At 35.6% G+C, this 72,089-nt stretch overlaps 3 protein-coding genes across 5 annotated transcripts; all 3 read left to right on the top strand.

Moving 5' to 3' along the window:
• Nucleotides 1-16,479: 16,479 nt before the first annotated feature.
• LOC8286557 lies at nucleotides 16,480-34,745 on the top strand. The gene is made up of 14 exons (XM_002515779.4): nucleotides 16,480-16,543; nucleotides 16,693-16,730; nucleotides 17,383-17,511; nucleotides 18,156-18,505; nucleotides 19,396-19,445; nucleotides 19,597-19,660; nucleotides 19,975-20,023; nucleotides 20,104-20,172; nucleotides 21,187-21,248; nucleotides 22,330-22,410; nucleotides 23,622-23,776; nucleotides 23,885-23,969; nucleotides 27,214-27,357; nucleotides 34,382-34,745. The coding sequence occupies exons 1-14, from the start codon at nucleotides 16,480-16,482 to the stop codon at nucleotides 34,488-34,490; spliced, it is 1,449 nt and encodes a 482-aa protein (XP_002515825.3). The 3' UTR covers nucleotides 34,491-34,745.
• LOC125369764 lies at nucleotides 27,364-34,460 on the top strand. Of its 3 annotated transcripts, none has more exons than XR_007215466.1 (2): nucleotides 27,364-31,657; nucleotides 31,780-34,460. XR_007215466.1 is itself a non-coding variant. In XM_048372814.1 (2 exons), the coding sequence occupies exon 1, from the start codon at nucleotides 28,769-28,771 to the stop codon at nucleotides 29,810-29,812; it is 1,044 nt and encodes a 347-aa protein (XP_048228771.1). In that variant the 5' UTR covers nucleotides 27,364-28,768; the 3' UTR covers nucleotides 29,813-29,814; nucleotides 30,059-34,460. The 3 variants fall into 3 exon arrangements, 2 of the variants coding, with proteins under 2 accessions (XP_048228771.1, XP_048228770.1); XM_048372814.1 differs by having other exon boundaries at nucleotides 27,364-29,814; nucleotides 30,059-34,460; XM_048372813.1 differs by having other exon boundaries at nucleotides 27,364-29,819; nucleotides 30,059-34,460.
• Nucleotides 34,746-46,997: 12,252 nt separating the features above from the next.
• LOC107260989 lies at nucleotides 46,998-47,642 on the top strand. The gene is made up of 2 exons (XM_015717264.2): nucleotides 46,998-47,282; nucleotides 47,388-47,642. Exons 1-2 carry the CDS (start codon nucleotides 46,998-47,000, stop codon nucleotides 47,640-47,642), a joined length of 540 nt encoding a protein of 179 aa, XP_015572750.2.
• Nucleotides 47,643-72,089: the final 24,447 nt, after the last annotated feature.

The following is a 72,089-nucleotide window of genomic DNA, read 5'->3' as shown; positions in this document are numbered from 1 at the left end:
AGAAAGGCTTGTAATAATTTAGTTTTATCGCTTTCTTTTATTTTGCTTTATGTTTCTATAAATCGATCGACAAATGCTTGTTATGTGATTAATAATAAAAATTAAACATTTAGACCTAGGGCCATTAATTGGGCTTTGACATGTAACTTGTACCCCATTAAGCTAAAGGATGCTAAATTGGGCCTAAAGTATAAAATTTATTTAAACTTAGTGGATTTTACCATGTTTAATTAATTAATCAACCCATTTAGAATAGGAAAACTAAATTGGGTCTTGGCATGTAAAATATAGCCCACTTAGGATAAATACTTTCCTAGATGCTTGAACTCAGACTAGTGCTCTTATCTAGATCTAGGAAAACTAAATTGGCCTTAGCATGTGAATTGTAGCCTACTTAGGATAAATACTTGGTAATCAAAGCATAATTTGTAATTGGGTTAGCCTGGGTGGGCCTCTTTGTATATAATTGAATAGTTAACTTAAGCTAATCGTATAAATGGGAAATTAGACTAAATCTAAAATGGACTAGACTTAGCTAGACCATGCATTCTATTGTGCTTGATGTGTATAATTATTATGCTGCATTTATAGGGAATGAGCTATTAATTTAATAAAATTGAAAGTAGTGATACACAAATAAGGAAGTTGCCTTTAAGATCCATCTCTATATGTGGCAAAACTTCCTTATGGAATCCAGTATGCCACTCAATTATTAAAAGTGTCCTAGAGAATTACTCGAGTGGTGACTCTCTTTCTCTGTGCTAGTCTCTATGACTAGTAGCATCTTCTCAATTAGGTTGAAAAGCCTTGCAATGCTATAGTCGCTAAAGACACTTGCTTGCGCACATAAAACCGTCGCTCACAGCCAGGCATTAGAATCATTCTTTTTTATAATAATTTATTCTACTTTGATATTGCATCTCTTAGTTCGATCTTTCTTTTAATTAATTACTTAGTCTATCAATTCTAGAGTTTAACTATGTTAAAGCATTCCTTACTTCCAATTAAGCTTGTTGATTTCCTTTAATCAAGGGTTTAAGCACTAAGACCATTTGGTTGATCATCCCCTTAGAAAGCTCATAATTTTCTACTACTACAACATGAGTAACTCCCTAAACATCGAGTTTAGATAATATTGGCATTGGTGCTTGAATATCACGAAATAATTTCCTCTTTGCTGATATATTGAGTTCAATCTTTTCTTTGGTTTACTTCAATCTGAACTGCTGATTTTAAAGGCTGACAAACCAAATTTCAAAATTGAGTATGGTAATTCTAATATTCTATTGTTGTCTTTTTTAAATAGTACCTAATTAGCATAATTAACAACCGGATTTCTAGTGCCATTATTGTTCCCCATAGATTCTAATTTAGTCTTGAAATACTATATGGCAACCAAGAGGGGATGAATTAGTTGTTTACAAAAATGAGTTATAATTAATAATCTTGCTTAGAAAGACTTGAATATTAAAACCAATATTAGCACAAGCAATTAATCAAAGAAATTAAACAATCCTCAATATAAAATGCAAGAAAAAATCACAACATATAGCAAGCATAAATATAACAAATATAAGAAAGTAGAGAAGAGATATTCAAACACAAGATTTATAGTGGTTCAACCAACTCCTTGCCTACATCCACTCCTCAAACTTCACTTGAAATTTCCAGTATTAATGATCCCGTTATGAGTAGAATATCAAACTCAAGTGTTTCAAGCTCACACTCAAACTTTTTACAAGTGTTTTGATAGCTAATACTCAAATCCAAGTATTTTTCTATGGCTACCACTCAAACCTTCACACCCAAGTGTTTTTCTATGGCTAATACTCAAACCCAAGTGTTTCTCAATAGTTAACACTAAAATCCAAGTGTTTTTTTAATGGCTAACACTCAAACCTTCAAAGTCAAGTGTTGTCTAATGGCTAACACTCAAACCAAGTGTTTTTCAATGGCTAACACTTAAACCCAAGTGTTTTTCAATGGCTAACACTCAAACCCTCAAACCCAAGTGTTTTATGGCTCACACTTAAATCCTTACAATAGAGAATGATTTAGAGAAGAAACAAACTAAGTTCACTCTTACAAATATAGCTCAATAGTAAAAGGTAGAATAAACTTACAACCCTCATACTAAAGTGTTTCAACCTTACAAATGAAGAAAAAGGGGGTTTGATGATGAATTCTATGCTCAAAGATGTATGAAGATGTTTTCACTTGTATTTGATATTTGGAGAACTCAAGAACTTTCAATTTCATGTTCCAAGTGAGTATTTATAGTGTCTTCCCTCTATATAGCCATTACAAAAGTTAGTTAGATCAAATCTTCTCTAATAGCTATAAAATTATCATTAAATGCATTATCAGCGTGAATTTCACAGCCAAGAAATCCTTATCGCGGTCGTGCAAAATATGATCATTGGAGAGTCGTGGTCGCGATCTTTACTAGACTGTTTTTGCTCTTTTTCATGGTCACGATTTTTATATCGTAAGTGATTACTTCCAAGTTCAATATCTTGAGCTCTACAACTCCAAATGATTAACCATTTTTTAAGAACTTTCATTAGTCTACTACAACTTTGTAGTTCTAAGCAATGCCAAAAATAGTAACCTTCATACTCCAAAAAATCAAAATATTTTATTTTTCATCTCTGCGTGACACTTTGGACATACTTCAGTATTTTGTTATTGCATCTTTTATACACCTCAGGTTGATGTGAAACCTTTTGCATATGAAACTATATTTTCAAGGCCAGAAACTTGGAGAAGGACATGATAAAAAATTTCTTGTAGCAGTAATACCACTAATTCAAATTGACCTTATATGTTGTAATCAAATTTGACAGCTTGAGCATAATTCACTCAAAAATTCAAAACTCCATTTTTCTAGCTCCAAAGATTATTCTAACTTTTGTTCCTAAAACTAGATTGATGCAGCAATCCGTCCATGTATGGTTTGCCCTCATAAACTCTTCCAAGTAATACAATTTATTATTCAAACTTCAGCTAACTGATTTTATTCCATGGAATCATACTTGTTCACATGAGTTTCTTCACTCGACATGCTCTTTGCATTGCCCTTATGTTCTATCACTCTTTTCATCTTTATTACTTCATGATTTTATCTTGATTCATATTTACTTAAGTCTTCAATACTTTAACTCTTGAATCAATATTCATGCTTATTTCTTCATCTTCATCTTGCATACTCTAAACATTGATATATATTTGATTTATTACATCAAAAGTAATTAAAGAGTCCCTATTAGCAACAAAAACACTAAACAAGATTGTTAGTAGCAATATTTTATTTTGCATCATTAAAAGCACATAAAATCTTAGGGTCTACAGGTTTGATTATATTGTTCAGTGAAGACATAGCTAATTGTTTCACTTCTAACATCTTATTTCTACTGGTATATGATGGCCCACCAAGTGTGTTGATGGTTGGTCGTCTGTACTAGACCCATTTCGAAAGGAGAAGTTCTAAAGAAGGCCTTAGAGGATCATGATAACTGCATTGATCATAGATATTGGAGAAGGTTGGGAGTCGACATCCAAGAAATACCAAAAAATAAATTATGTGAAGGGTGACAGCTCAAATTCCTTATGGAGAATCGAAGTTTCTCTCTTACCGAATCATAGATATTTGAGTTTGGAAATTTAGGTATGCATTGGGAAGGGGTTAGGCACCCTAATGCTTCCAGACACAAAGTTTGGCCTCCATTAGAACTCTATGGCTTTTGGTCTTCCTAATGGAACTAACCTAGCTTGATTATAACCCATTTTATTACGAGGACATTCTTATCTTTATTTAGACATATATGGGTGAAGAAAGAAAATGCTAACCTAGCATGCATCTACCTAAAGGGAAAGACACATTAGCACCACAAAACCTAAGATGATATTTTGGTATCTTAGATTTTATCTGACATGCGAAGGTGACCAGAGATGAACTGGTTTTAATTTACATTTAAGTGTCGGGTTCATTTTATCTTAGGTTAACAAGGTGAATGAAAATGGATGGCATGTGAGCTTACATTAGTGAATTCATTTATTTTAGTAGGCACGTGAGGTGATCAACCTAATTCAGTTTACCTCTAGCGTATGAGGTAAAATTTAATCATATCGGCAATAATGAAATCCAAAGCAAAGAAAGGAAAGATAGAAATAGGGGATACAAACCAGATTAATAAATAAGGGAGAATTAGCTAGTACCCTAATAAATACTAATCACACATAAATAACACTTAATCATAAATTAACACTAAGCCAAAAAAATCCTCATTAGGAGATATTATGCCACTTTAGGCTAATTAGAATAACTCAGGGTTACAAACCTTTTCTCGATAATCTTCATAATTAAACCTTTACTATAAAGATTGAAAGTTAATTTAGCAATTAAAACAATAATTAAGCAACTTTAACACATGAAGCACTCAAAGCATGGTAAAATGCAAACTTTATACATATAACTTAAAGCTATATCGTTTTAGGAATAAAACAGAAAATAAACTCATTTATTTAATCCTAATCATACTCCTAATCATGGTAATAAAGTAATAAACATTCAAAATGACAATTAGAGCCTTAAATATGCCAAAATAATAACTTTAATCCATAAAATAACAACTTAACACACATAACTTAATGCCTAAACATTTTTTAACTAAATTAAAAATAAATATGCTCATTTAACCCTAAATATGTTGTTAATAATGTAGATCAAACATTCAAATTGGAGATTAAGCTAAATATCATATATTAACCCATTTTTAGTAAAAAGACATAAATCATGCTGAAAACTTTCAAATCTACTATAGAACATATTAAACAGAAATTAATTATGGCCAAGAACATCATTTGCATCAAATAAACATATCATAAGACCTTAAATATCTAAAATCTCTCAAATAAAAGCTTTAGAGCTTTTAGAAGCTTACCTTGCATAGTAAGCCTTAGCCTACATAGGTTAAGTGAAAGTCTAGGTAGGATAAGACCACATGGGATAAGCTCAAATAAGCTCTAAAGCTTCTGCTTTTGGCCCCTTTTTGGTTCAAAAACCCACCAAAACTTAATGAAGACTCAAAATAAGATGAAAACTTTATTATTAACGTATAAAGCAGGTGGAGCTCCAAACCTTTAGCCCTTGAGGTATTCTAAAGGGAAAAGATGTGACTTTAAATACTTTAAATAGCTGGGGACTTTAAGACACCAAATGGACACCACCATTAGAAAAAGAACCTACAAAATTAAAATTATGAGAGTGTAAAAAGGGGTTAGTGTTTCTTTAAAACTTTTTTTGGTTTTGTAGTGGGCATAAAGTTGGCTCTTTTAAGTAGCTAAGGTGGAAAGGTGGCGCTTTTTGGGTTTCAATGGGAGCTTTGTTGCTAGAAAATGGTTGGTATGTTGTGTTAGACAGGTGTTGAAGATTATCTGTGACTTAAAGTTGAATCGCTGAAGGAACCTCTTTTCGTTGTTAAAGCAAGTATGCTTTTCAAGCTTTTTCCTTACTAAAGTAGGCACACGCAAAACTTTCTTTTCGGCTTTTCATTAAAACCAACACGCCTAAACCTGCAGCAGGAAATGCTATTCGAACAGTAGTGGATCAAGGTATGCAATGGGTAGAAGTCATGATAAAAGGTCCTGGTCTCGGGCGCACAAAATATGTCATCAAATATTCAATATGATCCCACAAGTAAATTGTAGAAAAAATCATGTAGATAATTTTTTTACCGATATTTATGTGTATGAGTTAAGGAGTATGAGATGTTTTAATGGTTAATAAAAGGTTAAACAAGGTTCATTTAAGGTTTCTAGTGTTAAGGAAGATAAAAGGTTGCTAGAGTTATGTCTTTTGAGTTGAGAGAGTTAGGATTTTAGCTATTGTTAATAAGTAGTCTTTATTTTTAGTTTTAGCTTAAAGAAAGGGATGAATTTATATGAAAAAGTAAGGGCTTTTAGGGTTTTGAAGAGTGTTGTTTCATTGGTTGAGAGAATGAAGGGTCCATGATCATCTTTTAATGTTGAAAGAGCTTATGGAATGATGACTGCAAAAATGCATTAATTTTGAAGTAGATAGCATTCTAGAGGCTAAATCCACATGGGGTTATTAGTTAAGCCACGCGGGCTTAATCTTACTCTGTGTGAGCTTAGCTTAGCCTACATGGGCTTAACTGAGGCTCAAGCCTATATGGCATTGGTTAAGTCCACATGGACTTAGCTAAGCCTATGTGGTCCTAGCCTTAGCTCACGTGGGGTAGAGCTAGTCCACTTAGGGGTTTAGGTTTCAAATGAGATTTTTGGGTTCTAGTCTTAGGTTTCTAAAGGTTTCTAAGGTGTTTTTTTTGTTCCGTCAGTCCATTCTAGGACTTGTCAGTATTTGTCGGTGCCTTTTGGAGTTTCTTTCCTCCATTGCTTAAAATTGACTCTACCAGACTTATTATGGAATTGTTAACGAACTTATATAACAAAGGGACAAAATTTACGTAATAACATATTAAATACTCGTTAAGAGTTGAAAGAAAGGAAAATAATTGTATTGATTTGATATGAAATTATATGTCCATTTACATGAGCTGTACTCTTCTATTTATACCACTAAGATTCTTTATTCAACTAAAAGCTTGAATTCTAATAGGAGTTTATCATAATTGTTTTTAAATTAGAATTTCATAGGAAATATAATTTGTTATTCTTCTTGGGCTGCCAACTTTAACTAGGCTTACAGGCCTTTTCATAATCTTTTAGGCCAATATCAATAATATGATAAACTTTTAATTCTATGTATATATATGCTAACTTTTTACCACGTTTTCTTTTTATATATATATATAGTTTATATATAAATCTTGATAAAAATTTTACATACAAATAATTAAGACATAAACTCTTCTTAATTAATAAATACTCATTTGTCAAAAAATTAATAAATTATTTATTTCTATAAAAATGACATGCTCATGTTCTAATAGTATTATTTTAAAAAGCTTCAATGTAATTTAATAAATATTTGGGTAATAATTTACTTGAAACCTTATATGTATAGGAAAAAGGTTCAATATTTGTTGTTTAAATGGGTATAGATATACATATAAAATTTTAGGTATAGGTGATGACATAACATTATTCTACTCATACCTCATCCATAGCCATCACTAAAAATTGGTAAATTTCTCTTAATCAGGTTATGGTGACTAAAAGGTATCCTTGGAGGACTTTTATGCTTGCTTTGGACATAGAATTAATTTTGCTAAGTCTCATATTTATTTCTTAAAAAATGTCAACTATTCTATTGCTCGAGATCTTGCTTCGAATCTCAATAGTGGCATCACGCATTATCCTAGTATTTATCTCGAAATTCCTCTCCTTCACTCTAGAGTTAACAAGGTTACTTACCAAGGTATTCTTGATAAGGTAGCCAAGAAGCTATCTGGATGAATGCTCTAGTCTGTCCTTAGCAGGACAAGCAACCTTAATTCAATATGTTCTTTCGGCTATTCCTTCCTGTGGATGACGGTTTCGAGCATGAACCCAACTGACTTTAGCGACTACGGTACTATAAAGCTTTTTAACATAATTGGAAACATGCTAACTATTCACTAAGACTAGCGCAGAGATGGAAGTTTCCACCCAAGTAATCACCAGGACACTTTTACTAATGAGTGGCATTTCATAGATTCCATACAGAAGCTTACGCCACAAATCCAAAGATGGATCCGGAAGCCAACTTCCTTATTTGTGTATATTAATCTTTATTGTTTAACAAATTATTCTCTATAAATACAAGCAATTTATACACAGGCATGCCAAATAACACACACAATTCACTTAAGTCTAGCCTATTTTATTCAAGCCCCAGCCCATGTTTAAGTCGTTAACATAGTTTACTAGTTAATTATGCATGTAGCCTACCTAGTCTTGCCTAATTACATCTTATGCTTTTTTATTCCAGCCTTTAAACCTAATGGAGTACTTATTATGATAAGGCACGTTCATTGTGATCCTAATTTTAGTGAAGCCCAATCCTAACTAAAGCATGCTAAGGCCCACTAAGTCTACTTAGATTTTAGGGTTCTAGGTCCAATTAATGTTGATTAACCTATTGGACTACAATATTCATGTTGGATCCAGTTTTAACCTTAAGTCTATATAGCCCATTATAATTAATCAATAACATAAACACATATTTAATAATCATACAATAAGCAAAATAAAGGCAGAAAATAAAATCTAAATTATTACAACCCAGCCTACAACTACGCTTGTAAAAGAAAAAGACCTAGAAATTATTACAAAACATCAAAACATATTAAAATCATCCAAAATACAAAAAATAGGATTGGACCTTGCACAACCGATCGGCTCTAAGCATAGAGCCGATTGACTCTAGGGTTTCTAACAGGCTTTTTTATTGTTTCATTAATGTATTTTGCATCCCTAGAGCCAAATTTCATATGCACAAAGAAAAAAATTAATTAGATACGAAAGAAAATAGAATGAACACATCAAAATCAAAACAACAAGAGTTAATTGAATGATCAAAACCCTAAAACTGATAAAAACCCTAAAAAAAGCTAAAAATATAGTAAACAAATAAATAAGATATCAATCATGCAATCATATTAAACATGTTTAATTACTAAATCATAATGAAAATATAAATCTAAACATTACTCCTATTTGCATGTGTCTAATCAGATTCAAAATCCTAATTGGCACAATTATCATATTCAAAACGCCTAGAGTTCTTATTATCATATTCAAAACTCAATTAACATGCTAATTCACACAAATCCTAATCTCATCATACTGATCATAAATAAAAATCCTAATCATGTTTCTATTAATAAATAACAAAAAAAAATTAAGAATGAATAACGGAACCAATTTTAGGATGATGATGAATGCATGTTTGAAGGAACCATCAGGTTGTTGCTGTAATTGATGGATCTACGAGTCTCAGGCGAAAAGGATGTGGTTGAATCAAACAATGGGCAAGATTCTAGTACTGGATCTAGTGTTGAGAAAACTTCTATCGATTCAGAAATAAGTTTCCAAAAGTGGTTCTTTCTTCAATGATTTCTTTCTTAGTGACTTGAGTTCTCTACCCAAATAAGAACGACAGTTTTTTTCTTTTCTCTCTATTTCTTTTCTTTCTGAGTCTCTTATTTGAGTGTCATTGTTACTTGTCGGTAATTGGTCTTTGTTGGTAACCCTAACTCTAATCACCTTTTTCTATTTATAGAGGTAAGGTTTCAAGGGAAACCCTAAGGATGACTATAGTTTCAAAAATGATATTGACAAATATCCAAATTAATTTTTAAAATTCAAATAATTATCATTAAAAATTATGATTATCATCAAGAAAACCTTTTAGAATTTGTATCTCGACGTAAAATCATTGAGAAAAACGATATCGGATTGCAAAAATCCAATCAGTTCCATGTAGAGCCGACTGCTTCCGTGTACAGCCGATGGGCTTTACATAGAGCCTATTAGCTCTATATAGAGCCGATTGGCTCTATGTAAAGAAAGTTTAAAAATCTTGCAACTAGTTCCCTGAATTTATAAAAACTTTTATTTTGACCCTTAAATTTTATTTTTCTTGACAATTGAGTCCAAATTAATTTTAAAAAGGTAATTCCAGCTGGATTAACCTCAACCCTAGCCTCAGATTTTCATGTCCTTAATCTTTTGAGACCCGAGAAGGCAGTAGCTTTCATCATAGGGTTTTCCATATTTCCTCGATATCTAGATCCGGAAAAGGATGCTGACATCTGCCTCCGGTTTGTCAAAATTTATGAGTATGCAATGTGTTAAATAAATTGAGACAAATCATAGACATTAAGGATATAGCAAAAGGATATATGAGTTGTAGAAGCCATGCCATGTAAGCTCAAACTTTGATCTCTGATTTAATGTGGGGGCCATGCCACTTAGGTTGAGGACTTTGCTTGCTTAGATTGAGAACTTCGCCTGCTTGGGTTAAGGACTTCACCTGCTTGGGTTAAGGACTTCGCCTATTTTTTGGGAACTACATTCGTTGAATTGAGAGCTATGCCCATTGAATTAGGAGCTACGCTCGTTAAATTGGGATCCACACCTATTAAATTGGGAATCATGCTCGTCGAATTAATGATTGCAAAGACTTCCCTCTGTTTTTTTATCCTAATAAATAATTTGTCAGTTTGGGTCGATTTGGTAACTTTCCATTTTTAGGTACTTAGGTTAAATTCCCCGCCTCGGGGCACAGTTGATTTGCTTTCTAGAAGCTATACTAGTATTTGGGTCATCTAGAGACTAAAATAATTTGATGGGTCAGGAATCAAACTTTTAATTTTCATAAAAATTCCCCCTCGCAGTGCCAATCAAGCTTTTATATATCTTGTGCAGATTTATACCAACTTTTGGACTAAAGACCCGGTTTTGATAGGTCGAGGACCTAACTGATATTCTTGCCCCTTCCTTAGGACATATAAGTAGGCTTATGTCTATATTTCTTTCACTCTATCCATTTTTCCTAGTTTTCTCTCAAAAGCCATTTTTGATCTTTCTTGGTTTCTTACTCAATTCTTAACCAATTTCCATGAAATCAGTCCTAAAATGGCAAGCTTATCTTCTAGATTTGCTGGATGTACCCTGATTGCACCAAACTGGGAGTTTTTTGCTTAGATTTCTCACCAAAATGATCTTGGGCTTGTGAAGGGAGAGGAGATTCCTCTTCTAGCAAAATTGAACACCACTGCGCTTTTCTAGCAATCGGAAAGGTCATTTATTGGCTTAAAATTTATTTTTTACAACTTAGAGCCTTGATTTATGCGTTATTTGCTCAAAATGTGTGAAAAATATTAAAAAATCAATAAAAAGTTTGAAACCCTAACCTATAGAGCCGATTGGCTATAGGCCGGTCGATTGCATGTACAGCCGATCAACTCTGCGCAGTGCCGATTGGCTCTGTTAGACCTGATATGCTCTACACAATACACATCGGCTGTGCACAGGCCGAATGAAGGTTTTTCGGGGCCTTTTACAGAAAATAACACCAGATAAACATATGCTTAACTCTTTAGGGTCTTGTTGTATGCACATAATGTTTAAATACTTGTGTCTTGACCTTCTAGGGTGATGCTGTTCGATCCGATTTGCCATAAATTTCTATGGCGCTCACGAGTGGTTTGACATGCTTCCTAGCTCTGCTCAAGTTAGGATCGAAGACACCATCTTTCGTCAGTTTGTGGCCACACTCCTATCGGTCACTAGGAGGGTTGATCATACTTTCGTCTACATTTTGGGACACTTGTGCCATTCCATAATGCGATCCACCACTAGCGTTCTGATGTCCGAGAGTGCTTTATTACTGATATGCTCGGGTTTTTACCGACATTCAAGAACTCGTAATGCATCACTTACTAGTGCATCTCTCTCCATTACTCGGACTTCATTCTTCGAAATGCTCGGGAGGTTGATAAGATGGCCCGAGCTTTCTAGTGTACCTCGTTTGTATGACCTTGTTCAGTTCCACTATCTAGCATCGCTACAGAACTTGGATAAGGTCTCTTCTTATAATTGAAGATTTGCGGCTCTTGCATATTTGTACTATCAAATAGACGTCACCTTCGAAGGCAGCAAGAGGATCTGCAATTTTTGGCACACAATCCATGTAAATTGGGCACTGACTTATTTTTCCTCAATTTCTTTTTATAGATACAGTGCATGCTGACTTCTTTAATATCCAGGTTTGGGCCTTGGAGATTGGCCTTTTGGTGAGCTCACAGCCCATCTGCATGGGCTTTTCCTCGCTTGAATCGTTGGGGCTCGAGCAAGACTATTACTCTAGAGTGGTCTTAGGTTCACGTGCACCATATGTGGATAACAGCTTGACCTAAGATAGGGTAAATACAATTCATTAGTTATATTCATGCTTTATTCATATTGTTACTTACCTTTTCGGTGGGTTCTTTAGGGTGGTAGGTTAGAGCATGCCATTCTAAACCAATCTCTCAAAGATCTTAGAGAGAGGTTGTTTGAAGTCGGAGAACTTTCTTGGTTGTTGTACAGTATTACATCCAAGGTCATGCTCCCTCTAAGCCGGTAGTTTGCCCTTCCACCGGTTCTCACAATCTTTTTTTTTTGTTCTCTATCTCCTCGACCTGGCAGCCCATCATCGTACAAATCCATAAAGGTTTAGGGTTCATCATTTGCAACCTTTCAACCCATCCTAGAAGGACATTTCAGACCATTATATAAACTTGGTCCTTTTTAGTAGGCTTGTTCTTCATTAGTCCCGCCTTATTCTTCCATCTGCTCAGGAAATCAGAGAAGGACTCATTCAGCTTTTGCTTGGTGGATTCAAGATCTCTGATTGACACTTTCAAATGAGTGTTGTAGTCATACTGCTTGATAAAAGAATTGCATAAATCGCGCCACTCAGCTTTGATGAATTTTTTCAGACCATGGTATTAGTTGACAATGGGTCCTTCGAGTGACAGCACAAACAACTTGACAAATTGGGTCCTGCTCAACTGAGTAGTTTTTGTGATGGTTACATACTGCTTTTAGATGAACCTTCGGGTCACTAATCCTGTTGAACTTGTTCATCTCGGGCATTCTGTATTTCACAGATAACTTGTCTTCTCCCATCAAAACCAGCTTTTCGAAATCATAGGTAAGGTTGAAACCTTTGATTTCCAGCATACCCTGCATTTTGTCAACCTGGATGCTCATACCACTTACAGCTTCATTGGTGGTAAGGGCAATCTTCCTCTTAGCCTAGTCTAGCATAAACTCATCAAAGTCCCAAAAATTCTAGGGCACTCCCCTTCTAGCTAGGTCTTCAGGATTGGCATTAGTATTGGTCACAGTAGTAGTTGCAGCTACGGTGGCAGCAATAGTCTTAGCAATAACCACAGCCAGGTAAACAACGATAATGGGATTAGTTAGTGCAACAGGAGCAACAAGTAGGGCTTGGTTTGCAGCCATCCCTGCCAAAAGTTGTTGGATCTCTTCCCGAATCACACCCTTCAATTTATCGATGATAGCAATTCTTCAAGATCTCGACGTCTTATTCATTAGCTTTTTTGTTGGCTATTTCTTCGGTAACCTAACATCTTGGTCTTTCTAGGTGCTCTAACACAGGTCTAATTCTCGAAGAAATTGGCACTCTTTCCAATCTCCCTCTGTCTTGTCTCTTCCAACCCACAAAAGAGTTTATATGGCTAAAAAATAAAGGTTAGTATGATTCATGATGCACGTGCAATGCACAAGGGTAAAAGAAAAAGAGGTTAACCCACACAATAATATACAGTTCTTCCTTCCAATCTAATTACTCCCACACACGGTTCATGGGGAATTTTTCTTTCCTAGAATTTTGGGTTTGGAACTTCCATCAATAAGGGATAGTAGGCCCGACGTGCATGCCATAAGCTCTCAAAGCATATTTAAAAAAATAAAGCGATGCTTCTCAGTATAAGCATAAAAGCCTATATATTTTAGGCCTAGGGCCTGATTCCATATTTTCTTGTCCAAGGACTTTCAATATTTGGGCTTTAAGATACTTATAAGGGAAAACATCTCATATAGTAAGCAAAAAGGGGTTTCTAAGGGAGATTACTATAGTCATTACCATGAGTTGAGTCTTGGGTAAGGAAAAAAGACTCCCATAAGCAAAAAAGTGTTCTTCCTTGGCTCGTCTCCCCAATCAAGGGTCTATGTGATGAAGAAAATTCACTCATTACTTGTGAGTGATGGTAGCCAGTGTCGCAATTTTAGGATTCGAGTGGAACCAAAGAACCGCTAGCCGACACTATCGAGGCTATAGGGACTAAAGTCTACAATGTGTGAAAGTGTAGCGATGTAAGAATAATCAATTAAATAATAAAATTAAAGAAAAACATACATTAGAATCAACTTCTTTTATCCCCAATGGGGTTGACACTGTGGACGGCGGTTTCAGGTGCGCACCTAAGTGTCTTTAGCGACTACGACGCCGTAAGGCTTTTCAACCTAATCAGAAACACACTAACTAGTTATTAAAACTAGTGCGGAGATGAGAGTTGCCACCCGAGTAACCACCAAAACACTTTTACTTATGAGTGGTGTTTCTAAAATTCTATAAGAAAGCTTACGCCATAAATCTAGAGATGGATATGAAAGCCAACTTCCTTATTTATGTATATTTGTCTTTAATTTTGTTGTTTAACAATTTATTCTCTATAAATGTAAGCAATTTTTTCACAGGAATACCAAATAACACACACAGTTCACCTAAGTCTAGCCTATTTTATTCAAGCCCCAGCCCATGTTTAAGTTGTTAACCTAGTTTACTAGTTAATTATGCATGTAGCCCATCTAGTCTTGCCCAATTACATATTATGCATTTTGATTTCCAGCATTTAAACCTAATGGACTACTTATTATGATAAGGCTCATTCATTGTGATTCTAATTCTAATGAAGTCCAATCCTAACTAACGCATGTCAAGACCTGCTAAATCTAATTAAATCTTAGGGTTTTAAGCCTAGTTAATCTTGATTAACCTATTGGACTACAATATTCATGTTGGATCCAGTTTTAACCCTAAGTCTATGCGGCACATTTTTATTAATCAATCACATAAACATATATTTAATAATCATATAGTAAGCAAAATAAACAAAATAAAGGCAGAAAAATAAAATCTAAATTATTACAACCCGACCTATAACTACGATTGTGAAAGAAAAAGACATAGAGACTATTACAGAATATCAAAATACATTAAAACCGTCCAAAGAAACAAAAAATGAGACCGGACCTTGCACAATTGATCGACTTTAAGCATAAAGTTCTGGCAAGCTTTCTATTGATTCATTAGTGTATTTTACATCCCTAGGGCCAAATTTCACATGCATAGATAGAGAAATTAATTAGATATGGAAGAAAATAGAATGAAAACATCAAATAAAAACAATAGGAGTCACTTGAACGACAAAAACCCTAAAATTGATAAAAACCCTGAAAAAAAAAACTGAAAATATAGTAAACAAACAGATAGCAAATCAATCATGCAATCATATTAAACATGTTTAATTACTAAATCATAATGAAAATACAAATATAAACATTAATCCTATTGCATGTATATAATCAGATTCAAAATCTTAACTGGCACAATTATCATATTCAAAATCCTAGAGTTCTTATTATCAGATTCAAAATTCAATTACTATGCTAATTCGTAGAAACCCTAATCTAATCATACTAATCATATTTTAAAGAATAAATAACAAAAAAAAAAGAAAATTAAAAAGGAACGAAGGAACCAATTTTATGATGATGTTGAATGCATGTTTGAAGGAACCCTCAAGTTGTCACCATAGTTGATGAATCTGCGAGTCTCATGCGATAAGGATGCAGTTGAGTCAAAGACTGGGTAGGAGTCAAGTGTTGGATCTGGTGTTGAGAAAGCTTCTATTGATTCAGAAATAAGTTTCCAAAAAGCGGTTCTTTCTTTAATGACTTCTTTCTTAGTGGCTTGAGTTCTCTACCCAAATAAAAATATAGTATTTTTCTTTTTCTTTTCTCTCTTTTTCTTTCTATTTCTTTTCTTTCTAAGTCTCTTATTTGAGTGTCGTTGTTACTTGTTGGAATTGGTCTTAGTTGGTAACCTTAATCTTAATCACCTCTTTCTATTTATAGAGGTTGGGTTTCATGGGTGACGATAGTTTTCAAAATAATATTGATAGATATCCAAATTAATTTTTAAAATTTAAATAATTATCATTAAAGATCATGATTATTGTCAAGAAAACCTTTTAACATATGTATTTGGATATAAAATCATCGCGAAAAATGACATCGGATTACAAAAACTCAATCAGCTCTATATAGAGAAAGTTTAAAACTCTTGCAATTAGGTCCTTGAATTTGTAAATATTATCGTTTTGGCCCTTAAATTTTTTCTTGACAATTGAGTCCAAATTGATTTTAAAAAGATAATTCCAACTGAATTAACCTCAAACCTAGCCTCGGATTCGCTTGTCCTTCATCTCTCGAGACCCGAGAAGGCAGTAACTTTCATCATAAAGTTTTTTGTATTTCCCTCGATATCTAGATCCGAAAAAGGGATGCTGACACTTCCTTTATCATGCAACCTTCTATCCTTCTTGTGCATATATATGACGCTATTGACAAAAGCTGCCACAATTTCTTGTGGGGTAGTAATGCTGAGAGTAAAAAAGTCAGCTTGAAAAAATGCAGTAAAGTCTGCCAGCCTAAGAGTTGCAGTGGCTTTGGTATCAAGAATTTGAGGATGTCCAAAGAAAGCCTCGCTTGCCAAGCTTGGTTGGCAATTGATAGTGGATGCTAACCATCTCTAGGTAAGAATCCCATCGTCCAAATACAAACTGAATCCTAATCTTCTACCTTTGGCTTTGTCTAACAAGAATTGCTTCAATACTTGGAGAGCTATTTTAAAAGTTTGGAGTTTTATCCGTAGCAATGTCCAATGGATTGTCAATCATGGCCTTCAGGTCCGACTCTGGCTTAGCAAATGGGTGGAAGGGTTGGATGCTCTAATTCGCTATGCCACTTCTCCCATTCCGATCAACCTTAGAGAGAGTCGGGTTACTGATTTTGTTGCTCCAATCCAGCAGTGGGATTAATCTTCCTCTGATCACATGCTTCCATTGCATATTATCCTTAAAATTGCAGCTTTTAATATTCCTAATATTCATCTTAGGAAGGATGAGGTATGTTGGTCGTATTATCTTTTGGGTTGCTTCTCTACTAAATCAGCATACAATGCCTTGATCTAAGACTCCTAGGAAGGGCACTCTTATTGTTGGGATAACATTTGGAAGTGGTTAATGCCCGAGCAAATCGGTTTGTTCTTGTGGTATGCTTTTAAGGAAAAGCTGCTAACTAACCATGAAAGGGTTAGATGTTTTTGGGCACTGATGAATCTTGCAGCATTTGTGAAATCCAAGTGGAAAACACTCTTCATATCCTTCATGATTTTGCCTTTACCATAGCTTTGTGGCAGTAGTTTAATCCTTCTTTCATCCTTCAGAATTTCTTTTAGTTGCCGTTAAGAATGGCTTCTCTTTAATATTTGCTCTCCCCGCCCTCTTGGTAATGGCTTGTTGTAGAATCATTTATTTGGCATCACAACATGGAGCCTTTGGTAGAGGAGAAATATAGCTATTTTTTTGGGCATCTTCTTCCATGTCGGCCACACTAAAGCTAATATCTTGGCTCACGTTGCTAATACTGACAGTGTGCTTGCTTTACATTATAATCCAAATCTTGATCTGGGAAAGATTATGCTTTTGATCTGTTGGACTCTTCCTTTAGGGGGTTAGTGAAAATTAAATACTGGTTAATAGCCTTTATGCTTTTCAGATTATTCAAGGAGTGCAGAGAACTCGTTCTGCTAATGAGCCAGTGATCAAAGAAATTAAGAATATGATTGGCAAGGATCGAAGAATCAAGTTGAAACATATTTACAGATGTCAATTTTGCAACTGGCTGGTTAGCTTCTTATGCTGCTAACCTTCCCTTGGGAGTTCATATTTTGTCTAATCCTCCTCTTGGAATCATTGCTTGACTTGGCCATGATATAGTTGGTGTTAGTAACCATCGTTTTGTTCCTTAGTCCTTACAGCTGTTGCCTTTCATTTTATATAAAAAAATTGGTGCATTTGAATTAATCTAGAAATATGTTTGATGAACTTGTTTTTGTAATAAATATTTAAATATTTATTTTTTGAAATTAAATATTAACATATTTATTTTAGTATCATTGCACTTTCATTTTACATTTAATATTTCCCATAATAATCCTTTATATAAATAAAATATTTAATAATTAATATCTAATTTTACTAAATAGTAACTAATAATTATGTTTATTAATGATAATAACGATAATCTTACCATGATAAACTCATTTTATAACTTCTTTTTCTTTGTTTTCACACCCAATAAATTCATCAACTATCAGAATTTTTTTATAAATTCATTTTATATTTTATTCATAATTAAAATAATAACCAAAAACCAACTAATACAATTTAACAAATAAGATTTTATCTAATTTAGTATGAGATTATTTATTAAACAAGTCCCAATAATGGAATAAAAATGAGTTTTTTTATGGGGCTGAGCTCTACTAGTTTGGCTCCAGTAACTTCCTACTTATAAAAGACAACGTGACGAGCAATGGAGGGGTAGAAAAACATAGTGGAAAGCAACTCCCAATTACAATGGAAATAAGTTCATGTTCAATTCTTTATTCGCTTCGTTTGTCAAATAATTTTATCAACTATAACAACAAATTTTGCTCTCAAACTCTACCCAGAAATTGCAACAGTTTCTGTTTGGGTCCTTCGTTTTCCTTCAGTTTCCCTAGGAATTACAAAATCCCAGGAAAATTCCTTCAGCCGAATGGATTGGCGTCGTTTACTTCCAGCTCCCCAGACCAAAACCCGTCTCTGGAACTAGCTGTTCTTCTCGAAGTTGATGGGTACTGTTCCTTTTCTTCTTTTTTTTTTTTTGTTATTTTTTCCATTTTACTTTATTTTTATTGCAGAATTTCTAAATCAGTTTTGAAGTTAATTTATTCTAATTTTTGTGGGCAGTTCTTTTTGCTTGTTTAGATGTCTATCATACTTCGTGATGTTTCTCTATCCTGTTTAAGAGGAGAGGATGCTTGCCGTATTTATTTTCATGATATCACTAGCTGTGTTGTGTGTGTGTGTGTGTGTGAGTTCTATCTCAAACCTTTTCAGGACTTGTTTCTTTTTGCCTTCTTATAATTGGCAATTCAAAAATGTTTTGTCCTTTTCTGTGTTCTGTCGAACAATTAGCTCTTGTAACTGAGTTTGGAATGTCTTAATCCTGTATCACATACATAGCTTTACTCACCTCAATTCATCCTCGATAAGAATGTTACTGGGGTTGGCCTTGCAGGCCGTTTTCTTTGTTCAGCTATTTGTGGTGCTACACTTTCAAAAGATTTGCCCTTGTTGTTCATAGTATATTTCTTTTCTTCATCTCTTGTCTATCTTGGATGTAACTAATCTTCCACATTAATATATTCACGGTTTGTCTTTGAGTCTCGACACTTCAAAACCATCTGTCTCCCTTCCTTCACTTTCCTTTCGATGGGGCTTTCCTACAAATGCACTCATTCCTTGCATTTATTGTTGATAATATTTCTATATCATCTCTATAATGCCATAAAAGTATGAGCAAAATATGTTGACCACTCTAAACGTGTGTATATTTACAAATATTTAATTGGTTAGTCTTTTGCCTAGATTTTATCTCTTCAATAATGTGGATGATCTAAGGAAGCTTTTGCAATTGTCTATTTGCTTGATGACTAATTGTTACACATTCTTGTTCGTACAGGGTCCTAATGGATGTGTATCGCTTAGGAAATCGCCAAGCTTTTAACATAGGTGTGGTGATGTGATAGTTATGTATTATGTTATTCATCTTTGACTATAGCATAAGACTAAAACTAGTACTTCAGTAGTCAGATTCTATTATTGTTTGAGATATATGAGCTAAAGAGTTTAACCTGCACTGTTTCTTTCCTAAAACCATCAGCATTTCAAAAGCTTGGGCTTGATTGTGCAAATTGGACAGAACCTATCTATCTGGACCTTGTAAGGTATGAAATTGCTTGATTCAGTTCCATTCATTCTGAGTTGGATTCTATAACATCTGATGCTGCAAGAAATTAATCTCTTAACGTCTTATTCTTTGTTTATTCATGAATTTTCTCTTCATTTTGACTTGATTGGTTAAATACAGGGGTAAATTTTGCATAGGGATCGTGACTTTGTATTTTCTTCAAGTATATCTATTTTTAATTATGATTCAAGAAGGATCCAAGTTATCATTTGAGCTAAGAAGTATCAGCTGAATTCATGCCTAAGTATCTACTATATCTACTGTAAATAGTTAATGTTTCCTCCTTTCCAGGAAGAGTGCTGGTGATGAGGAAAGAATGCTGGTTTTGTTTTTCAACCGGGTCAGCTTCTTTTTGATTCCTGTAAAATTATGCCTGTTTTTTGTAAATTGTTTGAAATTTATCCCTTTACTCCCTTGCAGATTGGTTGGCCTACTTCATTGCCAACAAGTGAGAAAGGCACATTCGTAAATAATATTTTGCAAGAGAAGGTATCATTTTTAATGGCATAATGTTACTGAGATTCATAAACATGCCTTGATAATTTATTACTTCATATTGGAATATGCCTGGTGATTGATTAATGCTTAAGACATCATTAGATAGATGTTTTAATTTTACATCACTATTTTGATCTTTTAGCCCTATACTGAAAAATGAATAAAACTCTTTAAGTAAAAAAAATCTTACAAACACAAAATAAGAAACATGAGAATTATTGATGTTAGTTTCATATCAGCAATTTCTTATGAGATAGATTTGATGTTGTAATTTTGATTTTTTTTGTTTTTTCCTGACTGTCTCGTTACTGGCTGGGGCAGAGGAAAACTGGGAGGTATACTCTTGCCCATCTTTCAGATGTTGGAGAATCATGATAGATCCTGCTCCAATATTGAACTTATGTTGATGACTATAGCTTTGATATCAATAGATTTGCAAATGCTGTAGCATAGAGGAGAAAGAACTAACAAACTCATCCTTGATTGCGCGTATTGAACCTAGGGACAGCACCTCTGGAAGTCTCAAAAATTCTATGGCTTGTGGAGATGCTATCACATAAAGTTGGTGCCTTTATCAATGGGCTCACCTTGTACTAAAACTGCTTGAGCCCTTTTAATTACTTTATTCATCAACATATATGCAACTTCTCATTCTGATTCCGCACCAATGTGGGATTATTCTTCAACAACAATAAATTAATCAAAATAAATGAAAAACGATTGAGTTTAAGGAAGTACATTTTGTATTCTTGAAATTATAGAGTGCTTTTCCATGTTTGTTTTCAGGTTGGATTAATTTCTGGATACTTCAAACTAGTGTCACCTGTTTCCATAATGTTATGATTTCTTACAGACACATTCATGCACACAAACAGACATAAAACCATGTATTTGCATGTATATAGGAGCTTAATGCTAATAATTATACTGTTCTCCATTTCTTTCTTTCACAAATATAGGCGCTGAAAATGTATTAGTTTCCTGACAATTATCAGTTGATGCCAGAAAAATGCAATGGATGAATTTGTGATGTCAAAAAGTGCACCTTTACGTCCTGGGGCAGAAGAGTGAGTTGTCTTACTATTTAATATGTACTCTATCAACTGTTTCATCTGTATTCTCTTGTTTATAACCTATCTGATATTATCATGCACATCTAATATTATGGGCTTGAGCTATATAAACTATTAAACAATGAGTTATTGAACGAGCTCATAGAATTACTCTTTCTGATTGATCTAAGGTTAAATATGTGAACAGAGGTGTAAACTTGAGCTCAGGTATAAATCAAGATGTCTTCTCTACAGTTTAATTACCTATGTAGATGGCAAGTTATCAAATTGGAATTCATGTACAGGAATGGAGATAATTATGAAAGCACTTGTAAGAAACTATTTTACTGGGTATATGGAATAAATGTGACACAACTGTGAATTCAAAGTTGGATAATTCTGGTATGTGAAAATGTTATGCTACAAAATAAGCACTTGCCACATTACTATTCCAAGAAAGCCACATTGCACAGTATTTATGTTATCTGAACCATCCTACCTTTTCTACTCCACTACTATTCATAAAGGTCTAACCAAAGGACTTCTGCTAATTTTTTGCCAATTGAAACGGTTATTCTAACTAGTTGTATCACAGACAATTGAATTTGAACTTCTAGAACATAGAAATGTAACTGCTTTTGTTTTTTCTTTATTTATTTATTTTTAACTTGATAAGAATTGGAATTCTGTCATAAGACATGGTTATTCAAAGTACCAGCATTAATGTCACCAAAAAGGCGATATTATTCAAGAAAAGGAGAGGATCGCAGATGTGCAGTAGTGCTCAAGTTTCAGTTTTAACATTGGCAGCCTTTCTCAGATTTCAGTTTTGGAGGAGTGTGCTAATTATATGTTATTATTATTTTATTGAGGAGGAGAGAGAGAGAGAGACAGAGCGGGGGGGGGGGGGGGGGGATGGTGAGGAGGAAGAATTAAGAAATTACTCGTGCTCATGCTATGTAATTCAATTTTGTAAGTGCTTTTGATGTCGATGCTGGACTCAATGTATTTACCGTTCAATGATCTTGTATACGCCTTTTAAACTCCTGTAGCATGGAGATTAACCTGCATTTTGACAATTTTTCTTTTTGTTCAGTTTTATTGATGATGCATCTAATGAAGGAATACCTGTGGTCATTCTTACATCCTATAATAAGAGTGAGGAAAAAATTGCCAGGTATGTCCTTTTCCTTAAACAAATTCTTTTACCTTGTGTTTGGTTTCATTTGCAAATTTAAAATTTATAGGCTTTGAATGAATTAAAAGTTAATTTAGAATTCTATATATTTAAATTTGTATGGAAATAGTTATAGCTAAACTAAATTCTAACAAAATAGATAGAATTTTCAAATGAATACAACATTAACTTATCGACATATTTCATAACACCAAAATATCTCATTCAACTTTATCATTTCTATTTTACTTTCTCTCTCATATATTTTTTTCAAATGGAATAAATTTTTTAATGGATTTCAACTAAACATAGCATTAGTGTTATAAATTGTAGTACTGTAGATATGAGTGGAATGCTACCTGAAGTTTGTTCAAGCACTATTGCTAGCCTTCTTCTTGTTCTCCCATTAATTTTTCCTTATCAACTGGAAATTTCAAGTGCTCTTACATGGCAACTGCAAGATACAAAATTAATCTATAGCAGCTTATAACTTATTATATATTGATGCACATTTTTTTTAATCAAATTGGTATTTTGTTGTGCATTTGTCATTATGAGTTAACAAAGCAAATTCATAAGAATATTTAATAGAAATATCAAGTTTTGTGAATTATAATGAGAATTAACTGATATGGACTTGAAACTCTAGGATTTCACTGTTGTATGTGAAGACATGACACTTAAATATATGTAATATTAATAGCAATAAAAGAATCATATTGCCATGAAATAAAAGTGGCATATATTAAAAGATATCCCACTGTCATCATAAAGATATTGAGAATTTAGAGTTTTGAATATGTATTTCTACTGCCTGTCCCTCATTCTTCTTATTAGATAGTCTTTGAATATATTAGATCCTGAACTTTAAGTCTTCAGGCACAAGATCTACATGCACTGTTGAAGTGCACAGTAATCAGTGTTCAAATTAATGATTTAGTAATATTATTGATTTAAGGCAAGATCCTGGGTACATTTACTTTAACAAGCTTCAATCTAAATTCAGGATATGCTCATAAAGGACTTATTGTTATGACATCTGAAAACAGGCAGTTCCATTGACAGTCTTAAAAGACCAAACTATTCCCCCATTCTGGATTAAGTTATTGCATACAGTATCCTTGACATTCTGGCAGTTAGTTTTACTTCTACATCTATTTTTGGGTTTGAAATAACATGCTTATAGCTTTTTTATTTGTCAAAATCGGTAGATCCATTGTGGATAAGCTTGGACCTGAAAGAATTTTGAAGATAAAGATTGTTGGTGATGCGGAAGTGAAACAGAGTTTATACGGTCAATTAGTTCTTGGTAAAGGAGTATTATCCGGTTTGGATGAGCAACTAGCTAAGGAAGCAAGAAAAGCGGGTATACTCTAAATCTCTGTTGATTGCCTCATATTTGTTCAATAATATTCATTTTTTCACTGCAGAAGATTGCATACTAAAGGAGTCTGTTCTTGCTTTTCCGGAGCAGCTTCTGCTGAGAGACAAAAGATAGCTGAGGAGGTTGCATCCATGCTAAAGTTGAGTGTTCAGATTGATACTAGCTCAAGTGAAAGGTCAGTCCACCTTTTTTTTTTCTTTTTCTTTTTTTCCTCTTTTAATTCAATGTCTTTTACAACTTTTTGGTGTCTGCTATTTGAAAGCTAGACAAACCAAAAACTTAAGTAGATAACCAGATGTAAATCAAGTATTGCTAAGAATTAAAATAACAAAAGCAAGGGCGTACATTGGGAGAACTATTGCACTGCAGGTCTGAACTGTGACCTTTAGTTGTGAATAATATAAATAATAATGGTTTGGTCAATTGCAGTTAAGGTTCCACAGGACTGAATTGCATCACATGATGAGTTTTGGATAAACTGTTCTAAAGTTAAATTTGCAGAAAGCTAAGATTTTTTAGGCTAAAATGTATGATTAATCGCAGGATTTCAGATCTGAATAATAGAGAAAAATAAGGATAAATATAAGAAAGGCTTCTAACAGTCACACTTTAGAAGTTATTAGATGCAACACCTATGAGTCTAAGACATTGCTAATCTGCCATAATTCTTATTAAACTGAAATCTCTGAATAAAAGGAAGACAATTATGTGTATTTATAGACCTAAGACTTGAATCCTAATACTCAAGTTTGGACTTTTAACAAAGCTAGAAGAAATTAAAGTATCCCAAACGAAACAAAAACTCCAAATGAGACTTCCAAATGAAATAAAGAGTCTCCTAAAACATCTGAAGTATTCCAGCGAAGCTAGAGATCAATAGAAATACCCTTGGAAATTGAAGCTGAAAATACTAGATCAAAACTTGGAATTTCTTGATAATTTGAATTTGTTTGTCTGCATCAGTAATCCAAGAAACAGCTGCTGGAATTGCCTTATGCAGAAAAGGTTAAAAAGCAGTGCTTGTATGGGTTACATAGACTAAAAATAATTTAAAATTTTTAAAATCATTCAAATCCTCAAATAAGTGTGAATTAGGATCTATAGAAAACTAAAAGACTATTTTTTCTCTCAGATACTCGAGGGCACAAAACAACTCAAAATAGTTAAAGATTAAAAGCAATCCTTAAAGACATCCAGCAACTCATTTCCAGCAATTGATGAATTGAAAAAGAAATGCTTTTAATTCCTAATCTTTTTATAAATGCTGGAGTTGCAGCTAATTTATTTAAAGAAACATACAAAATAAGGCATTAAAAATCAAGAACCTACTTTGGTATTCAAAACTACCTTTATAATAAATCTATGTCATAATTCGAAATCGCTTAAATTCTTGATAATGTGTTGTAGCACTTTTTGGTACATTCATATCTTCTTAATCTTTCCTCATTACTTATCTTTTTGATTTTGACTAGTCCTCTTCTAATTTCAATTTAGATTTTTCTTTTTCAGATCTTTGTAGTTGTTTGACTTGTTATCCAGTTGTCATTTCTTTCTCTTTGGCAAGCCAAACTTAGGTGGCCAGCGTTCTTTATAATGTATGACCTTTTTTTCTCCTGCAGTTCTTTATGAGTGGCTCATTATAATTATGTACTATAAAAGCTTTTGTCCTAGTGAATTTTTGTCTCTATATGTCGAAATGCTAGTCACATTCTTACCTTTTTCTTAGTGGTACTACTCTGGCTAGAAACCAAGCCCCTTGATTTGAAAACAAGAGTTGGTTCTAGAATGGTCTATCAATAGATATAGTGGATTTTCTGAGTTTGTTAATTAATAATTAGATTGTGTTGGGTCATTGAACTTAGGGTAGGAAATTCGGTGAATGTTTCCAAAGGCAGTCAGTTGGTGGCTCTTATTAACTGCAATAAGTTAAATCCTTTTATGAAATATTCTCGGTGGGAGATGGCAGAGAATGTAGAAGATTGTCACCAGATGGGTTAACAAACAACCTTCTGCTCGACGTATACCATATATTCATATTAGTCTGTTTTTTTTTGTTTTGTTTTTTTTCCCCTGCAATTCCTTCTGATCTGTTAGCTTTTGTGAAGTAGGTACCTGGATATTTTTGGGAAAGTTCAGTATGTTTGGGGGCACGAGGAAGGTGCCTGAATTTTATTGTTTTTGCAAAAGAAAAGTGGCATAAAGATAATTGCATTATCCAGTACTTTTAGTGACTTGTATTATCTAGTCTGAAGAAGCATTCTCATATATAATTATATGTTTGCCACTCCAGTTTCTACTGGAAGAAAATAGTTTTTCCAGCCTTATTAAAGGTTTAACCTTAAGGTGTCATATAGAAATATCTTTAGCAATTTCCATCATGATTGGAGGTCATTATTTTAATTTGTCTGTCCTTTTAAAATATTCATTATTGAACAAAGGAAGGAACCTTCTGCAGTGAAGAAAAACATCAGAGATAAGCTAAAAAATTGATGTGGAGAAATAATTTTTTATGGTCTTGAGATGTATGTATTTCAATGATGAAGAAACTAAATACACAAGAAGACGGATACAAAGAGCAAGAGCACTGGACATGCTAACCCATGTTATGTGTCCACTTCCATGCATACTAGACGCTGCACAACACAGGCTATTATGTTCTATCCTGTCTTGTACCTCATTCAAAGACAGTTTTTGACCATCAACTTTTAATCCAGGTGGTAAAGTTACACTTACATTATTGGCATGTGTTTTTAAGGATAATTTTAACTTGATCTGTGAACTTATGTGATGTTACAAATTTGGCACAATTCCAAGTGCCCGAAAACAACACAATCATATTGGTTGGTTGCTCATCCATGTTCCCAAGTGCTTGTGTTGCATCATTGGCAGCTTTAAATATGTGGGATTGGCTGGCATCAGAGTCAGTGGTTCCATTACTCATTCAAATCCTATTTCTCTCCGAGGAAATAATGGACATATGTGCATGGAAAAGAGAGATTCCTAAAAGAAGAATCGCAAGCAAAGAAAAGCTAGGCTTTTATAAATTTGGGAGTACCTAATCTTTCAAACCACATTAATTTTTTTTTTGGTTCACTTCATCTCTGTTTTAATCTTTGATATAATAAAAGCCCTAAGTTATACGTTTCGTCAAGATGCGATATTCTGAATTTGTACTGTATGACATTAACTTCTATGTCTTATTTGAAGTTTCTGGCCCATGAAATGATTCCTGAATTTTTACTTGCTGGTTTTAAGTGCCCTAAAGAGTGAAATGCTACAACATTTATTCAATGGCATACATTTTTGGCAACAGAAGTAATTGATTATGTCTTACATTGCATGCTAACTTCTGAATAGTGTTAAGTTGTTTTACTTTGAAATCCTGCTTTTTCATCTGACATATTTTGAGGGTCATCCAGCCTAGAGAAGATTGTAGCTGCACTGCGTGCCGGGGCTGAGTATGCTGGTTTGCGTGTCAGCAATTGTGTTCTTATTGCTGGAAGCCAATCTGGAGTGTCTGCAGCTGAAAAAATTGGCATGCCTTGTATTGTTCTGCGGAGCAGGTAATGAGATATTCCAAATCGAGATTTTACTGTAAATGCGTTATGATTAGTGTTGGTAAGGTTGGTGGTTTTGGCCTTTTACTAATTTAATAAGATTTAATGGAAAAGCTAATAAATAGTATTAGTATAGAGATAAAATTTGTATAGATATAAAATATTAAAAATTTGTAAAAACCTCTGTAGAACAAAAAGGTTCCCTCTTTCAAGAAGAGACAGAATAAAAATCTAAAAAGCAAAAGCTTGCATATGAGTTTCTTACATTTGATTTTTCGTTGCCCAATTTGTCACACCGTGGAGCTCAAATCCAAATTTTTTTTTGCTGAGAGTACTAGAGTAGTGTGGAATTCTCCGGAACACTCTGGAGTAGTGTAGAATTCTTTAAAATACTCTAAGGCTCTCTAGAAAAGTGTAGAACCTTCTAGAACACTCTAGAATAGTCTATAACTTTTTAGAACAATTTAGAAGGATGTAGATACTTCTAGAATATTCTAGAAGGGTGTAGATACTTCTAGAACATTCTAGAAGGGAGGAGATAATTCTTGTATATACTAAAATACTTTAGAATATTTCAGACATATGTAGACTTTTCTAGAATATTCTAGACTTGTATGGACATAAGTAGTATTCTAGGACATTCTTTTAAGGATGTGGGATGGTGACCATCCATGCTTATAAATATCACCTCCATGCTTCATTTGTAACATATAGAGAGATAGAAAGAGATAGAGAACTAAGCAATATAAGCTTACACTTCCAAAACTCTTGTGCTCTCTTTGTGCCACTTTCTTAAGCATACTTCCGCTTGTGTAATTGCTGCCATTTTGCCGAGTTTGGCATCCGTGGGAAGGCTGACTAGCAATCTTGACTTCGGGAGAATCAAGTGAGATGGGCTGCACGTGGGCAAAGTTTGGGGATAAAACAAAACTCACGTGACAGTTGGTATCAGAGCCAAGTTCGTGTCAAAGCCTAGTTGGCATTAGAGCGCGGTTGAGTTCTTTGGGGAATTCTTGCACGAGATTATGGCCAACGTTGGTGAGCAATCCATTTCTACCGCTCCTCCCACTCCAAGGGAAGGAGGAAAGGAAAGCGGAAAGGGCCATAGAGATAAGTCCCGCGACGTGATTGGCGTGATGAAGGAAAGGCTAGTCAAGGTGGAGACTGCCATGTCCGATTGATGTGATAAAATCGAAGACATAAACCTTTGCATCGAGAAGCTAGAGTCCAAGGAGGATGATGGGGAGCTTCGTGGGGAGATGCAAGGTGCCTTAAATGTTCTCGCCAATAATTTAGCGAGGGACAATGAGGCTCTTAAGAAGTTGCTTGCCCAATGCCTGGAGAAGGTTGATAAGCTCGAGGTGGAGCTTAACTTGTGCAAGGCCGCGTGGGCGAATAGTGGGGAGCGCAAGTAACAATGGTGCACAAAGTCGATGCTCTTAAACCAAAGGCCTACGGTGGGGCTAGGAGTGCAAGGGAGATCGACAACTTATTGTGGAACTTGGAGAGATACTTCGATGCAGTGGGCATAGTGGACGACGCTACCAAGGTAAAGTCTGTATCTCTCTACTTGAGCAATATTGCTACCGTATTGTGGAGACGCAGGTGCGAGGATGTGGAAAAGGGCCTTTGCACCATTAATACATGGGATGATTTTGTGCGGGAGCTTAAGAAGCAATTTTATCCCGACAATGCCGAGAAAGAGGCAAGGTCAAAGCTTCGACGACTCCAACATAAAGATGGCTACATTCGGGAATATGTGAAAGAATTCTCCGAATTGATGTTGGAGATTCCCGATTTGGGAGAGAGAGAAACATTCCATGCCTTCATTGATGGTTTGTCTCGGTGGGCTCAATTGGAGCTAGAAAGGCGAGGTGTGCAAGACCTTGCCATCGCGATGGCGGTTGCCGAGTCCTTAATAGAGTTGAAGAAGAAGGACTCATTCAAGCCAAAGATAAAGAAGTACGAAGGAAGTGACAAAGGTGGAGGAGATAGAGGAAAATCTTCTACCAAGGATGGTAAGGCTTCGTACAAGGATAAAGGCAAGTGGAAGAAAGAAGATAAGCGTAGTTCTTCTCCGAAAAAGCTTGCTTGCTTCATCTGCGACGGACCTCATCGTGCTTACGAGTGTCCAAAGCGTGGGAAGCTTGGAGCTTTGGTAATCACTGAAGAGGAGAAGCGAGAAGAAGAACGAAGAATTGCTTCCCTTCGACTCCTCAATGCCATCCAAGCTAAAGTGGAGCAGAAGCCTCGTGGTCGGATGTACGTGGAGACTAACATCGGAGGCAAAAGCAGCCAAGCCATGGTGGATACCGGGGTTGATACGGTGTACATGGCGAAGGAGGTGGCCGACTTTATAGGGCTGCCTTATAAAAAGGAAAAGGGCTTCATCAAGGGCGTGAATGCGAAGAGGCTACCTGTCATTGGCATAGCGAGAGGGATCAACATTCGAATAGGCTAATGGTAAGGTAAGGTCGATATCACCATTGCTCCTATTGACGATCAACGATTCTATCTTGGCATGGACTTCCTCGACATGGTGAAGGCATTTTTAGTTCCTTACGCCAACACCATGTGCATAATGGAGAATGGCCAACCTTGTGTGGTGCCGATAAAGAGGGAGCTAAGCCAAGATATGATGGTATCGGCCATACAACTCTCTAAAGGGGTAAAAAGGAAGGAGCTAACCTTCTTAGCAACCCTCAAGGTGGAAGAAGGTCCCCATGTTGATGATGCCACACTTCCAAGCCCTATCCAAGGCGTGCTTGATGAGTTCAAAGATGTTATGCTGTCCGAGTTGCCGAAGAAGCTTCCTCCACGACGAGAAGTGGACCATGAGATCGAGTTAGAACCGAGAGCCAAACCACCCGCCTTTGCACCCTATCGAATGGCGCCTCCGGAGCTAGAGGAACTAAGGAGGCAACTCAAGGAGCTACTTGATGCAGGCTATATAAGGCTATCCAAAGCTCCATATGGTGCGCCGGTTTTGTTTTAAAAGAAGCACGACGGTTCTCTTCGGTTATGCATTGACTACCGTGCGCTAAATAAGATCACAATCAAGAATAAGTACCCGATTCCTAACATTGCCGATATCTTCGATCAACTTGGTAGTGCTAAGTGGTTTACTAAGTTTATCAAGTGCGCATTTCCGAGGGACGTGAGCCAAAGACAACATGCGTGACAAGATATGGATCATACGAATTCCTTGTCATGCCCTTTGGCCTCACGAATGCACCGGCCATATTCTGTACACTTATGAACAAGGTACTTGCTCCTTACCTTGATCAATTTGCTGTTGTTTATCTAGACGATATTGTTGTTTATAGCAACACTTTGGAGGAGCACGTAGAGCATCTAAGGCTAGTGTTCAAAGCCTTGCAAGATAACGAGCTCTACGTCAAGAAGGAGAAATGCTCTTTTGCCCAACGAGAGGTGGCATTCCTTGGGTATATCGTTGGCGATGGAAAGTTAGGGATGGATGGTTCAAAGGTGAAGGCCATCCAAGATTAGGAGCCGCCAACCAAGGTGACAGAGTTGAGATCTTTTCTTGATTTGGTGAACTATTATCGGAGGTTCATCAAGGACTATTCTTCCATCGCCACTCCTTTAATAGATCTATTAAAGAAGGGTCGTACTTGGGATTGGTCTACGAAGTGCCAACAAGCCTTTGAAGGGCTAAAGAAGACCATCATGGAGGAGCCGGTCTTAGCACTTCCCGACCATATGAAGGCATTCGAGACCCAAACCGATGGGCAAACCGAGAGGATCAATGCACTCTTGGAACTATATTTGAGGCACTATGTGAGTGCCAACCAACAAGATTGGGTGAAGCTGCTTGATGTTGCCCAATTCTCTTACAACTTGCAAAGAAGCGAGTCTACAGGCAAGAGTTCATTCGAGATAGTTACGGGCCAACAACCTTACACACCAAGCACTCTTGCCATAGATTGGTCAAGCAGAAGTCCACCTGCCTTCAAGCTTGCGAAGGAATGGAGGGAGCAAGCCGACGTTGCTCGAGCCTACTTGGAAAAGGCGTCCAAGCGAATGAAGAAGTGGGCGGACAAAAAGAGGAGACCAATGGAGTTCAAGGAAGGGGACAAGGTACTTGTCAAGCTATATTTGCATGGCAAAGCTGATGGACTTCATTGGGGACTCAAAAGAAGGTAAGATGGACCTTTCCCCATTATTAAACGTGTGGGTAAGGTAGCGTACAAGGTAGAACTTCCACAAGGCATCAAGATCCATCTTGTCTTTCATGTGAGCATGCTGAAGCCTTATAGGGAGGATCGCGATGACCCGAGCCGAGGTAAGTCTAAAAGAGCTCCTTTGAATGTGCGGGCTCAATATGATAAAAAGGTGGACTATATCATCTCCCATCGTAAGGTGCCATAATCCAATCAACCTCTACTGACCGAGTTTCTTGTCAAGTGGAAGGGACTCCCCGAAAGTGAGGCAAGTTGGGAGCCGATTCGCGACTTGTGGCAATTCGAAGAGCAAATCAAAGCTTACGAGGAGGAGGCAACGGGGGCGTTGCCAGATTAGGTGGGGGAGAATGTCACACCGTGGAGCTCAAATCCAAATTTTTTTTTGCCGAGAGTACTAGAGTAGTGTGGAATTCTCTGGAACACTCTGGAGTAGTGTAGAATTCTCTAAAATACTCTAGGGCTCTCTAGAAAAGTGTAGAACCTTCTAGAACACTCTAGAATAGTCTATAACTTTCTAGAACAATCTAGAAGGATGTAGATACTTCTAGAATATTCTAGAAGGGTGTAGATACTTCTAGAACATTCTAGAAGAGAGGAGATAATTCTTGTATATACTAAAATACTTTAGAATATTTCAGACATATGTAGACTTTTCTAGAATATTCTAGACTTGTATGGACATAAGTAGTATTCTAGGACATTCTTTTAAGGATGTGGGATGGTGACCATCCATGCTTATAAATATCACCTCCATGCTTCATTTGTAACATATAGAGAGATATAGAAAGAGATAGAGAACTAAGCAATATAAGCTTACACTTCTAAAACTCTTGTGCTCTCTTTGTGCCACTTTCTTAAGCATACTTCCGCTTGTGTAATTGCTGCCATTTTGCCGAGTTTGGCATCCGAGGGAAGGCTGACTAGCAATCTTGACTTTGGAAGAATCAAGTGAGCTAGGCCGCACGTGGGCAAAGTTTGGGGATAAAACAAAACTCACGTGACAAATTAGGGTGGGCAGTGAAGGTTTCAATATGTCAAGACACTTTTTGCTGTCTGTCTAAGTTTTCACTTTTACCATTTCATATGTCAACCTTGCACGACTATTTTAATGTAATAATGAGTTTCATATTGTGTACCTCTTACCATGTCAGCATGTAAATTTAAAAAAAAAAAAACATTTAAAGACAAAAATGATATGAGATATTAAGGAATTATGGTTAAAAAGGTTTGCATTACTTATTTTAAATTACTATCTTTTAAATACGATAAAAATTTTAAAATTATTAAAAACTCAATTAGAATAAATTATTTTTTATTAATTTATTTTTGCTTAGTATTATTTTATATATAATTCTTTGTCTATAAGATTAAAATTATAATTTGAATTTATAATTTAAATTATGAAATTTAGATTATATTAAAAATTATAATCCCCGTGATACAGACATACAATTAATTACTATAAAGCTGCTCAACCATTAAGTTATTATTTCAATTGATAACATTCAAAATTAAATGCATATATCATTTCAATTTTCGATTTAATTGAAGACTGCAAGTTAATATTTTTATTGATCTCTTAAAAAATAAATGAAAAGAGTTGCATGAAATAAATCTACCCATAGTCAATAGACTGCCCATTACATGTAGTTTAATTCAATATCCTAATCACCAATATGCAAGTGAAAAAAAGTCCCTAAGTGAACCACGTCAAAAACTGAAAAAAATATATTAATTTCAACATGATAAAAATAAATTGGCTAAGAATAGGAGTAATAGAAAGATGAAACGACTGTCCCTGGTTTCATTAACTGTAGTTATAATTATTTCTTTGATTGTATGTTTAAGTTAAATTAAGGTAACATCAAATATACAATTCCGTTCTTTTATTTTTAAAAGTATATATAATAATTTCTATGAGATTTTGAGTTTATTAACCGGTTAATTATACATATTTTTGTGACTAACAATAGAAATTTATAGTAGGTCCGAAGCTTTGCATGTTAACATCTTGCGTGAAAAATCAAGATTTTTAAATATTAAATGAAAAGGTAAAATAAAAAAATGTAAAAGAAGCAAATTAGGATAAAAAAATAAATAAAGCAGATTAATATTTCTATAAGATTATTTTCTAAATTGGTTTTATATATAATTGATAGTTCCTATCATAATTTTATATTGTGGTTGACAACATACGAATTTAATATACATTGATAGATATTGACATGGCTCTAAATTAGAGCTTTAATAAAAGAAGGAATTGATTACATTATTAAGAATATTAAATTTTGATACATACTGTGCTATAATTTTTAATTTTAAAATTTCTAGCCCGAACTATATAAATCACCAATTGCACATACAATTGTTCAAAAATTGGACTATGAAATTCTAAAAGAATGAAAATATTGAATATTATGAATTGTTAAATAAAGTAAAACTTAGTTGAATATTGTAAATTTAAAAGATTATCTAAATATTTTTAAAATTATGCTATTATGCAATATTAAAGGTGTTTATGATTCTAAATTTAATAATTATTTTATTTTTTATTACATAAATATGTTGAATCCAATTATTAAGATTTACATGTATTATATGCGGATGGAAAACTAAGTAAGTTAAAAATTCAATCAAAGTTATGAATCAATATGACAAAAATAGATGACAGGGAGATTACTAAAAGCACGTCATATGCTAGATTTCAATCTGAAATTCTAAATGTCACGAGTTTAAAGGGTAAAAAGGTCTCCTTGATTTTGTTTACTTTAATCTAGAAATTTTGTGTTCCTCCTTTGTTTATTCTTCTATCAAACTGTCCACAGTTTGACATCAAGAGCAGAGTTCCCTTCAGCAGTGGCTACAATGGATGGTTTTGGAGGTGCAGACCTGACTGTTACTAAACTACGCCAGAAGTTACAATCCCGAGGTTGATTCATGTGCCTCCAACCTGTTTTCGTTTTGCCTAGCATAACCCTTTTTTTTTTTTTTTTTTTTTTATGTTGCATTGATTATTCCTATGTCGTTTTTATGACATTAAGACAACTTTGTGCTTGTAGTGCAAAACTAATTAATATTCACTTTGTCCATAGGCAATATAGTTAAAAGGACAATTATTAAAAGAATTGTAATTTAATTTATGAACTTTTTATCAAATATTAATTGGCTTAAAATTAATCTTTTACTAAACTAGTATATTTTAGTTTTAATTTCTAAAAAAATAATATTTCTTTGACTATAAATGTTTAATATATTTTAATAATATAAATTTAAATTACATAAGTGCTGTTACAATGTTAAATTTTTAGGATTAAATTGAGAGCAATCATTTTTATAAGAAATTGGTACAAAATTAATTACTGCTTTTGGTAAAGAAAACAGAAGTAATTTTAATATAATAAGAAGAGTATAGGAAGCAACTCATGTATTAGACAAAAAATAAAAAGTAACTAATGATTACCTCTTTATTTTATTGTAGATGTTGCAAATAAGCCCTTAATCATCGTTTAGTATAAATAAATATGTGAAAACGTTGTATTCTATACTGCATTTATCCTGATAACGGCAATATCAAGCCTCTTCTTCTCTCTTAGCTCTCTGTTCATATCTGTACTAGACCTAGAATTGAAATCAAAATTTAGGAAAGGAGAAAAATGGGGTTATTGAAATTAGTAATTTCGTAGTATTAGTGTGGAGACAGAGTGATGGCTTCTTTGTCATCCTTAGCAATCACATAAAGGCAGACAAATATGGAAACATACTGTGATTGACAGTAAAAAATCTGTAAGTGTGAAAATAGAGGTAGAGGTATGAAAGTGAAGGCTCCCAAGTGGACATCCTGGATAAACTAAATTCTGGGGAGAAGATCTTTTAGTTGCCCTAATTATAAGGTAAAGTGTAAATAATTTACTTTTTCGTTAGTTTGGTCAAATTGGCAAGTAATCAAAAGTAAAGTTGTCCAATTGAAATGACAGGTTAATAGTTGTTTAGTGGCATGATAATGCTTTGAGTATTGCATTTGATATAGACGTTCAGAGTGAAGTTGCTAATTTACAAAGACAGTTAAAAGAGCCTAAAAAGTATCTAATAGTGCACAAAAATTGATCAAACCAACCGAATCCATTTCATCCAATTCAATCCAAATCAAAATTCATAATTGGTTATATTTTTAAATATTTTATAAACTGAACTTTTAGTTTGGTTTTGGTTTAAGAAAATAAAAATCTAATTAAACTGAATTATATCAATAATACAATAAAATTATGTGGTTGTTTTAGATAGCTTTAATTGCAAACAAAATCCTATTTTTTGTACTTATTATTAAATAAAAAACGTATTATTCAAATTTTTAATTTTAACATTAAAATTTAATATTGATTTTGATTTTAACTTCCGATGAAATTATCAACAAAATTTGTTGACGCGACGTGAACTCCGACAATAACAATAAAAAGAAGGAATTGAGTCAGTGCTCTCACTATTAAAATATTATCATTAATTAATTTATGTACTTAAATGATAATATTTTAGTAATAGAAATGAATCAACAACTCTAATGTTGACTAGGTTTTTTTTTGTTACCAAATTCACACTAAACTAGCAGATTTGACAGATAGTTTTATTAAATGTTAAAATTAAAATTAAAATTAAAGTACAATGTTAAAATTAAAAATTTAAAAATTACCTACTAAATTTAATAACAGATAAAAAATTTAATATTTTTTTTAATAATTTAATATTTTAGATAATATATACTCTAATTTCTCTCGACTTCAGATTTTCAGACTATCCACAGCTCTTTAAATCTTTTTTTATTCTTCATAATTTGAAACAAATAATTCAACTTTTTAACCCTAGTGCATTTAGTTCTCGTCACTTATTTTTTTATAGGGGGTGCTTTATAAAATTTTAACTTAGATATTCTTAGGTCTATCATTTGTGGCTCATTATATTAATAAAATATTAATTAATTTTTTTAGATAATTTTTGTTGTATATTTACTAATATATTAATTCATGCGTTGGAGAATTTTTATTATATTATTTTGATCTCTATTAACTTCTTGGGGATATTTCATTTTGAACTGTTTATGCTAAGAATTTTATGTACACAATTCAGAATTTGTAATTTTTTACACATTTTTAATGTTTATTAAATTTATATGATATGATTAAATTTTTTAACTTATGTACTTATTATTTTTATTGAATAGACCAAATCGACTATCCAAATCGAGTTTAAATAGTTTTGTTTTGGATATATTATGGTGTCTCTTGGTTTAGTTAAAAGTTAAAATATTTAAAAATTGACTTTATTTATATTTATTCTAAACCGACCAAATCGAACTATGAGCACCCCTATGATAAAGACTGAGAATGTAAGAAAAAGATAAGAGCATATTTTGTTGTTGTAGTATGTTGGCTTGTTTCTTATAGCAGTTCTTGTGTTGCTCTAGATTTAGGTACCATGTATTTAATGTTAAATGTGTACTTGGGCATTTGTTGACGCAATTGCACTATTTTGTCACTTTTGTCCATATATGATTTGGATCTAGTGAATGAAGTAATTGATTAGTGATTTTACGTGCTGTAAATTTCTATGAATGTGAATGATGTAAATTTTGACATGAATATGCACTCAAATGGGAAGCGCCTAAAACCATTTGAAGTAACAACATTATCTCTTGATAAAAGGAATATATTTCATTGACTAGTAATAAATGTATAACAACAATAAAATAGAAAAAGAAGTATCCATGTGCTAACATTTATCAAATTAAATACTTCGAACACAAAAGAACATATTGTAGGTTGAAAGTAGCTTTTAAACACAACACAAAATTCATCAAGTTCTAAATTCCTGTCCAGTAGTGTCGCTATCTGTTGCTAAGTGCTTGCTCTTTCAAGTTGCTATGCCCTTCCCATTTGCTCGAGAATTTGTCTTGCAATTAGGGCAGCTCCTCCTCTCTATTGCAATCCTAGAACTTGAAATGGAAGGTCAATTGCATATGAAACCTATGATGTATCACATTTGAAGCTAATGTCCTCTCAATCTTTTGTGAACTAGATGCAAAATTTGCTCTTGCTGGTTCTCTTCTTGATTTACTTTTATTGGTGATCACAAAACTTACAACAGAATGTCAACTGTTATTTCCTTCTCATTTTTGCGGTTATCCTTTCATTAGAGCAGAAATACATGAGCTCATTAGAAAGTATAAGTCGTGCATTTGAGATCAGAAGTACACGAGCTCATTAAAGAGCAAAAGCACATTAGTTCATAGTATAGTTAAAAGCAAAAGGCGCATTTAAGGTGATATGCCCTCCTATCGCCTTAAAGTGCAAAGCGCAAGAAAAGCGCTCTTAAGATGCAAAATCTTAAAAATCTTAAAATAAATTTATATATATATATATGCCAAAAAACATATATCTTTAGTAAATATAAATCCAGTAATACTGTAAAAAAAATCTAAAATTAATAATTAAGGTTTGAAATTTAAAAGTAAGAATATTAGAAGAATAAAAACAAAGTTAACAAGTGAGTTAATGGAAGGAGCTGAAAAAAACATAGATTTAAAAAAGAAAAAAAAACACATGTTGCAGTAGTTGATTGATAATGAGTAGAGACAAATTAAAAGTTCCAACTAGAGTAAAAAAAGGAAAGAATAATGTAGGATGGTTACTGAATGTTTTGACTTTAAATGTTTTCCTATTTTAAATTAGGTTATTAGATTAAAACCTAGTTTAAAAGGATTAGTTACCCAAGTTAGTATTGCCCTAAATCACTAAATAAATAAAAATTTTCGCTTCCTAATTACTTAAACTTGAAAATGAAACACATAAAACTGTTAGCTTTATTAGAGAAGTGTAAAAATATTATATGAAGCGATGGTGTAGTTTAGCACCTCGTTTAGGCGCTTAGGTGTACTAGGCGAGCGCTTTGAATCGTACTGGAGCAAGCTTATTGAAGAACAGAAGTATGCGAGCTCATTTGAGAGTAAAAATACATGAGCTTATTTGAGAGAAATACATAAGTTCATTGGAGAGCAAAAGTGTACAAGCTCATTAGAGAGCAGAAGTGCACAAGTTCATTTAAAAGAAGAAGTATATAAGCTCATTAGAGAAAAAAAATAAACAAGCTTATTGGACAATAGAAGTGCACGAGCTCATTAGAGAGTATAAATAATTAGAATAATTACTGTTTGTCTCTTGTATATTTCCATATTATATTATTTACCTCTTAATATTTAAAAATTATATTATTTTCATCCTTCTATTCGTATTTTTATACCAAAAAACTACTTCCACAAAGATTTTCGTTTAATAATTATTAACTTTTGTTTTATACTATTTTCCCCATAATCTTTAGTGTAATATAAAACTTATCCTTCTATAGTTTATTTATTACATTACAACTCTCTTGTTTAATTTCTGTGCTAAAATCAATTTTAGTGTACAAAAATAATTAACTAGTGTTCTTTAATTATATTAATTTCTAGCATAATTGAATCCTATTAAAATTCAAATATTTTAGAAGCACTTATATTTATCAAAATATCAAAAATTTATAATTTAGTTTTAAATTATTAAAATCAAATAGATATTCTTCTTATTAAGTTTGAGGATCAAATTATTTTTTTTTATCAACATAGTTCTTTAATTTTATTGATTTTTGAATGCAAGGGGATTTTAGTGTAATAAATAAAATATAGAGGGCGATTTATATATTCCACCAAAAATCATGGGGCAAATACTATAGAATCAAATCTAGTAAATTATAAAATAAAAAGATGAAATATAATTTTTAAATGTTAATGGGTACGTAGTATAATATGAAAAAACATAAAAAGTATATAGTAATTACTCCTGAACAAATAAGCTCATTGGAGAGTATAAATGTAGTGAACAAGCTTTAAGAATAACCAAAGACAAACTTATCCTAAGTGGTGAATAAGCTCTAACAAGAGCACCTCGATGAGTAGCATCATCTTGAGCTCGCTTATCAATCTCTTCAATATCAAGATATTTCAAGAAGTTAAGTACCGAGTATCTATATTTTCTTACTGAAGGATAGGACTAATGATAATTGAACGAAATATACTCAAACATACATTGACAACCGACCATATAGGCCAAACAAAATATGCTAAGTAAATTGAGGTTGACTAGGTCCAAATCTTATTAGAATTTCAAGTCTCAGGAAGCTTAATCCTAGCTGAACTCCAACTAGGATATCCGAGAAAGATATATAAACATTCTACAATTATAGTAATCTCAAGAAGACCAATCCTAAAATATTTGGAATTTTTTACATAGACTATCCTATTCTGAGTAGGACAAGAAGACTTCAAAGTCATATATAAGGGACTAAATATAACATATCAGGTACATATTATTTTATATAACTCAATTACTCTCAATCTTCATAGTTTCTTTACTGACTTAGTCATTAGAGTGAATGGCCGGACAACCTCCTCTGGTGCTGTACTAACCTATTTATAGATAACTCGGAGCTCAAGTCAACGAAAGAGATCATTATTGGTAGTTGACATTCATTAATCAGTTATCACTCCTTAACCTTTTAAATATTAAATTAAAATAATATTTCTCATAAAAGATAAACATGACACCACAAAATCTCTAAGAGCCAAAAGTTTAAATTAATATACTTTCTTAGAAAATTACCTTTAAATCCTTTATAGAGAGTAGCTTAATCATGTTATTAGCACATGATTAATATTTTAATGAGATATTTATGATTCAAACAGTAATCAAGGTCTCATGCATTAGCTTATATTTATACACATCAGATACATATAATATAAGCCCAGCATGCCAAGTTACTATATATGAATATAGATTTTCTAAACTAGTTATATCGAGCCATTGAAAATAACTAGATTGTCAAAATTAGGTATCACCTTTATGATCTTTAAGTCTTAAATGCAACCTCCTCATCATCTCCATTTGGCATTATATCTTTAATTGGATTATAAAATAATATTCTATCTAACCTAGTTAAATTATTTAACTATTTTATATAGAATTTTAAAGAAACAATGAATTACATTTAAGGGAAGTTAGATGAGAAGAAAATTCTACGACCTAGAAAAATAAAAAAAAATAGGAACACAAACCTTTAAAAAAAAGCCAAATAAAAGTAACTAATCACTCAACACAATCACATTGTTCTTTATAGTACATAACCATTCATCATGCAAAATATAATCATATTATATAAAACTTTAAAAGAAAGAATCAAAATATTATTAAAGTTATTTGATCATTGCATGCATTTAGGCTAAAAAGGGTATGGAGAATTTAATTTATTCAAATTAAATTAAAGAAATAATTCTCTTTCTTTATACTTTAGAATTTTGGCTAAGACCGATTTTAAAATATAAAGTCAACATTTGACTAAATAAACACTATTAATCCTAGTAATACTAGGAAACTAAGATATAGTCCTAAGTTTAGTAAGTTGTTGAGAATTAAAACTAATTAAATCAACTTTAATGAAAAATTGATTCTCATTAAACTATTCAAAAATTTAGTCTTGTGTCCTTTTAGGACATAATGCCAGACTGTAAGATATAAAGTCAAATTTACATCTTAACTAAGACAAACAACCTAGTCATACTAGCACTTAAATCTTAGATTTAGAGGGCCATTGAGAATTTCAATTATCTAAAACAATTATTTTTTAAAATTTTTTTCCTTGATTATCCTTATAAATTTCAAATATTTAAATTTTAGAATAAAAATCAAATTTTTTATCTTATAAGAGAATATTTAAGTCCGATTAAGACTCTTAAGACACATGTCCTTGTCTTAAAGGATTTGTAATTTCTCGTCTTAATTAAAATATTCTTTTAATTAACACCTAATCATATTAGGATAATGATAATATTTCTAAGAAAAACTAGCATATGTCCTCCCTTATCTATATAACATTGTCCACATCCATCTCGAAATCAATATTTTTCCCCATTAGTTCTTCTTGCCTTGTCAATTCCTTCTGCAATAACTTTTCACGAAACACCACTATCATAGGATTCACTTCCTTGTTCCTTGAAGCGAGCTTTCTTGGTACTACGATCAATCCTTTGTCGAAACCTTAATTTAGGAATATGACTAGTGAGAGTAAAGCTTAATTAGGAATCTTAAATTCAATCAAGCCACTTATTCCAATATAGTATGTTGTGAATTCTATAAGCACAAGGAATTCTACTCCAACTAGAAATCCTACTTCCACTTGGAATTCTACTCTCACTAGAAGTCCTACTTCAGCTAGGAATTCTAATCCAACTAGGAATATAAATAAGCCATTTAAATATGATGGACCAATGACTAGAGCTCGTATGAAGAAATTTAAGAATGCTTTAGAAGTGGTCGTGAACCAAGAGTTGAAGCTTGGATTGGAGATTCAAAGTCCAAGTGAAATTGAGCTTAATCAAGATAATGGGCCTTAAAATATTCTTATCAACTTAATTCAATATATGAAGGTATAAACAAGTTAAAACAGGCTTAAAATAAACAAGTTAATCTATTTGGAGTCTAATACTCAAGAATGGGCTGCTTATTACAAGCTAAAATTTCATGTTTATATATGGGCTAGGGTGTGGGCGGCGGTTTCGGGCATGCATCCAAGTTTCTTTAGCGACTACGACACTGCAAGACTTTTCAACCTAATCGGAAACACACTAACTAGTCACTAAGACTAGCGCAGAGATGGGAGTCGCCACCCGGATAATCACCGCGACACTTTTACTAATGAGTGGCGTTTCTCAGATTCCATAAGGAAGCTTACATCATAAATTCAAAGATGGATCTCAAAGCCAACTTCCTTAATTGTGTATTTTAGTCTTTAATTTTATTGTTTAACAAATCATTCCCTATAAACACAACAGTTCATACACAGGCATGCTAAATGATATACATAATTTACTTGGGTCTAACCTATTTTATTCAAACCCAGCCCACATTAGAGTTGTTAAATTAACTTACTAATTCATTATGTACATAGCCCACCTAGTCTAGCCTAATTACAATTATGCTTTGATTTTTAACCTTTAAGCCTAATGTACTACTTATTATGTTAAGTTCCATTTTATGTGAACTTATTTATAATATAACCCAATCCTAACTAAAACATGGCAAGGTTCAATTTTAGAGTTTAAGCCTAATTAATATTGATTAGCTTAATGAACTATAATTTTCATATTGGGTCCAATTTTAACCTAAATGGCATACTCGCGGAACATTCCCTTCGTAGACCACAAACAAGATCTATGTCTATATATCCATTTTTAATTAGGCAGTTATGTTACAATTATTTATTATCCATTAGACCATGAAATAAACAAAAATAAAAAGTAGAAATACAAACCTAACTAAACTTACACCTAAAATTGCAAAGAAAAAGCCATAAAACCTAGCTACAGTACACAAAACTGATAAAAATAGATAAAAACTTGCAAAACATAAAAAAATTGAGGCTAAGAAGTGTAGAGCCGTTCGACTATAGACATAGAGCCAATCGGCTCTAGGTATCCAGGCTAGCTTTTTTGACTTTCTGTGTATTTCTTATGTCCCAAAGCCAATTTTTAACATGCACAAAGGGTTAGAAATTGATTAGAATATGAATGAAGTAAAATAAAAATGAAATAAGAATAGCAAATAATAATTGATTGAGTCAGAAACCCTAAAGACTAATACAAAATCCTAAAAACTGAAAACACAGTAAACAAAGATGGCAGATTAATCATTTAATCCTAATAAACTAATTTGCCTATAAAATTATAATGAAAATAGAAATCTAATCATATAATCCTATGCATGTGATTAATCAAATTCAAAACCCTAACATTGACATATTATCATATTCAAACCCTAATGTTCTTATTATCAGATTTCAAAACACAATAAATCAATAACATGCAAATTTATAAGAGACCCTAATATAATCATATTAATCATAAAAATAAGATAATAAAAGTAACCCTAATCATGTTTCTAAGAAAAAACATAAAAATATAAAAAACCAAGGAAACCAATTTAGAGTGACGTTGATGGATGCATGTTGGGGAACCCTTAGGTTGTCACTATAGTTGATAGTTCCATGAGTCTCAGGTTATGAAGAAGCAGTTGACTCGAAGATTGGTTGGGAATCTAGTGCTTGATGTGGTATTGAAAAAGCTTTTGTTGACTTCAAAAAAAGATTTCTAAAAACAATTCTTATTTAGTGACTTTCTTTATTAGTGACTTGAAACCCTTTGCCTAATGATGAACGTAAGTTTTTGTTCAAATCAATCTTAGCTTCTATAACTTTTCTCTCTGGTTGTTCACTCTAGTTCTTTTCTTTCTTCCAGAGGTAGGGTTTCAAAGGATATCCTAGAAGAGAAAATCTTAGATTTTTTTTAAAAATAAGTTGATAAATATCCAATATTAATCCATTAAAATTTGGATAAATATCATTAACAATTCATGATTATCATCAATTGCCTTCTAGAATTTGTATCTGGATGTAAAAGCATCCTGAAAAAATGATGTTGAAGGAGAAAACTCTAATCGGCACTATATAGAGCCAATCAGCTCTACACATGGGACGTTATAAAAAATTACGATTAGGTTTATGAACTTGTGAAATCCATTGTTTTGATCCTCAAACTTTATTTTTCTTAACAATTAACTCCAAATTGATTTCAAAAAAGGTAATTTTGGCTGGATTAACCTTAATCCTAACCTCGGATTCTCCCATCCTTCATCTCTTGAGACCCGAGAAGGCAGTGACTTTCGTCATAGAGTTTTCTGTTGTTCCCTTGATATCTAGATTCGGAAAATAGGTGCTGATAGCTACCCCTGGTTTGTCAAAATTCATAAGCATGCAATGTGTTTAAATAAATCGAGACAAATTATAATATCAAGGATACAACAAGAGGATATCTCTGTGTGCTGTAAAAGCTACGCCATGTAAGCTCGAACTTTGATCGTTGATTTGATGTGGGGAGCACGTTCCCTTGGATTTTTAAGGACTTCGCCTGCTATTTGGGAACCACGCCCATTGATCTCATGATTTGTAGAGACTTCTCTCTAGCTATTTTTCATTTCAAAAGACAATTAACCACTTCACGTTAGTTTGGTAATTTTTCACTTTTGGGTACTTTTTGTAAGAGTTTCCCGCCTTAGGGTACAATCTGATCCATTTTGATGCTTTCTGGAAGCTATACTGGTGTTTAATCCACTCGAGGACTAAAGTGTAATTTTTGATTGGTTATGGACCAAACTTATAATTTTCAGGAGACTTTCACTTCGAGATGCCAACTAGCCTTCTATGTGTCTTCTATGAACTTGCATAAACTTTGTGGACTAAAACTCGATTTTGATAGGTAGAGGACCTAAATGATATTTTTGCGCCCCTCCAAGACACATATATATCCTAATATCCATACTTCATTCACTTTATCCATTTTCCTTCACTTTTTTCTCTCAAACCTTTTTACTCTATTTGTGATTTCTCCTTCATTTCTCAACCAAACTTCATGAAATTAGTCCTGAAATGGCTAGCTCTTCTTCAAGAGCTGTTGGATGTATTCAAACCGCATCGAATTAGGAGTTTTCTCCTCTGATTTCATAGCCAAACTACCTTGGGCTTGTGAAGGGAGAGGAAACTCTCCTTTTAGCAAAATTACCAGACATCTTTGACCGTCGAAAAGGTAATTTCTTAGATTAAACTTTATTTCTTACAAATTATAGACTTGATATACATGTCATTTATTCAAAATATGCGAGAAATTTTAAAAAGTTGTTGAAAATCTGTGTGCCCTAACCTGTAGAGCCGATCCACTATGTATAGTTTCAATTGGCTGTCGGCTCTGCGCAGTCCAAATTGACCGTGCACAGGCCAAACAAGGGTTTTATTGAGAAAAATATCAACTAATAGACATATACTTACCTGTTTGGGGTCTTTTTTTATACATACATGATGTTTAATACTTGTGTACTTGGCTTTCTAGGGTGATGTTGTCTCGATCTAGTTCACCAAAATTTTTTATGGTGCTAGTAAGTGGTACGATGAGCTTCCTAGCTCGGTCCAGGCTAGGATCAGAGATATTGGCTTCCGTTGGTTTATAGCTATGCTCCAATCAGTCATTGGAAGGGTCGACCATACTTCTATTTATGCCCTAGTCGAGAGGTGGATGGACACTACTCACACCTTTCACACTCCGATTGGTGAGCTGACACTTTCCCCTCTTTCCTTTTTCGCTATCACAGGCATCGATTTCTCTGGCACACCCGTACCATTTGACGATGTGATCCACGATTAGCGCTCCTATGTCCAGGAGTGCTTCATCGCTGATCTGCTCGGGTTCTTGCCAACATTAAAGAACTCGAGCTGCATTGCTTACTAGAGTTTACTCCACTATTGAGGCTTTATTTCTTGGAATGCTCAAGAGGTTAATAAGATGGCTCGAACCTTTTTGGTGTACCTTTTTAATACAACTCTATTTAGTAATTCAGGGACTTCACTGAACTTTCACTATATAGCCCCATTGTGGGATTTGGATCAGGTCTCCTCCTACAACTGGGGATCTGATGCTCTTGCATACTTGTATCATTAAATGGACGTTACTATCTAAGGATTTGTAGTTTCTGACACGTAATCCATGTAAGTTATGCTCTAACTTCTTTTCCTTAATTTCTTTTATAAATATAGCGAATGCTAATTCTTGTCTTGCAGGTTTAGGCCTTGGAGATCAGCTTCTTGGTGGGCTCTCAGCCCATCTGCACTTCACGGGCTTTCCCACACTTGAGTCATTGGGGGTCGAGCAGGACCGTGACTTTGGAATGGGCTTAAGTTCACGTGCACAGCATGTGTATTAATAGCTTGACTTGGGACAGGGTAAGTGTAACTTATTAGTCATATTCATGCTTCATTTATATAGTTATTTACCTTTCTAGTTTGCAGATTCGAGGTGACTGGCTAGGGGAGAGTTGCTAGTGGGACCCCTACATGCTGTCAGCATTTGACCTTAAACAGAGGAGGATCTTGCTAAGCGAACTCACTTGTCGGGCATGGTACTTAGGAGAGAGGGTCTATGGGTGGGAGCAAGGCCCCAATAGGCATCGAGTTCCCTTATCTCTTCATCTTTCTATGTTCTAGATGGCGGGCCTTGTTGGTGAGGAGCTAGAAGAGTGTTTAACAGGGTACGATGAGCTCGAGGATCTCACTATCAAATCTCGGCAGACAGATTACACTTCCTTCAACCCTCAACTACTGGAGGTCGTGCCCAGAGTTTGGCATTGAGTACATCACTAGGAAATTTGGTCAAGGGTAGGGCCATAGCCAATCTTTTTTAGCTCAAAATGCGATTGAAGAAGACGACCCTTGGGATTTAAAGTTTTTTTATAAGAATCAGGGGCAATCGAGATTCAAGAGTGAAAGATGTACTTTGATAGGGCTGTAAACACAAAAGGTGCAGGCTTAGGAGTAGTTATGATCATGACAGAAGGAGAGGTGCTGCCAATAGCCAAGAGGTTGGTCTTTAAAGTGGTCAATAATATGGTAGAGTATAAAGTATGTTTATTTGGACTAGAAGTGGTCATGGTAGCAGGAGCTAAGCACTTGATGGTCTATGGGGACTCCATGCTAGTAATCCAACAAGCTCTCGAGGAATGGAAAATGAAAGAAGAGAGGCTGAAGTTGTATATCAACTATCTCAAGACTTCAGTGTGCAATTTCTCTAAGTGTTCCTTTGTACACTTTCCCCGAGACGAGAATTAGATGGTGGATGCATTGGCTACCCTATCATCTATGTGGGTCAATCCCTTGTAGCTTCCAATAAAACCTTTAGTGATTCTGAATTCGGTTGCGCCTTATTATCAAAAGGATCGGATAATGCAAGTTCATATGGGACTGGAAGAGAAGCCATGGTTCTACAATCTGAAGAGGTTCATAGAAAGCAGGGAATATCTAGAAGAAGCAACTGCCAGGGAAAGATGCTCATTATGGGTTCATGCTAGGAATTACATTAGCCATGAGGGAGTCCTGTATAAAGGGATTGGGTGTATAGCTTTGATGTATGACTGAAACTGAAGCTCAAGTAGTGAATGGAGGAAATGCACAAAGGAGTATATGGCCACATATGAACAACATAGTGTTAATAAGGAAGATCATGCGACAAGGTTATTATTAGTTAGTAATGGAGAAGGATTGCATAGCACTAGTGAGAAAATGTCATGAATGTTAGCTGTCTAGTGACCTGAGTCATGTACCTCCGACTAAGCTGCATAACTTAACATCTCCTTGGCCCTTTGCAGCATGGGGGATCGACATTCTTGGTGAAATAATACCTCCTTCGAACAGTCATAAGTTCATAGTCATAACAATTGACTACTTCTTGAAATGGGTCGAAGCCGAGTCATTCGCCACCATCAGGGCAAGGCAAATCGCTAGATTTGTAAAAAGGAACTTGATCTACAGATAAAGGGTCCCACATCATGTTGTGACAGATAATAGGGTACATTTCATGGGTGAGACAGTGGACCTGCTAGCGGAATACAAGATCGAGCATCACAGATCTTCTCTGTATAGACCTTAGGCGAATGGAGCGATAGAGGCAGCCAATAAGAACTTGAAGAGAATACTTTCTAAGATGGTGTGGAATTACAAGGACTGGTCGTTTTAGTTACCCTTTGCACTTTGGAGATATTGGACAACTAAGTGAACATGATTGGGCAAACATTATACTCTCTGGTTTACGGGACTGAAGCAATGTTGCAAGTTGAGTTAGAGTTGAAGTCTTTGAGAGTTGTATTGGAGGCTGAAATACCGGAGTATCAATGGGTCAAGCAAAGATACCAACAATTGGCTTTAATTTTGATGAGAAAAGGATGAAAGCCCTATACCACATGCAGTTGTATCATAAAAGGATAGCTAAATATTCAATTCATATTCAACTCAAGACTTTGGCTTTTTCTGGGTAAATTAAAGTCACGTTGTTAGGATTAGGAATTGGTTAACTCGAGAGAGAGGCCAATTCATTTAAGAAATTATCCACAGATCGCAATTTTTAATTAATCAATTCTTAATTTATTGTTTTTAAGCCGGCTAGCTAAAATGATCCCCAATTGGGTTAACTTATCTCATTGTCTTTTCCAAACTTTCATTCTCTTCGTGAAAATTTAGTTCTCATTTGCATTCTCATTCATTTTTAGTTAATGATCTTCACCACCTTTTGATTGGTTAGATAATAGGAATAGCATAGTAGTAGTAGCTTCTTAGTTCCCGTGGGATACAACATTGATACTTGTAACAACTAGATTACATTCGATAAGTGCACTTGTTTGTAGATTGCTAGTCGTGTTTAGCGAAGCATCACAGGCCCATTTGTTGTTAAGCAAATATTTTCATATGGAACAATTACAACTTCTCGAGTCAATATGAGTTGATACAGATTTATCTATTTAATAGGATGTTAAAGAAGCACTTGGTAGGAGGTAACCGACTATTTCCTTTTTAATTGGTTTTACTGTTATTTTTATTTTTGGTTAATTATACTTTTATTATTATTATAATTATTTTCTTTTTCTTTTATTTTAGGACTAAGAATTTAAGCCCATTCCTTACTCATATTGTGTATTACTTTAATTTTTATAGGTTTGAGCTCATTTTAATTCAATTTAGGCCTATTAGGTCTTAGAGTTTTAGTTATTTAGAATAAAACTAGTTGTTGTATTAGAGTTGTCTTTCTTTTTATTTTCTTTAAGGAATAAGAGTTTAGCTTTACTATGATAGCTAAAATCCATTATTCCAATAAGCACTATCGAATTCAATTAGGACTAAGACTCTTAGGAGTTGCTCTATAAATAGGAACTTCTCTATCTTCCCTTTAATATTTTTCATTCTTCCTATCCCTCTAATAGCCATGACCACTGAAGAAAACCAGGTACATGATGTTCCTTTTTCACGTTCACCATCACCACTTAAATCTAAGCATAGATCATGATCAGCCATAGCATGTCTAGATAAGATTGTGAAGCGGGATTTTCCCTTACCTTGTTCAACATCCCCTAAAAGATGGGTATCATTCTATAGAAAAAGGAGATCATGGGATCTAAGGCTAGAGGAGTTTATTGCCATATTAGCTTATAAAAAAGGATACCCCGGAATCAATGAACCAATTTACACTTTGGAGGAAATAATGGAGAATGAGCGCTATGAGAAAGAATACCAAGAAAGATATCTTTATAAAGATTATACTACGGATGAAGATGCAAATTCTGATGCAAGTATAGAGAGTGATCCTAGCAAACCTAGTGATTAGGAAGGTAGAAAAGCTACCCAACCTACCCTAAGACCTCAAGGTCATCCCAAGAAGCATGATCGTGTTATCTCAACACCTAAAGAGAGGACGAGGACGTCCAAAGAAGGTTCAACAACCTCCTAAGGTTAAGAGAGGGAGAGGGCAACCAAGGAAGCCATTGGAATAGTTTTGGTCTTCTAGTTCTAATTAAAAAACTTTTTTTATGAGTTAGTTGATTGGTCTTTAGTTTTTGTTTAGGGTTTGGAGAATTGTTTTTTTTTTCAATTTTGGCTAGTTCTTTATGCTTTTTAATAAATTCAATTCAATTTCTTTCAAGTTTCATTTGAGTTTTAAGCATGTTTGTGTGAATTGTTGGTTTGTCAAGTTTACTATTAAATGGATAAGGCATATGAGAGTTGATTGCGTAATTCCATTTAAAGGCAAATTAGGGATTTACTTGAAACTCTGCGCCACATAAGGAGCCATATGGTCGTGTCTTTTCCTATGTGGAATAGGGGAAACTGGCTGAGAGGAAACGCAAGCGACACATGGAGGTGACACACTCGTGTCCCTCCTGTATGATTCAAATGCTAGAATGTGAGAGACGCCACACGGGGAGCCACACGTCCGTGTCTCTTCCTGTGTGGAATTGCAAAATGCATACTATATGAGCCGTTTTTCAATTCTTTCACTTAATCCTAGTCGTCTATCTCTTTTCTCTTTAATACATCATCATGTTTCTCTCACCTCTTCTCACTTCTTTGCCTTCAAACACTATTTTCCTTCTCAACACACTCTTCACCCATTTCTTTTCTCTATCTCTTTCATTTTTCCTTCTCCTCCCTTCCTCTTCTTCACAATGGGACCCAAGAAAAGTGCCTCTAAGAAGCAAACTCCTACCCAAATCCCAATCAAATGTCCAAGGAGTGGAAGTTCTTCATCACATGCCCCTCCTGTGGCCACCCCATTGGTTTCTTTTAACTGAAACCACCCATCTGTGCAATTCACCGACAATGTCTCTCGAACACGGTTTGAGAATCTGGCGAACAAGAGATTTTGCCCAAATCATCACTTTGATTGGGAGTTTATGCGGTCTTTTAGCTTTGAGGAACAACTCAGAGGATGGGTAAACCAACCAATATGGAAGAGATTTTTTGAGATATCGGAACTAGCTTTTAGAGAGATCACCTTCGAATTCTTGTGTACTCTGTACTTTAAAGTCAGCTTAAGGATTGAACGTACTGGTAAGACAGTAAGTCCAAATTAGGTACAAAATATTTTGATATGTCGGTGAATGAGTTTGCCATTGTAATGGGTATCTACATGGAAGAAGAAGTGGCATACAATGAATATAGGCATGCACCTTTTAAGTTCTTCGAAAATCACACTCTGGAAGGGGTTTGGGCAAAATTAGCGTCGAATACACCTAGGTGTGTGACCTTTAAATCTAAAGCCTTCGCTTTCAATTCTTTTCCACTATGTTTTATGCATTTCTTGTTGACTACCATAATCACGGGTGGAGGGGAGAGTGGAGGACATTGCACTCAGTAAGACTTATTGTATTTGATGTATCTAGAGGAGGATATTTGGTGCAATGTGGCTTTGAGTCTATTGATGTATTTGTTAGAGCAAGCCAAGAAGTTGGACAAGGGGTGTTTGTATGGTGAAATGTATATCACTAGGTTAGCTAAGAATTTGCAGGTTTTTTATTAACTTTCCACAATGACAATAGATGGGTTGCCAAACCTTATAGCATATGGACAAGGACAAACACATTCTGCCAAACATACCTCCACCTCAAGATGATTTTCATTTTGACTTGGCAATTAGGCCACCAGCATTCACTACCGATACCCGGGTCAGTCAGCTACTCCTAAGCAGATAGACCATCATCCTATTCTTTCATCCCCCACCTTCTGGAAGGGAGCCATATAAAGATTGGATGGCTTACAACTTTATGCAGACGAACGAGGATCGAAAGTCGATAGAATTTGAGCAGCAAATTTATAGATTGGAAATGCAATTGCATGGGCTTCAATGCTAGGACAATAAGCTACTCAATAATCTAGTCCAAATGCTTAGGATGCTTCAAAATCAGCAGGAAATGATGCATCGCCAGCAAATGAACATGGATTGGCACCAAAACTTGACGGTGCACTACTGGCAGTCGCAAGGATATGCCCCATCGCGACCTCCACCGAGTTTTTATCAGGCTCATCAAGTGCAGCCAGATGATGGAGTGGTTTATGAGATTGATTCTAAAGATAGTAATGAGGAGAACGACATCGACGGCGATGATAACATGGGGAGCTAAATGTCGAATTTGTTCTTATTCATTACATATTTTGAACAATTTAATTGCTTTTCCTTGTTTTGGTTCTGGTTTTTATTTTGTTTTGCATTAAAATAGTTTTAATTTCTATACAATTTAATTTTCTTGTTCGAAATCTTTTGTTTGGTTTATTTTGAAGTAATTGTGGTTCCTTACTTTAGTGTGTTATTATGATCTCCTATTATCTTTATGCTTGTCACTATGTCTAGCATGTGTTAATAGAACTTTTACCTCAAAGTTTTAGACTCAAAGTTCTAAAATCTACTTAAACCCAAGGAAGCAATTCATTTCCTATTATTTTTTTCGATTTTTATACACATTAAGGACAATGTGCCCAACAATTGTGGGGGAAGGATTTTTATTGTCTTTTACCTATTTGTGATTGATTTTCTATAAGCTTGTTGAATTTAATTAATTACTTGTTATGATTTTCTCTCTCTCTCGAATTTATAGTTAAAAATAATGGATTTGGTTAGTTGTTTATTGAATTACGGTTTAGTTGATTTGGCTTTAAATTGTGAATTGAACTTGGCATCCATGCTAGGGTTTTCTTATTCATAGTGTCATATTATTGTTATATCTTGAAACTTTAGTTATGTTTATGAGCATTAATTTTTCAAATTTCTCTTTATTTTTTCGAGAAGACACATGCAATACCCCTTTGTACTCTCTTTTCTTTTGAAATGTTAAAAATGTAAAAAAATATAAAATAAAAAAATAAAAAAAGTACAATGGTAAGATGATGCATTAGCCCCTTGGAAGGCTTGCTTGAATCGGATCTAGATAGGACGTGTGTCGAAGCTTCCCTTGTTGACGCCTAAGGCAGCCTTGATAAGTGGAGAAGGAGATCATGTTCTCGGCCTTGGAAAGGAGGCAGCTCAGTACTCAATTTTGTTTGAGTAACAAATACAAATAAGGATAAAAGAAGACCAAGGTGACGTCGGTAGAAATATTGTCCACGACTCCACTTAATTAATAATGAAAATGGGGACAACCCCACCAACCCAATTCGGCAAATGATGATTTATGGTCGTAGAAGAAGTAGACACAAATTCCACTTAATTTGCGGATGGAAAGTGGGGACAATCCCACTTTCGGCAAATAGTGATTAAATGGTCGTAGAAGAAGTGGACACGGATGCCACTTAATTTGTGGATGGAAAGTAGGGACAATCCCACTTCCACAATTTCGGAAGTAGAAGTCCCAAAGTGGATGTCGGTAGGGTGGTGATCTCAATTCCACTAATTTGATGAAGGTGCACTAACCACGTAACAAATCATTTGGGGACCGAAGTGATGGAAATGAAGCCCGATCCCCACTTCCATAATTCAGAAAAATTAAAGAACAACCACTTTGAAATGGAAAATGGGACAAAAATAATTAATGAAGATGGACTTAATTTCCAAACAAGAATGTAGAATAAAAGGGGTGATGGTGTTTAGTATTAGGATCGGCACAAATAAGAAATATAGGGAGGCGACGTCGAAGACAAGGGAGGAGTCCAAAGCTCTCTCAAATCCCTTGTTTTTTTTTTTATTTCAACGTGTGGCCAACAAAACTAATATCCCATATATATATGGGAACCCTAAACCTAGATTTCTAATAAAGGGAAACAAGGTAAATAAATACAAGCAAATAAAAATAAAAACAAATAGCAATATAAACCCAAAGATGAAACTTTAAGTTTTAGGAAGTCCCTTCACGCCAAGTAGACAATGATAAAATCTTGAAGGTGGGTATGGAAATTGAGGACGCTCCATTCCTTGCAAAGGCCTTAGCGACAATGCTCGAAGTGGCTTGAGCAATAGCTTTGGCTCGAGCCCTCGTGATAGGTCCGTTTGAGCAAACGCTCAACATGTCTTCCTCTTGAGCCTCCGTCAATGTCAATGGTGGAACTGCATCACTCTCCTCTTCTTGGCCTCGAATCATCCCTGATTCGTCAATGTCAAGGTCCGCTGGTGTGTAAGGAGACAAGTCGGCGACGTTGAAGGTCTTGTGCACCCCATAGTCATGAGGAAGCTCCAACTTGTAGGCATTAGGTCCATATGCTTCCAAGGCCTTGAAGGGTCCATCTCCTCTCGGGGCTAGTTTGGAACGTCTCTTAGACGAGAAATGCTCGTTCCTTAAGTGCAACCAGATAAGGTTCCCTGGAGCAAATGTGATACGACGTCTGCTCTTGTTGGCTTTGTGCTCCAACTGCCTGGCTCTACGTTCCAGTTGCTCTTTAGTCTTGGCATGCAACTCCTGAATCATCTCGGCTCGTGCAATTCCACGGATGTGGTCTCCGTCTTTCAAAGGATGCGGCACCAAGTCTAAAGGTGACAAAGGGTTGCGGCCATACACTACTTCAAACGGGGACATCTTTGTAGCTGAATGGATAGACCTGTTATAAGAGAACTCAACAAAAGCAAGTAAGTCATCCCAACGGCGCGGGTTGGCCCTGAGCATTATCCTAAGCAAGGTTCCTAATGTCCGGTTGGTCACTTCTGTTTGGCCATCAGTTTAAGGGTGATAGCTAGTAGAGAATAGAAGACTGGTACCTAACTTACCCCACAATGTTCTCCAAAAATGGCTAACAAATTTCACGTCTCTATCACTAACTATAGTACGTGGAATACCACATGCTCAAAGAATAAAGAAGCACAATCAGAAGCATTGTTAGTGAACTTACATGGTATAAAATGAGCCATCTTAGAGAATCGATCGACCACCATGAAAATATTCCCTCCCCTTCTTAGATCTTGGCAACCCCATCACAAAATCCATGGATATATCCTCCCAAGATGCCTGTGGTATTGGTAAGGGTGTGTAAAGTGAGGGGCTTGACCTAGACTTTGCTTTATGGCAAGTGACAAGCATTGCAAAATTTAGTTACTTGTTTAGTCATGTGTGGCCAATAAAAGTGTTCCTTAAGAGTGGCTATGGTTTTGGCTATCCCGAAATGTGCTCTACTCTCATGTGCTTTCTTGATTAGGAGACCCCTAATAGAAGATGATGGAATGCATAATTTCCCACCCTTATAGAGGTACCCTTGGTCAAGGAAATAGGTCTCTAAGGCTCCCTGAGATGCGCAAGTGTCATAAATAAATTTAAAGAAGGTATCATGTTTATATAATTCCTTAATTAAAGAAAATCCAAAGACTTTTGCATCAAGGGAAGACAAGAGAACATACTTGCGAGAAAGGGCATCGGCTACCACATTCTCCTTACCTTTTTTATGAAGCACCATATACGGAAAGGTCTCCATGAACTCTACCTACCGAGCATGCCGACAGCCAAGGGTGGATTGGTGCTTGAGATAAGCTAAGGCCTCATGGTCCGTATGGATGACGAACTCCTTAGGCCACAAATAATGTTGCCATGTCTTCAAAACCCGAATAAGAGCATAAAGCTCTTTATCATAAGTAGGATAGTTGAGAGTGGCGCCGGACAACTTCTCACTGAAATATGCAATGGGGCGGCGTTCTTGAATAAGAACTCCACCTATCCCGATGTTGGAGGCGTCACACTCAACTTCAAAGGTTTTGTTGAAGTTCGGTAACTATAGCAAAGGAGCATGCCATAGGTGATCCTTAAGGGTCATGAAGGCCGCCTCATGCTTCGGCTCCCAAGTAATTGTGGCGCCCTTCTTTATCAACTCATGTAGGGGCGCGGCTATTGAGCTAAAATTCCTTACAAACCGTCTATAAAATCCGGCCAACCCTAAGAAAGACCGCACCATGGTCGCTGTAGTAGGGGTAGGCCATTCCTTAATAGCACAGACTTTTTCCTTATCCACACGTAGCCCATCCCTAGAAACTACAAATCCTAAGAAAATAGTAGGCAAAACACACATTTTGACAAGTTGACATACAATTGCTCGTTCCTAAGACATTGTAGGACTTATCTAAGATGAGAAACATGTTCATCTAAAGACTGACTATATACTAAAATGTCATCAAAAAACACAACCATAAATTTCCCCAAAAAATGTCTAAGTACATGGTTCATCAATCTCATAAAGGTACTTGGTACATTGGTGAGTCCAAATGGCATCACAAGCCATTCATAAAGGCTATACTTTGTTTTGAAAGCTGTCTTCTATTCATCACCTTCTTTCATGCGGATTTGATGGTAGCCGCTCCTAAGATCAATCTTGGAAAAGAGAATGGCTCCATGTAACTCATTGAGCATGTCGTCTAGGCGAGGAATTGGATGACGGTACTTTATCGTTAGTTGATTAATGGCCTTGCAGTCCATGCACATTCTCCATGTACCCTCCTTCTTTGGCACCAAAATTACCGGTACGCCACAAGGATTTAAACTCTCTCATATATAGCCCTTCACTAAGAGCTCGGTAACTTGACACCGGAGTTCCTTAGTCTCCTCCGGACTTGCCCGATAGGCTGCACGATTAGGCAAAGAAACTCCGGGAATTAAATCAATCTGATGTTCGATCCCACATAGTGGAGGAAGACCTTCGGGAATCTCATCAGGCATAACATCCGCGAATTCCTGCGAAAGGCAAGTCACAGAAGAGGGTAAATCATCTACATTTTTAAAAATAGACAGACACGCAGTAGGAATCAATAAGAAGCAAGGAGAACGTCCCTGAACGATTGGGGTGATATCTCTAGAACATGCCATGAGTAATCTTCGCTCACAACGACCCTGAATTGTAGATGTAGGTTCCGCAGGCATTTGGTATCCAATTTCGGAGATTGTAGGTGCCCTAGGGAGCTGCTGTGTGTTGTCCCGGTGGCCGGTGTGCTTTGTTGGGACCTGCTACTTTCCGGCCTTTCCCCCGGTTTCTTCATTGGTGAAAGGGGGTTCATGGGTGGTGGGGAAAACCCGCAAGGTGGCTGGACCTGTAGAGTGCTCCGCCTTGGTTGATGCTTTGAGATTAGGTGAATACTTGGGCCCGGTAGTTGCCATGGGCTTGATTGCTTCTTTTGTCTGCTCCAAGGCTTTGATGCGGTCTCTTTCCACATGGTCATGGATTATTTCCTGTGGTGTCATAGGGAGAAGAGTTACCCTACGCCCCTTTGTGCTGGAAGGTGTATGTGTTAAAGAATCCATCATGCATGGTCTTTTTGTCATATTGCCAAGGGCGACCTAGAAGGAGGTGAGTAGCATCCATCATCACAACATCACAAGTAACTGTATCAACATATGTACCAATAGAGAATGTGATGTGGCATTGCCTTGTTACCACATCACCTTTACCTTTCGAAATCCATTTTAGGCTATACGGTTGAGGATGTGGCGAAGTTGGTAAGTTCAAGACCCTCACTACTTTCTCATTTAAGATATTGCAGCAAGAACCACTATCTATTATCACACTCAAAGATGAAGTACCCACAAAGCACCTTGTGTGAAATAAATTCCCTCGTTGGTCCCCTACAGAAGCATCTTTCACTGTTAAAGCACGACGAGCTACAAGGGAAAGAGGCGTTCCTACATTCAAGTCTGAGGGACCATAAGCATAAGGCTCCTCATCAGCAAGGTCATCATAAAAAGTTCTCGGATCCTCGTCATTATCCTCTTTCATTGTCAAATGATTCATACCCCGTAGCTTGAGAGAATAGTACCTTTGATGTGTGCTACTTGTTTAGCTACAATCTAAGGCAGTGTACCTATCGATGCAGTCTAGCACTAATGGCGAGTATCAAGGTCGTATTCCTCGGGAAAGTGAAAGCCCAGAGTTACACCTTTGTTCTTTGTTATATTAACCTAAAATGAGTGATGAATAATTTCTAAACTAACTAATAGCTACAAGCTAAATTCTAAGGGAGATGCAGGAGTAATTGATAACTAAAATAACCAAGACAAGAAAACAAACCCAAAAGGGACCTAAACTAGTTAGCAATCAAACAAAAGATAAAGGATTGGTGAGTCTAATTATGCTACCTATGGATGAATTCTTAACCGAATTCGGTCTCCCCCTCGAGATAACTAAATTCTTAAACCTAATAACCTAAAGTTGGAATCTCTTCCTAACGATTGATTCTTAAATTAGCATTAAGCTTTAATCCGCCTCTATTAAGCTTTGTTAATTCTTAATCCGGCTAGTTAATTATCCTTATCTCTAAGCGATTATTAACTAGTTCTTGCTATTCAAAATTCCAATTGCTAAATGGACTTCTCAATCACACAAAGCAATCTAAACACACAATTCACAATGTCTCATGAAAAATGCATTATCTTATTAATACTGAAAGCAAGAAGAATACAAAACTAACCCAAACAATCCAACAATATAATACTAAGCCAACATAGTAAAGAAATCCCAATGGATTTAATCAATATAGCTAATCATGTTAATTATCAAAATACACAAGAATTCAATTACAACAATGAGTAAAGGTAGAGAAAACCCGATTACACCCTTGGATGAGAGTAAACAACCCTAATTCCTCTTGCTCAAATTGAATCGATTCTTGTTCCTCTTGCTCGATTTGAAAACCAATCAACGAACCTCGCCCAATCTTCAATCTTTGAAGGGAATCCGATTGAAACCTTGATCCAAGTCTCCTTTTCCCTTGGTTCCAGCTCAGAAAACCCTTAGAGAGATAAAAGTTAGGGTTTGGGACGTTCTCCCCCGCTCTTCTTTTTCTTTCCTCTCTTCTTTCTTTTAATAAATTCCCCCTGTCGCCGCTAATACGGCCGTGTTGATGCCCGTGTTCCCAACACGGGCTGGTGTTTATGCCCGTGTTACTCTCTATGGCCGTGTTCCCAACACGGGCTGGTGTTTATGCCCGTGTTACTCTCTATGGCCGTGTTCCCTAAGAAATTCCTTTTCTTTGATGTTTGATGTACCCAACACGACCGTGTTGGTGACCGTGTTGGGAACACGGACTGTGTTGAAATCAATACGGCCATGTTCAGCTTCCTCATGCGCATACTTAGCTTGTTTCGGCAGCTTTGACGTCCAATTATGCTCCAATTCTTCCCTTTATCATTCTTTGACTTCTTTTGGACCTAATGCACACAAACAGACACATAGGGTCAGTGTTGGGACCAATTCACATTCAAATGTCCATAAAATCAATCTTAAAAACCCCATTTAGATGTGTGTATTTTATGCACATCAAATAACCCCACACTTAGCTCATTGTTTGTCCTCAAGCAATCAAAAGTAAAATAAGGAAAATAAACCACTAAGGAACAACACTTAAACTGACAGACAAGCTAGAGAGCTCCTGCACATATCCTTAACAAGCGTAAGTCAAGCAAAAAGAAACGAAGCAATCAATTCAATCATCACAACCAAGATGCTATTGATTCACAAAATACTATCTCAACAAAATTATTCAGAACCAACTCCTCACAAGATTCATTCTAAGTCACTCAAAGTGTTTAAAGGATAGTGTTAAATCGCTCAATGCATCAAATATTGCCTTACTTACTATATGCTTGCTCTTAAATCCTACTCCTACCACTTATGGAGAGTCAACAACCATGTCAAGAGGTCTTTATAAGGGTTGTAATGGGGATTAGGTAAGGGTAGGTAAATTTGGTAAGAGTTGAACCTATGGTGTTCTGCAATGAGATAAATGACATGCACACAAGCCACAAAAGTTATAAGGGATAAACAATGAACAGTAGTCTAAGGTGGAAATAGGAATCAAGTCAAAATGTTTAGCTCACTTATTTTCTTTCTTTTCATCACCTTTCCCTCTTATTCTTCTATTTAGTTTTTTTTTCTTTTTTTTCTTTTCTTTTTCTTTTTTTTCATAAGGGAAGAACATTCACGTAATAGAGTGAATCTCTTTTGGATTGAAGAAAGCTGCTATAAGATTCCACACTATTCCCAAGACAAAAATTCCCAATAAAAACAACTCATGTGCAGAATCATAACCCAAAGCAGAATAAAACTAAGTGGCAATGAAATCTGATAGAAAATTGTGAAAGAGGGGGTTATCTACAGAATCAATAAACGAATGAAGGCTATGTGGCTAGAATGAAAAACCTAAGTGCCTCTATCATACCAAAGTGTTAAACTCTCCTTGTGGCCCTCATAAGCATTACCGAGCAAGTTCTAAAAGTAAAGGCGATGGTGGCACTCTCAACAAGAAATAAATACAAGCATATAAAGTGTATGCTTACAATTTAGGCTCAATTTCTCACAAGTGTGCTTTTGAGTAGGTTCCAAACAAAAATCATCAAAACAAAATTAAATAAACCAAAGCAACTTAGTGCAAAACTCAAACTAATTATCTTATATTCTTTTGTAAAACTCAACACTATCGGATTTACCCGATCACATGGACATAAACAGGATTTCAAAAGCAAGTCAACAGTAAGAGCATCGAAACAAAGTGAAAAAGTTTCACAATTTTACAAAAAATTGCATAAAAAATAAATAATTAACTGAGATAGGATAAATGAAATGCGATATATACATTAGAAAAGGATATGAATTTCATATACAAAACAATAAAAACATGAAAATAAGTGTATATAAATATCACCACCCCACATTTGAAGGACACACTGTCCTCAGTGTACAAAATATAAGAAATGAAAAAGGAAAAAGAATTAATACTGCCCTGACTATAGCTCCGGAGTGAAAAGAGGTGCATCAGCAAGTATATCAGGGCGCTGGCTGGTCTGTGGTGGAGGAGTGGCTGCTCTTTGAGGATCGAAAGTAGTGTCACATGCAGGATCTGGTGGATCAGCAGCAGCAGCGTTAATAGGAGGCTCGTCAGGCTGCTGTGTTGAAGGGTGCTCAGTCGGAGAGGGAGGGCCAGCTGGATCATCCGCTAGAGGGATGTCAAAATGGCTCTGCTCTAGAACCCATCTCTGTGTACAAGCAGGTGCAAAGTCTGTAGCAAAAATATCATCAAACATGTCATTGGCCATAGAGGCCTCTAACCTACCTCCCTGCTCAATCAGGGCCTAAAGCATAGCCCTCTACCTCTCAAACTGAGCCATCATCTGGTTTTGAAAGTTAGCCTGATGCTGTAAAAGGTCCTGCTAAAAACCCTCTTGTCGAATGATATGTTGCTGCTGCTCCTCTGCCAACCTCTGCACTGTAAGCTGCATCTCTCTAAACTCAATTGGAGAGACTCCTAAAACAACTGATGAAGAGCCAGAAGGAGCTGAAGTAGATGGTTTGGAAGAAGACTCCGGAATATCAGAAGAAGGTGGGACATCCTGTGTACCATGGGCTCGTGGGGCAGGTCGCTCCTCTCTAAGTGCTACCAAGAGAGCATTCCTCAGTCTATACTCTGGTCCTAGCGGACCCTGCCTACGAGTCACCATCCCATACTAATCAACTGGGGAAGTCCCAAAGTCTCCATCACCCCCAGCTCTGTCATATGTGGTATCGCCTCCTTCAAAACTCCTAAGCTCCTAGCCAGTCGAGTAATGTAAGTCCCAAAACAGAAAAATACCTTCTTTGAGTTGTTGCAGAAGGCACTAATCTGTCTGGCCAACAAGTATCCCATGTCGACGGACTGGTACTGGTGCATGCTGTAAAGTATAAATAGGTCCGGCTGGGTAACTACACCACCGCTATCTCCCCTGCCAGTGATGGTCCTAGCCAGCAATGCATGCAAGTACCATGATCCCTTAGGCAAGTTAGATGCCTTGGGTGGTAGCGTATACCCTCGGTGTCATCGGAAATCTCGGCCCATATTTGCGGATATGACACACCAGGCGTGTGTATACAGTGACTATAAACCTCTCCAGCTGCATCCTCCTCAGTCCACAAGCCCAAGTGTACCCCAAACTGTTGTACACTCATCGTGAAAGTTTGCTTTGCTAGTCTGAGACTGATCGCATCTGGTTGTTCGAAGTCCCGCAATTGGCTCTGCAGAAAGAAAGTGCTGGCAAACTCCACAGTCAACTCCCTATATGTTGGTTCAACTATCTCAAAGAAATGCTGAAATGGGGGCGTCTCAAGATATCGGTGATTTGCACTGCAAGTCAAGCCGGTTTCCAATCTTGGCGATCTACCCTACACCCCTTTCCTAAATCTTTGTGCCTCATTGATTGATATCTCTGCTCAAAGGTGGGCTACCCTTGGAAAAGTAGGAATCGATGGTGCTGCGGTGGTCTAATTTGGCCTGAACTAGTCAGTGCAGCCCCTGACGATCGAGAGGAAGAGGAACCATCGGTTCGCCTCCTCTTGTAAACTCCTGATCCTCGTTTGGTGGACATGGTACTTGAAAAAGAAATTTTTAGTACTAAGGATCAACGAAATTCTGGCAGCATAACGGCATAAAATGGACAAACCGAACGATTTAACTTGATAAAATTAAACCGCTCAATGTCTTGCAAAGAAAATTCAATCCACAACACTGCCAACCAATGCTAACCAATTAAATTTTCAATTCATCCACATGGAGTTTAACTTCGCCATAATCCATCACAAGGAAAACCAACATGCTAATATAAAATAGATACAACAGAGTCCACTGTATATGACATAGCCTATTGTTTAGTTGCCAAAAATAATAATAAAGAGGAAAATAAAGAATTAATCACAATCATGAATAATAGTAGAAAAGAAAAACGGAAAATATGAGCAAGTTAGGTATATAAACTAAATTAGAGAAAATAAAAAAAAAATTAAGCACAAACATGAATGTAAATGCATGCACCAAATAATAAAATAAGGAAATAAACTAAAAAAAATTGAAACACAAATTCGAACATAAAGAAAACATAAATTCGAACTAATATCAAAATAAAAAAAAATATTGAAAATGAAGTTGGAGGGTACTTACTTGACAAACACAATATCCAAAGCCTTTAAGATGAGAAATAAGAAGTGAGAGAGTAAGAGAGGAGAGAATTGCTAAACTAAAGGGAGAGCAAATTTTTTGGCCATTTCGAAATGAAGTGGTATATATAGGCGGTGTCAGGAACACGCGTGTTCATAGTAGTGTTCGAAACAGTACGGATATCGGGCGTGTTAGCGAATTTAAGCGTTCGACTTACAACCACGAGAACACGCCTGTGTTTATGGAACACGGGGACGTGTTAGGGACACGGTCGGGCATGAATGCCCGTGTGGCCTACTGTGAATGTGTTCATCTTAATTTGATTTTCTTCAATTAGAACACGGTCCGTGTTAATGAACACAGTCTTGAACACGCCCGTGTTGATCTCCAGAAAATGCAAAAGTTGCGATTCTCAGCACTTTCTCACTCTTTCTCACCTGCACAACCAATAAGTCCTCAACTTATACACTCAACATAAATAAAAATTAATAAAAATAAACTGTAAAATCTAATCAAACTAAGTTCCCAATGAAAGGGTAAATTATTAAAATTGAAAAATAGAATTTGGGGTGCCTCCCAAAAGTGCTTCTTTTTTATGTGATGAGTCTTCTTAGCTGGACTCATGGTGAAAAGCAAACGGTGGGGATTGATGACTATCCATCCTTCTTCCAAGCAAATGTCTTCAAGTATCTGTTTAGAGGGATAATCGTCAATTTCCTCTTTCCGACTGTCAAGCAAGCTGCTAGTATGATCGGCAAAACTCGCTCCTCATATAATTGCATGTAGTCATGATGCTCTAGGGGCTCTTCCAATTTGAAAGCTGAAGTTTCACCAATTGGAAGGATCGACGGTTGGGCAATTTCTTCAGGAACGTCGATGGTTTTCTCTAGTCCCTGGCTTGGTTCACTTGCTAGAAGAAACTCGAGCTCTTCCAAGACTTCTTCATTGGATAACTCGTGCTCATCTTCCATCATCGAAGGGACTTGTGGAAAATCCACCAAAAATTCCTCTAACTGCAACTCAGCATCATGAATTGTACGTTCCTGTTGGTAGTCTTTCAGAGGGATCATGTTTGCCTCTTCCTTTTCTGGTTCTATCTCCATGTTCAAAGAGTCGTCCTGTATAGAAGCATCATCGTTAAACATAATAGATAACCTAGAAAAATTCTCACCTGAACGCAAAGTGACGGCGCTCAAGTGTTCCTCGGATTTAGTAGCGTTTGATGGAGTTCCCAATTGCTCTTCAGCTAGTAACTTGAAGATTAAGCCTACTTGATGCTCTATGTTCTTAATTGAGGCTTGTTGATCTTCAAGTTTCCTCTCTGTTTGTTGGAGTCTATCCTCAAGACTTACAATAAACCTCGTCATCAGCTCCTCTGACACTAACTCTTCACCTTGAGTTGATGGTGCAAGATTAGGCTACTGAAATTCTGGTGGTTCTTGGCCATCTAAGCTCCATCCAAAGGGTGAATGAATGCTCAACTCTTGATTGTAGGTGCTTCCATACGAGTCATTTGGCCAACTTCCCGTATAATTCACCTGTTCTTAGTTAAAAGAAAAATGAGCAACATCACTATATAATGGACAATCATTACTCAAATGTAAACTACAACAAAATTCATAAAAAACTTGAGATGAAAGGATAGGAGTGGAGAGTTGATCGGTAGCCCTGCAAAACAATTCCTCTCGAGCTTCTAAAGATGCACGGGTATCCTAATTTTTAGCACTCTCTTGGTTCCTGATCCCATTTTCCAATGTGTCATACAAAGAGTTTAGCATTGAACCTCCTTATCATCCACTATCTGAATCATAAACTTAACTAAATAAATATGTACAAACAAAACAGAAATAAATATAAATAAAAATAAATAAATGGCTAAATTAACAAATAGCAAATTTCACTCTAGTTTTCAAACATTCCTCGGCAACGGCGCCAAAAACTTGATGTGTGCTACTTGTGTTAGCTACAATCTAATGTAGTGTACTTATCAATGCAGTCTAGCACTAATGGCGAGTATCAAGGTTGTATTCCTCAGGAAAGTGAAAGCCTAGAGTTACTCCTTTGTTCTTTGTTATATTAACTTAAAATGAGTGATGAATAATTTCTAAACTAACTAATAGCTACAAGCTAAATTCTAAGGGAGATGCAGGAGTAATTGATAACTAAAATAACCAAGACAAGAAAGCAAACCCAAAGGGGACCTAAACTAGTCGGCAATCAAACAAAAGATAAAGGATTGGTGAGTCTAATTATGCTACCCGTGGATGAATTCTTAACCGAATTCGGTCTCCCCCTCGAGATAACCGAATTCCTAAACCTAATAACCTAAAGTTGGAATCTCTTCCTAACGATTGATTCTTAAATTAGCATTAAGCTTTAATCTACCTCTATTAAGCTTTGTTAATTCTTAATCCGACTAGTTAATTATCCTTATCTCTAAGCGATTATTAACTAGTTCTTGCTATTCAAAATTCCAATTGCCAAATGGACTTCTCAATCACACAAAGCAATCTAAACACACAATTCACAACGTCTCATGAATAATGCATTATCTTATTAATACTGAAAGCAAGAAGAATACATAACTAACCCAAACAATCCAACAATGTAATACTAAGCCAACATAGTAAAGAAATCCCAATAGATTTAATCAATCTAGCTAATCATGCTCATTATCAAAATACACAAGAATTCAATTACAACAATGAGTAAAGGTAGAGAAAACCCGATTACACCCTTGGATGAGAGTAAACAGCCCTAATTCCTCTTGCTCAAATTGAATCGATTCTTGTTCCTCTTGCTCGATTTGAAAACTAATCAACGAACCTCGCCCAATCTTCAATCTTTGAAGGGAATCCGATTGAAACCTTGATCCAAGTCTCCTTTTCCCTTGGTTCCAGCTCAGAAAACCCTTAGAGAGATAAAAGTTAGGGTTTGGGACATTCTCCCGGGCTCTTCTTCTTCTTTCCTCTCTTTTTTCTTTTAATAAATTCCCCCTGTCGCCGCCAACACGGCCGTGTTGATGCCCGTGTTCCCAACACGGGCTAGTGTTTATGCCCGTGTTACTCTCTGTGGCCGTGCTCCCTAAGAACTTTCTTTTCTTTGATGTTTGATGTACCCAACACGGCCGTGTTGGTGACCGTGTTGGAAACACGGACTGTGTTGAAATCAACACGGCCATGTTCAGCTTCCTCATGCGCATACTTAGCTTTTTTCGACAACTTTGACGTCCAATTATGCTCCAATTCTTCCCTTTATCATTCTTTGACTTCTTTTGGACCTAATGCACTTAAACAGATGCATAGGGTGAGTGTTGGGACCAATTCACATCCAAATGTCCATAAAATCAATCTTAAAAGCCCCATTTAGATGTGTGTATTTTACGCACATCATCCTTCCTAGGGTTTGGACAATCGTGCATAATATGTCTGCGGCCGCCATATTTATAGCATACTCTATCACTTGTCTTGTCTTGACGAGTGGCAAATGGAGGTTGAGAAGGGGCTGCAGCCAGTTTAGGAGTCTCGATGGGGCGTGTAGGCCGGCCAGAGATAGGAGCTTGAGACCTAGGCTGCACATTAGCATTAGAATTAGTAGGAAACTTAGGACAAGGGTTAGAATCATACCTTTTTACTGAAGAAGCCGAGAGCCAAGGATAGACCTTCTTGCGCACAAGTTTAAAGTGGACCTTTTGAGCGGCGTGTGGGAGTGCAGTTAAGTCCTTGATGGGTAGCACATCGATCTCTTCCCTCAAATCAATATGAAGACCATGGAGAAATTTGGTCCGAACGGTAGCCGGAGTAGCACTCATGCCAGCCTTGAAATACAGGTCTTCTAGTTGTGCAAAGAACTCAAGAGGTGTTTGAGTTCCTTGTCGAGCTAAGGCTATCTTCAATCTCATCTCATTTTTATATTCCGGAGGCACATACTTTTGAGTCATGACGAAGACAAGTTGGTGCCATTGTCGAATAGGCTCACGTCCCATGCGAGCTCTATTGGCCACATCTCTATGCCACCATGACCTTGCGGCTCCTTGGAAGTGCAAAGTGGCAATTTCTACCTTTTCCTCTTCGGAATAGTGGCAATGTTGAAGTGCATGTTCCATTGCCTGGAACCAATCCAAAAAGATAGCCGTATCATATTCACCAATAAAGTTTTCAATCTTTACCTTGATATCGCGTCTAGAGTTATGATTGGGTTGAACTTGGCGTCTCTCCTCAAAGCCGCGGTCACTGTGTTGGTTATATGCATTCCCACAACTCCATTGTGGCCTCTCCTATGCCTAGGCTGCACATTCTCATATTCATCATAGGCATTAGCATTAACATTATCATGAAACAATTGTGTAGGGATCTAAGGAGGAATCCACCCCTCCAGATGAACTTGGTTCTCGATAGGTTCAGCCAGTGGGGGGTGGTAATTACCTGGGTTTACCTTGCCAGCTAAGTGCATATCCTCCTCATCATATTCGCTGAAAGTAAATGGAGAATAAGGTCTAAAAGGAGCTTGGGGAGCAGGCTGCGTTTGGCCTCTATCAGGCGGTGTGGTAGGTCTTGCATTGTTGGTGTAGACGGAGTGACGTCCATAGTAATGAGTATCAGGGTTAGAGTGATCATACCTGTGTCGCTCAAGTGATTGGTGGTCGCCTCTAGGGGTGTCCGCATGGTCTGAGTAATGACCATTGTCTTCGAGGTCTCTAGAGTTTGATCTTAGTTGCCACCGATCATCAATGTTATTGATAGTAGGTCTCTCAATGACCGACTGCAGTCTGTTGGGCTGCTTGTGGTGAACATGTTGTTGGTGTGATGATGACGCTATTCCTTTGCTCCTATCATGCCGGGAGTGTTGAAGAACTTGTTGTCCGACACTAGCAGCTGACGGAATGTCCGAAACTAAGGAAGGGGGTGCCCCAATATGCCCATGTTGAGCCTCCATAAGCCGTGTTAAGTGAGCTAGTTGACGCTCCGTAGTGGCCAACCATTCAGCCAGAACAATGCTCTCAGCCTCGGACTTGTCAAGGCGTTCCTTCGTCGCCAATAATTCAGTCGCTTGCACGTCAAGTTCCTCCTCATGCACAGACATAGCAAGAGGTTAATGACAACAAAAATAGCAGCAACTACAAGAAGTACAAAATGCAGTCCAACACACTCAAAGTAACAAAATCTCTCGGTATCTACGTAAAGTAATCCGTGAGGGAGGTGAAGGAAAGAAGTGAACTTGTATGCAATAACCTATTCAAGCCAAATCAACCATGCAATATTTTTCCATGATGATTAAATCAAAGCAAATAATCAATACACAATAAAGTCGTCGATTGATTGTGTTGCATGAAATGGATGTATGCCAATGTCTTCGATCTTTGTGATCGGTTTTTTTTTTTGAATTTCAACTGCACTAGTGATGGTGAGAAGTAAGAAAACAAGGTAACATCACAAATTTTAGTTTATTCGTGGAATGTAACCTTGCTCAAATTTTTAACTGCACTAGTGATGGTAACAAACAAGAGAACAAGGTAACAACATAAATTTTAGTGTATTCGTTGAATGCAACCTTGCTCAAATTTTATAGATGATTGTAGGCTTGTCACAATAATTGCGAACTTATATTTATGCAAGATATATTATGCAGCAAAATAATCATAAGGTCAATATGCTAGATAATATGATAAAGCAAGATAGTACTATTGCATACAAAGAAATAGGGCGACCACAAAATATAACATTCTGGGTGTGAACTATGTCCAAACTTAAGGGCTGTTTTTTTTTTTTTGTTGCGGTTAGAAAAGTGGGACAGCTATGAAAAAATAAAGAAATGGAAACACATGTGAGGGTTAGAAATATAATGGGAGAAATTGAAACAAGAGAATGATGACAACACGTCGTACCCCTACCAAATTGATGCATTAGACCCTTGGAAGGCTTGCTTGAATCGGATCTAGATAGGACGTGTGTCGAAGCTTCCCTTGTTGACGCCTAAGGTAGCCTTGATAAGTGGAGAAGGAGATCACGTTCTCGGGCTTGGAAAGGAGGCAGCTCAATACTCAATTTTGTTTGAGTAACAAATACAAATAAGGACAAAAGAAGACCAAGGTGACGTCGGTAGAAATATTGTCCACGGCTCCACTTAATTAATAATGAAAATGGGGACAACCCCACCAACCCAATTCGACAAATGATGATTTATGGTCGTAGAAGAAGTGGACACGGATTCCACTTAATTTGTGGATGGAAAGTGGGGACAATCCCACTTTCAGCAAATGGTGATTAAATGGTCGTAGAAGAAGTGGACACGGATGCCACTTAATTTGTGGATGGAAAGTGGGGACAATCCCACTTCCATAATTTCTGAAGTAGAAGTCCCAAAGTGGACATTGGTAGGGTGGTGATCTCAATTCCACTAATTTGATGAAGGTGCACCAACCACGCAACAATTCATTTGCGGACCGAAATGATGGAAATGAAGCCCGATCCCCACTTTCACAATTCGACAAAATTAAAGAACAACCACTTTGAAATAGAAAATGGAACAAAAATAATTAATAAAGATGGACTTAATTTCCAAACAAGAATGTAGAATAAAAGGGGTGATGGTGTTTAGTATTAGGATCGGCACAAATAAGAAATATAGGGAGGCAGCGTCGAAGACAAGGAAGGAGTCCAAAGCTCTCTCAAGTCCCTTGTTTTTTTTTTATTTCAACGTGTGGCCAACAAAACTAATATCCCATATATATATGGGAACCCTAAACCTAGATTTCTAATAAAGGGAAATAAGGTAAATAAATACAAGCAAATAAAAATAAAAACAAATAGCAATATAAACCCAAAGATGAAAATTTAAGTTTTAGGAAGTCTCTTCACGCCAAGTAGACAATGATAAAATCTTGAAGGTGGGTGTGGAAATTGAGGATGCTCCATTCCTTGCAAAGGCCTTAGCGATAATGCTCGAAGTGGCTTGAACAATAGCTTTGGCTCGAACCCTCGTGATAGGTCTATTTGAGCGAACGCTCAATATGTCTTCCTCTTGAGCCTCTATCAATGTCCATGGTGGAACTGCATCATAAGAGTTTTTCGCTTTATTTCGCTATTCTAAAAAAGGTTCGAAATGAAAAGAAATAAATTGAAGGAAATCTGAGAAGATAAGTAGTTATTTGGATTTTTGCCTCTAGTTGAGTAACTAGAGCTTAGCATCACTAATGTCTACACTTACATAAAAGGCTAGAATTGATGATTTTGAATATGCATAGATCTCTAAAAAAAAGAAGACATAAGTAATTGCGTTTCATGAGAATTTATTTTCTGCTCAGGGAGAAAATCTTTATCTCTATTTTTTTTTGAAATTTTGGATTGTTTAGAAGGAATGCTCATTCCACTAACTTTAGATGTCAAGATCTTAATTTTCTTTGTTTCCTATTATGAGATTATCGTAGATGTTAGTATTTTGTTTAAGGATCGATTATTGGCTAACGATTCTAGGTTGTGACAATATGAATGATTAGTCTTGATATTATTTGATATCTATTTGTTAAAGAGAGGGTTTTTTTATTTTTTTATTTTTTATTTTATTCAACTTGCTTGAGGACAAGCAATTGCTCAAGTCTGGGAGAATTTGATAAGTGCTAGAAGCACTTATTTTCGAGTCTTATTTTATCTTGATTTCACCTTAAAATGAGTTTAATTTGTTTGTTAAAGTTTATTTTCGGCCCCTTTTAGATACTTGGCAAGCTTGCATGATAAGAGGAAGTTTTGGTATTAAAATACACAAAAAGTCAGCCAATGAGCACTTGTTTATTAAGGAATAAAGAATCATATGGCACGATACGGGAAGAATCTGCCCGTGTGAAGTGCAAAAATTGTTAGATTGAAGGAGCACACGACACGGGAAGCATACGCCTGTATGGCTTTCCCGTGTGAGATGGAAAAAATGGCAGATTATTCAAGACACGATAAGGGAAGAGGACATGCCCGTGTGCCCTTCCTATGTGACTAGAGGTTTTCTCAAGAACGATTTTGAGCTAAGGACGCCACACGGCCGTATGGCGCCCGTGTATATCATAAAAACACACTATTTAGGGAAATTTTTAGGGTTGCTTTGAAGGAGTTCCATCATATTTTCATTTATAGAGAGAGAAATACTTAGAATCTTCATCTTTTGTTTTTCATTTCTAGGGTTTTGATTGGTCATATCTCAAGGAAGAACATAATTTCTTTTACTACTTTCCAAGATTGAAAATTCAAGATTGAAGATTTTCATCTCTACTCTTCCATGACTAGTTTAAGATCTTCTTTACCTGATCTTTATTTTTTTATTGTAATGTCTAGGAACTAATTTTTCTGCTATTTGCGTTTTGATGAATCTTAATTTTTTTTTGTATGGGTTTATTCAAAGTTAATGCAATTAATTTTTTCTGAATTTTTTTATCTATTTGATTGCTTAATTATTTATTTCAATTGATAAGTTGACGTATTGATTGTGATTTGTTTTCATAAATTGATTAAAGATAACTTTTTATGAATTGATCACATCTTAGGGATTAAGGATTGATTGGGATACCAGAAATAAATCTACAAGATCTTTTGGTTTAAAAGTTCCTTAATTTTAATGCCTGACTTAAGTGAGTAGGTTTGAGAAGAGATTCCTCTCCCTCCTCTTAGGAATTAGGAGTTTTGTAATACCCGATATTTTTCTTTTTATTTTTAAAATAAAATTTTAATGATTTACCAAGGGCATTTTAGTAAATAATACGTTGATGTTTAATTGTGCCTTTTATAAAATATTTTCAATAAATAAATATTTATCTAAATGGTACTAGATTTATTTAAAAATAGTTAATAAATTGATTAATTGAATTAATTAGGTGCTAGAATTTAGTTGATATTTATTTATGAGGTGGCAAAAATCAAAGTTTGATTTAAAATGGGTTTAAGTGGAGAAATATCATTGTTGATATTTTTATAATTAACTATGTTGGTAAGGGTATTCTAGTAATTCTACCATTAAAGACAAGGCTAAATATATAATTATATATCTTGATAATTCTAATTTGGCCCAAAATAAGTAATAATTAGGGGTTTAATTTATAGTAATTATAATCTTGAGGGTTTAGTGGGAATCTTCTAGGGGTAAAGGTTATCAAAACTAAAAAGGAGGGACCAAGAGTGGATAAGGGGCTATATACCTATGACCATCTG

This window comes from Ricinus communis, chromosome 4, assembly GCF_019578655.1.
Source record: "Ricinus communis isolate WT05 ecotype wild-type chromosome 4, ASM1957865v1, whole genome shotgun sequence".
Classification (NCBI taxonomy): Eukaryota; Viridiplantae; Streptophyta; class Magnoliopsida; order Malpighiales; family Euphorbiaceae; genus Ricinus; species Ricinus communis.
The sequence above is the reverse complement of the archived record's forward strand: the minus strand, read 5'-3'. Positions and strand labels throughout refer to the sequence as shown.

What these genes read in the sequence shown, in the direction of transcription:
- LOC8286557 (XM_002515779.4), top strand. Translation starts at nt 16,480, where the DNA reads ATGTCCAATGGATTGTCAATCATGGCCTTCAGGTCCGACTCTGGCTTA. An exon ending in TTCATCTTAGGAAGGATGAG is followed by an intron (nt 16,731 to 17,382) that starts GTATGTTGGTCG and finishes TATGCTTTTCAG; the next exon opens with ATTATTCAAGGAGTGCAGAG. An exon ending in TCGCCAAGCTTTTAACATAG is followed by an intron (nt 19,446 to 19,596) that starts GTGTGGTGATGT and finishes TAAAACCATCAG; the next exon opens with CATTTCAAAAGCTTGGGCTT.
- LOC125369764 (XM_048372814.1), top strand. Translation starts at nt 28,769, where the DNA reads ATGGTGCACAAAGTCGATGCTCTTAAACCAAAGGCCTACGGTGGGGCT.
- LOC107260989 (XM_015717264.2), top strand. Translation starts at nt 46,998, where the DNA reads ATGTACTTTGATAGGGCTGTAAACACAAAAGGTGCAGGCTTAGGAGTA. An exon ending in TCAACTATCTCAAGACTTCA is followed by an intron (nt 47,283 to 47,387) that starts GTGTGCAATTTC and finishes AATCCCTTGTAG; the next exon opens with CTTCCAATAAAACCTTTAGT.